At 39.8% G+C, this 72,089-nt stretch overlaps 1 protein-coding gene across 1 annotated transcript; it reads left to right on the plus strand.

Annotated features, from left to right (window-relative positions):
* Nucleotides 1–16,165: 16,165 nt before the first annotated feature.
* On the plus strand, nt 16,166–30,889 carry LOC143329335 (M1-specific T cell receptor alpha chain-like). Its single transcript, XM_076745178.1, has 5 exons — nt 16,166–16,212; nt 29,197–29,403; nt 29,683–29,721; nt 29,807–29,914; nt 30,700–30,889. Coding segments are annotated over exons 1-5 (396 nt in total). The 5' UTR covers nt 16,166–16,172; the 3' UTR covers nt 30,702–30,889.
* Nucleotides 30,890–72,089: the final 41,200 nt, after the last annotated feature.

The raw sequence follows: 72,089 nt of genomic DNA on the forward strand, positions 1-72,089 counted from the left end.
CAGCTCCATCATTAAAATTTTATTTATATCTAATTATCATAAAATAAAATGAGGACTTTCTTTGACTGGACAGAGTTGTCAAGACTAAAGATCACGTTTCTTGAATGGAGTTTGGTTCAGTTTGTGCTGTGGTCCTTCATGTTGTGTGACTTCTACAAATGGATTTAAGATGATATTTGGAAGTGGAACCAGATTAACCATTGAACCCAGTAAGTACCGAGATAAATTCTGAATTTCTGATAGAAAACGACACCTGTGTCTTATAAGAATACAAAGAAAACCAGAAGAGGAGATGAAGAGATGCTTTTACCACTAATGTAAATACTGACTTTTTAACTGGACAGAAGTCTCTAATGTAGAAATTATGTTTTTCTAAATGGAGTTTGGTTCAATTCATCACTGCTGAGTTTGTGTTCTGGTGCTTCTTGTTGTGTGAATACTGGAGGTATAAATAAGATCATCTTTGGACATGGAACCAGATTAACCATTGAACCCAGTAAGTACAGAGATAAGTTCTAAATGTCTGATAAGAAACAACACCTGTGTTTTATAAGAATACAAAGAAAACCAGAAGAGATGAAAAGTTTCTCGACTCAGTGGTGAATGAGCAGCTGCTGACTGTGATGGAAAACATTCATTTGACTCTTCAAGGTTCATAAAAGCAGAAAATAAAAGATAGGAATAAATACAATAGGAAATAAGTCAGAATAACACTGCTGCCTGTGGAAAACATGTATCTCCAAAATGTCAGGAACTTAAAGTTTTTTTCAGAAGACATCAATCAAAATACAATCAAAAAATAATCAAAAGCATGAGCAGTAAAACAGTTTGTTCAGTAAATATCACCATTTATATTTCATTTCTAAGATTTATTGACAATCAGTTATTTTTAACAAATATAATATCTGGACAGAATTCCCTCATCTAGAAATCCTGTTTTTCTGAATGGAGTTTGGTTCAGTTTGATAATGTGAGTTTGTGTTCTGCTGCTTCTTGTTGTGTGAATACTGGCAGCATAAATAAGATCATCTTTGGACGTGGAACCAGATTAACCATTGAACCCAGTAAGTACTGATCCAGATCATAATTAATATTCATATGGAGCATCTTTAAATTTGAAATTTCCGTTTTACTGGAAAACATAAATTTTCATCCAGTGTCTCTTCTGAAGAGTAAATGTCCAAATTTACATTTCATTATAATCAGCTTTATATTGTACATTTATTTTAAATGAATGAAGCAGCTTCTTATGAATTTCAAATGTAAACATGATGATTATTTGACAAACTGGCCACATTTCACTTTTTGAAAGCAGCTATTTTAGAATTAAATGTGAATATTTAAGAGTGAACTTAACTTCTCAGTTTTGCGAGTGGAGTTTGGTTCACTTTGTTGCTCTGCTCAGTTTGTGTTCTGCTGCTTCATGTTGTGTGAATACTGGAAATGAAAGGCTCATCTTTGGCAGTGGAACCAGATTAACCATTGAAACCAGTAAGTGTGGCTGGAAGAAATAAAACCAATAAGAAGCCAAAGTTATTGGAAAGGACTCATTCAGCTTTTCAGACTCGTAAAATCGGCACAAAGTAGAAAATAACCTGCTATAACTCTGTTGTCAGGTAGAAAACCTGTATCTCCAAAGTGCCTACTTTCTATAAATGAAGAATAGTTAATTAGTAAATCTGCATGATGCTGCTGTTGTGGGTTTATTCAAATATTTAAAAAGCTTTCATGAGATGAATCCTCATAAACACGTCAACCAATGAAGTATGAAAGAAAAGCATTGCTCAAACAGCTTCAGTGTCTCTGCTGTGTGGTAAACATCACATCTTAAAATCTCTTAAATTTCTCTTCAGAATGTTCATCTGTGAAAATTGTGACCAAAGCTGAAAAACAATAATTCAAGTAAAAGTCTCAAATGTAAAAATAATGATTAGGATAATTAGAAATTAGGAAATACTCATTTAAATGAAATTCAGGCTTTTGTGAATGGAGTTTGCGTCACTTGGTCGCTCTGCTGAGTTTGTGTTGTGGTGCTTCGTGTTGTGTGAATACTGGAATTAAGATGATCTTTGGAAGTGGAACCAGATTAACCATTGAACCCAGTAAGTGCTGATAGAGATCATAATCAATACTCTTATGGAGCATCTTTAAAAGTTAATTTTACAACGTTTTACAGAAATACATAAAATAACAGTCGAGACGCAGAAGTTCATTCAGTGTCTCTGCTGTACAGTAAATGTAAATACTTACATTTAACGTATAATATCGTACATTTATTTTAAATGAATGAAGCAGCTTCTTATGAATTTCAAATTTAAACATGATGATTATTTGACAAACTGGCCACATGAAACTTTTTGAAAGCAGCTAATTTAGAATTAAATGTGAATATTTAAGAGTGAACTTAACTTCTCAGTTTTGTGAATGGAGTTTGGTTCAGTTTGTTGCTCTGCTTGGTTTGTGTTCTGCCGCTTCATGTTGTGTGTATGCTGGAAATCAAAGGCTCATCTTTGGCAGTGGAACCAGATTAACCATTGAGACCCGTAAGTAGTAATAAATATCATAATAATATTTCTATGAGGCTTCTTTAAAACCAAACTTCATGTTTGTTGTAAATATTCAACAAACCAAAGTAAAAAAGCTAAAAACGTGCAGTTATCTGCACGGACTGACTCCAGAACAACTGATGACAGTGAAGGAAATGATTCATTCAACTCTTCAGAATCCTAAAATCACAAAGAACAAAATAATTCAACAAGACTATTGGACTCTAAAATGAAACATCATCCAGTCAAAACAAAGATTTAAAGACGTTTTTATGAGCAGAAATTGTTGAAACATTGTCTTGATCATAATAATGAGGTCATCAATGTATTAATCAAAAGCTTGAACATTAAAACAGTTTGTTCAGTATGAAAATGTAAAAATAACATTTTTCTGAATGGAGTTTGGTTCAGTTTGTTTCTGCTCAGTTCGTGTTCTGGTGCTTTGTGTTGTGTGACTTAATTAAATCAAAATAAGATGATCTTTGGACGTGGAACCAGATTAACCATTGAACCCAGTAAGTGCTGATATACGTCATGATCAATATTCATACAGAGTATCTTTTGAGGTAAATTTTATTACATTTTACCAGAATACAAAAATTTCACTCAGTGTCTCTTCTGCAGAGTAAATGTCCAAATTTACATTTAATTATAATCAGTTTTATATTGTATTTCTTTTTTTTTCAATGAATGAAGCAGCTTCTTGTGAATTTCAAATGTAAACATGATGATTATATGAGAAACTGGCCCCATTTTACTTTTTGAAAGGAGCTATTTTAGAATTAAATGTTTAAGAGTGAACTTAACTTCTCAGTTTTGTGAATGGAGTCTGGTCCAGTTTGTTGCTCTGCTGAGTTTGTGTCATGGTGCTTCATATTGTGTGTATACTGGAAATGAAAGGCTCATCTTTGGCAGTGGAACCAGATTAACCATTGAAACCAGTAAGTGTCGATATAAATCACAAATAATTATCATCTATACAAATGGATTTGATGTGAATGTGCACAAAATCAGATTAATAGAGAAATAAATGATGAATGAAATGATAAAAAAATCTAAAATAAAAAACTGAGCTAAGACAAAGATTTAAAGATGTTTTTATGAGCAGAATTTGATAAAACATTGATGATCAGATTATTATGATCAAGACGTGTTAATGAAAAGACTGAACATTAAAACTGTTCAGTTTCTTTACTGTTCAGTAAATATCACCTACAGACATTAATAATCAAGAATTTTCAATGAAAACTGACTTTTTAACTGGACATAAATATCTTATGTAAAAATAATGTTTTTCTGAATGGAGTTTGGTTCAGTTTGTTGCTGCTCAGTTTGTGTTGTGGGGCTTCGTGTTGTGTGAATGATGTAAAGAAGATAATCTTTGGACGTGGAACCAGATTAACCATTGAAACCAGTAAGTACAGATATATAAGACCATTGATGTTCTACATGAAGCAGTTTTAAAAACAAACCATAATAATCAGAAAATCCTAAATATGTCAGCTGTCAGGTAGACGTGTTTATAACAAATCAGCGTATTGATCAAGAGCTTCATCGTTAAAACTGTTTATTTCTGCTCTGCAGTCAATCATACAACAATCACTCAGACAAAAATGGACATTCAGAAATTGCTGAAAGATTTTTTTGATCAAAATAATCAGAATGATCATGTCCTCAACATCGATTAATCATTCATGTATTAATCACTGACTTTCATGCATGTACATTAAATAATACACAGTTCCATCATTAAAATTTTATTAATATCTAATTATCATAAAATAAAATGAGGACTTTGACTGGACAGAATTGTCAAGACTAAAGATCACGTTTCTTGAATGGAGTTTGGTTCAGTTTGTGCTGTGGTCCTTCATGTTGTGCGACTTCTGGAGGTGGCTTTAAGATGGTATTTGGAAGTGGAACCAGATTAACCATTGAACCCAGTAAGTACAGAGATAAGTTCTAAATGTTTGATGGAACACGACACCTGTGTTGTGTAAGAATACAAAGAAAACCAGAAGAGGAGATGAAGAGATGCTTTTACTTTTAATGTAAACTTAACTGAACAGAAGTTTCTAATGTAGAAATTATGTTTTTCTAAATGGAGTTTGGTTCAGTTCATCACTGCTCAGTTTGTGTTCTGGTGCTTCTTCTTGTGTGAATGCTGGAGGTATAAATAAGGTGATCTTTGGACGTGGAACCAGATTAAACTTTGAAGCCAGTGAGTACTGATAGATATCATAAGTATTTCTGATCTATATAAATGTGCAGTGTTTGATGTGACTGTGTAACAAACCATATTAGTAGATAATTAAACTTAAAATATCTAAAATGAAAAATCATCCAGCTAAAACAAAGATTTAAAGACATTTTTCTGAGCAGAAATTGTTGAAACATTGTCTTGATCATAATAATCAGGTCATCAATGTATTACTCAAAAGCATTAAAACAGTTTGTTCAGTATGAAAATAGTGACTTGAAGTGGACAAAAGTGTCTCACGTAAAAAAAACGTTTTTTTCTGAATGGAGTTTGGTTCAGTTCATCACTGCTCAGTTTGTGTTCTGGTGCTTCTTGTTGTGTGAATACTGGAAGTCAAGTTAAGATAATCTTTGGAAGTGGAACCAGATTAACCATTGAACCCAGTAAGTACTGATAGAGATGATAAACATTATTTATTTGAAGCACATTTAAATGTAAACTTTACAGTGTTTAACGTGAATATTTACAAAACCAGAGTATCAGATAGAAATTTGTAGTTGTGTTGCTGACAGTGATGGAAATGACTCACTGGACTTGTCAGACTCATAAAATCAGCGCCAAATAGAAAACAATTATAAAATAGTTTTTTTTAGAAAACATGAAAAATAAATTGTGATTTCAACAAGTTTACATTTGTATATTTATAATCAATTATTATTTGACTTCTTTTTCACTAGACAGAAGTCTGTCATGTAAAAATCCTATTTTTCTAAATGGAGTTTGGTTCAGTTTGTCACTGAGTTTGTGCTCTGGTGCTTCATGTTGTGTGAATACTGGAGTTACAACTAAACTGATGTTCGGAAGTGGAACCAGATTAACTATTGAACCCAGTAAGTACAGACATCGATCATTATCAGTATTTCTAAGAGGCGTCTTTAAAACAAAGTATACGGTATCTGCTAAGAAGAAGAATAATTCCAGCAGAAGTCTCAAATGTAGAAACAAGGTTTTTCTGAATGGAGTTTGGTTCAGTTCATCAGTCAACTGAGTTTGTGTTCTGGTGCTTCGTGCTGTGTGAATACTGGAGGTAGAAAGATCGTCTTTGGAAGTGGAACCAGGTTAAACATTGAACCCAGTAAGTACTAGTAAATAGAACATTAATATCACTAATATGAAACATTGTCTCAGTCATTTTAATCACAATCAATATCGTCCATCAACCGAGCATGTATTGAAGCACCGGTCCATTTTTTTAGTGTGTCATTGTCAGAACAATTCGTTCAGAATGCTAACTGTTCCGCACATACAGCATTTACATTTTATTTATCATGTATGAACAATCATAACATATAATATATATTTAATGTACAAATATCAAGTTATTGTTGTGATAGGACAGTAATCATTCAGACAAAAGTGTCTCATGTTAAAGTAATGTTTTTCCGAATGCAGTTTGGTTCAGTTCGTCACTACTCAGTTTGTGTTCTGGCGCTTCGTGTTGTGTGAATACTGGAAATCAAAATAGGCTCAAGTTTGGAAGTGGAACCAGATTAACCATTGGAACCAGTAAGTACTGCTATATATCATAATCAATATTTATATGAGACATCTTTAAAAACAAGTTTTTAGTTTTAAAAACAAACAGAAGATAAAATAAGATTAGGAACTGACTGATGAGTGAACAGTTGACACTGATGGAAATGACTCAAATCAACACAAAGTAGAAGATGATTCAGTGTAACATTGTCAGGTGAAAAACTTGTATCTCCAAAATGTGCTCATCCAGCTAAAACAAAGATTTAAAGACGTTTTCAGGAGCAGAAATGATCAAAGCACACCAAGCTACAGTTCATTAAGTCTCAAGATTTCATTTGTAATATATTACGTGGTTTTCGTGAATGTCTTTTTTATGAAACTGGAACATAATCCCTCCAGAACAATTCTCCCGTAAACATTCAACAATGCTAAATGAAGTTTGGTTCAGTTTGTGTCAGGGTACTTCCTGTTGTGTGAATGCTGGAGGTGCAGCTAAGGTCACCTTTGGAAGTGGAACCAGATTAAATGTTGAACCAAGTAAGTAATAATAAATACTATTTACATGGAGCAAAACTTTTAACCAACTTCACTTGTTAAACACACAAGACTAGAACAGACTGGACTCATTGATGAGTGAACAGTTGATCGTAATAATCAAATACGTCAACCGAGAAAGATAATCAATCACATATTGATTCAATATTGATTCACATATTCAACACTGAAACACTTTGGTCAGTATCTCTCCAGTAAAGTCTCAAATGTGAAAAACTATGTTTTTTAAATGAAGTTTGGTTCAGTGCGGAGTTTGTGTTATGCTGCGTCATGTTGTGCGACTGGAGGTGCAAATCAATACAAGATGATCTTTGGAAGTGGAACCAGATTAAACATTGAACCGAGTGAGTACTGATACAGAATAGAACCCAGAGTTTGCAGGTTTGGAGTTCATCAAAGACTTAAACCTGAAATTTCTTAGACCTAAATGGTTGAAAGATTGTCTTAATCATATTAATCAACTGAGCATGTATTAATCAAAAAATCAATTAATTAGAGCATCATCGCTAAAACCCTTTTCTACTGGACCATACATATGAAAAATGTATTTTATTTGTAATATATAATATTAGAATATATATACAATACATTTAATGTAGAAATAGCACCTTATTGTTGTGACAGGACTGTAATCATTCAGACAAATTCTCAAGTGTAAAAACTGTAATTTTCTATGGTTCATGTTCCACATCTCTATTGTACTGAACATATCCATTTACATTTTATTTGTAATATATATCAATAATCAATTTCATGAAAATAGTGACTCTTAACTGGACAGGAGTCTATAATTTAAAATCCTGTTTTTTAAATGGCGTTTGGTTCAGTTTGTCATTGCTGAGTTTGTGCTCTGGTGCTTCGTGTTGTGTGAATACTGGAAATCAAAAGGTGATCTTTGGAAGTGGAACCAGATTAACCATTGAAACCAGTAAGTACTAAATCAAAATCAATATTTATGAGGCGTCTCTAAAAGCCAACTTGATGTGTTTTACTTGAATACATTGATCACAATAATCAATTCACTGATCAAGAGCATGAACACTAAAACACCTCATATCTCTACCGCTCAGTTCATATTAAAATTGACATTTTATTTAAAGTGTAAATAGAACATTTTTTCAGTGAACTTTGAATCATTTTGTCACTGAGTTTGTGCTCTGGTGCTTCATGCTGTGTGAATACTGGATATAAGCTGATCTTTGGAAGTGGAACCAGATTAACCATTGAAACCAGTAAGTACGAAAATACAGAATCAATACTCTAAATACTTTGAATATTCTAAATAATGAATATAATTTCTGTGGAGCATCGATAAAATCAAGCTTTACTTGTGTCATTCACACAAAACCAGACCAGAAGATAAAAATGATAGTTTTCTTCAGCCGGTGGCGGTGATGGAAAGATTCTCATGAAATAAGCACAAAGTGGAAAATAATTCAGTACAACTCCGTTTGTCTAAATGTCAAATGTCATTTCAGAAACTGAAAGAAAAAAATGTTTTATCTGGATCATCTTTAGAGTTTTAAAGATGCTTTTATGAGACTAATATTAAATATGTCACCCAGACAAACGTTAAAGAAAAGCAGTTTGTTCAGTTTTTTGTCTCTGTACAGAAAATATCAGAGGCTCCATAAAATTTATGATTCACGTTAATCAGGTGTTGTGAATTTTAATAAAAAGAGCAGCTTTAATGTCTATGATCGACAGAAGTCCTAAAAGTCTCACATTTAAAAAAGCTGTTTTTTTAAATGAACTTTGGTGCAGTGCGACAGTCTGCTGAGTTTGTGTTCTGCTGCTTTGTGTTGTGTGAATGCTGCCAGTGGATATAAAATCATCTTTGGAAGTGGAACCAGATTAACCATTGAAACCAGTAAGTACTGACACTGATAATAAATCATAAAATCAGTGGAAGTAGACAATAATTCACCGAGTCCTTGTTGATGAAATAATCTAAAACGTAAACTTTTCAGAAACTCAGAAAAAGTTGAATTTAAAAGTCATTTTTTGGTTCAGTTTGTGTTCTGCTGCTTCGTGTTGTGTGAATACTGGAAATCAGTTCAGGATCATCTTTGGACGTGGAACCAGATTAACCATTGAAACCAGTGAGTAATAAAATCCATTACAAACAACATGTGAACAATAATAAAAGAAGGAAATATATAGATCACTTTTAATGTAGAGAAAGGTTTGTTGGTCATCGTGTCGGGAACAAACCAGCGTCGACGCTTCGTGTGTCGACCTTCAGGTGTGTTTTTAGCCCTCAGTTTGTCTGCAGGGTCTCTGCTCACAGTGTTTAGTGTCTCTCTGCCGCCTGTCAGGGTTTTTATCAGTGATGGTGATAAAATCCTCGAGGAATCAGGCTGAACCTTCACTCACTGAAATTCATTTCAAGTCTGAAAATCTGCGAGAAAACCAGCTGAAACCTTCCTGAACACACTCAGATTTTCAGGCTGGTGGATTTCTGCAGGTCGTACTTTGATCATTAATCACTGATTTTTGGACAGATGCTGAGTCAGCGCTCGCTCATCCATCATAAATCAGGCCCAAATACGACACTGCTAAACTCGTCAGTGAAGCTGGAGTTTGTTGACGTGACAGAAACAGTTTTCAATGATTTCTCCACTACGAGCAGCACAAACTCTGGTAAACCCTGGAAACAACCATCGACCCTGAAGTCTTATTTTTCATGACCTGACCTGAAGCGCTGATGTTTCCACAGCGGCTCGCCGTCTGTTTTACGGCTTTGTTTGAGTTTGGCTGCAGAGCTGCAGCAGCTGTGTTTTTGTACTCAGGCTTCAAACTGTGTGACTGCGAACAAGATCGTGTTTGGAAGCGGCACCAAACTTCATGTCGATGGCAGTAAGTTTTATTCTTTTCGTTCTGCTGAAAGTTAAAGTCGACGAGCTCGGTCACAAAATGCTGTTCAGACAACCAACAAGATACAAGATACAGGAACAAGATACAGATTCAAGATACGGAAGCAACACGACAAGAACGTAAGAAAACATGAAACTAATGTTGAGAATAAAATAAGCACAAAAACCTCATAAACACATTAAAATAAGATCGAAGATTCAATTAAAGACAGTTATTGGAGTTTCTGCAGTATCACATTAATTAATTAAAATCAGTGATTTTTGCATCAAACATGTTTTTCTTTTTACAAAGAAATTAAGAAGTTCCATGTTTAAACACAGTTTCTGAACGTTAGGTGGAAACGAAATGAGGTACACAGAAACCATCATCAACAGTAATGTTGATCTGATACGGAAAGAGTCTCATGTGACTTTTATCCTGCAGGAGCAAAGACTTGATTAAAAAGGAGGTTTGAACTCATTTAGAGTTTCTAAATAGCTCTGAGTTCATTTTGACTGTTTGTGAATCACAGCTGTGAAACACTGGTGAACAGACTTTGTACCTGTGCAGGTAACACGTCCAGTGTTCTCTGCAGTTTATGATGTGGTGTGTTCTGCTGTGTGAACACTGGAACATACAAGCTGATCTTTGGGTCGGGAGTCAGACTGAACGTCGACACCAGTGAGTCCAGATTTTACCATCAAAGGTTCAACATTCAGAATCCAAACGGCCTTCTGTCACAAACGAACATCAGACGAGCTGAGTCGCCTCGAATCTTTAAAGATCAGGACACCTGATTTAAACTCACCTCAGCCATCAGTTCACGACTGAGATTCACTCTTTTAAATGTCATCATGGCATCACTGCTGTCAGGTAAAAACCTTGTATCTCAAAGTTTGGTGACTTGTCTTTTGTTGCCGTTTTAGACCCCCACGCTCGTGTTACACTAAAATGTTCTGACGTTTATTAGCATTCATGTTTCTCCACCATCTGTGGCTCGTACTCCGATCAGAGGACGACTGGATGAAAAGAAGATTTCTGAGATTAAAGACAAAATTCTTGAATCCGAATCAGAATCCTGTTACTGTCTTGTGTCATCAGGACATGTTTTCTGGTAAAAGCTGGAGGAAGAAAAAACGTAATCTTTTAGTCTTTGACTTATGTTTGAATGTGTGGTAACGTAAACTTATTCAATCGTCACATTTAATAATTAAAGTCCAAATATCATCCAGTTAAACACAAACAGTCAATGTTTTCTTTGGCTTTAATCTTTAATATCTGTAAATGGTGTATGTTCACCAGGAAATGGTTCATGTACTTATTGTTCAGGTTGAATCCACTGTGAGACTAATTCTGGAAACTACAGACTCCTTTTTGGAGAAGGAACCAAACTAACTGTTCAGAGCAGTGAGTATTAAAATAATCTTTAAGGTTTGGATCTGTCAGCTGCAACTTCACATGCCAGGAAATTTATATTTCTGCCCAAATATTTCAGCATAAAGTTGTCGAAAGTCGAGACGAATTTAATATTTTTAAGTCTTCTCCAAAATGTCAGCTCCTTTGGATAAAAGGAAATAAATGAAGTTCAGACTTTTTGTAAGACTCACAGTTACAAGTTGCTTCACACACACACAAAGATAAAAAAGAATAAATGAGGAAATGAAGGAAAAGGGCAACACTTTAGCTGGATGATATATAACCTTCGAACTTCTCTAACAAAACAAAATGAGATGTTTTAACATGACAGCAGTGATGGAAGGGTTTGATTTTCAGGACATTGATTCCTTCAATTTTCAATTTCAGCAGCATTTTTCTTTCATTTCTAAAGATGTGTAAAAATTACACACAAGACATCTGGAATACTTCCCTTATGAAGAACAATGACAACTAATCTGTTGGTTTTATTAGAAAAGTCAAACAAGAGAATAAGCAAATATCTTAAAAATCCATCTGTTTGCAGACGATGTGATTCTGTTCATGAGTGTGAGCTCTGTAGTTACTGATGAGGACAGACACACTGTGAGACGACGACAGGAAGCAGAAAATTACTTTTTGGAGGAGGAATACAGTTTACTGTTGAATCCAGTGAGTATTATTTTAGTTTTAACGTGTTTCAGCTGCATTTAGATGTTAAACAGCACAGACAAAAGATTTTACATGTCAAAATACAAAGAGTCCATTTCTGATATTTGATTCCATTTCTACATGTACTGAATGTTAAACCCCAGTTTAGTCTCTGAGATGATTGAAAAAAAAAGTCAGTTTGACTGATTTTAATGTAGTTTCTGCCTCAGAAACACCTCAATGTATTTACTGCATGACTGCTCCGGTCTATCCACAAACATCTGGCTCTGCAGTTGATCTAATTATCAATAATCATTTAGAAATTTATCTGATGGCTCCTGAAATGGAAGCTCATAAACAAAGTCTGACATGTATTTTATTAAAATAAAACCCCAGACATCCTGAGACGTTTCATTAAATCCTTCAATTAATTTTGTTAAAAGTGTGAAAATTCTCAACATTCACTCTGAAGTTGTTTTTTAAATGAACCTCTGATTTGTTGGCTGTAACTCGTGTGGAGGACATAGTTGATGTAGTTATTGTTCAGATCAGAGTGACTGTGTGACTTCGTCTGGAAACTGGAAAATCATTTTTGGAAACGGAATCAAACTAACTGTAGAGAGAAGTGAGTATCCGAAACACAAACACTGCAAATGAAAAAAGACACACAGACCGTTTGTGTTACTGCTGTTCGTCGGCCGTAAACATCATTGACCGAACAGCTTTATTAATTGTATGAATTAAGTTTCATGTCTGTCGTGAGTTTGTTACCAAATAATTCAACAGTGACTCAAAAGATCAAACTGTAGAAACCAGTGAGAATCAAAATTTATCGAGATTTCATTCAGTTTCAGGTATTTAACCCTTTTAGTGTTGACACAACTCAAAGAAATACACATTTTTCACATGTTAAAATCAACACGCATAAATCTAATGACAGATTGTGACAATATGAAGTAAAAAAGCTGAATATCAGGCTTTATTTAATTTAGATTTTATTTAACCAACACATTTCTGCACTTCGTCACCATGTTTGACTATGAAATTAGTTTTTAAGTGAAACTCTGATATCTTAATCATTAATCATAAATTAGATGTTACTAACTGGTTTAACTGGTGTGAGTTGAACCAGAAGTCCATGCAGTTACTGTTCAGGTCACATCCACTGTGTGACAGCTGGAGGAAACCTGAAACTCTTTTTTGGAGAAGGAACCAAACTAACTGTAGAAACCAGTGAGTATCAAGAATCCTCCATCATAAAATGAATTTGATCATTATAAGTCACATGATCGTTACCGTGTTCGTTTGGTGTCATTTTGAGAGAACATAATGCTTATCAGCATTTTTCAGTGTTGAACTTCATGTTATTTTGATGTTAGTGTTTCTCCATGAAACAGCTAATTATGTGTGAGATTCAGATATCATTGTTTGCAGACGATGCGCTTAAATCCGTCACTGTTTTGTGACACATCAGTTATTGTTGTGAGGACACACAGTGTGAGACTGGTGCTGGGACAGCAGGCTGGAAAATGTTCTTTGGAGAAGGAGTCCAGCTGACTGTCGAGGCCAGTGAGTGTTGCTTTAGCTTTAATTTTCATTGGATATTTGCTCTGCTGTGTTCACTGGATGTGATGAAAGACGGATTGTTGGAAGACAAAACTTAAAACTCGGCTCATATTTAGTGAATGTTTTATTAATCGGTATGTAAAGGTCACATTTTGAAGGACTTTCAGCAGCTCAAAAAACACAAAGTTCACTGAACACATTTCTGCTAATGCTACCGTCACTAATCACTTATTAAATGTTATGTTAAATATTAAATTGCTGTTCAGCAGCTTTGGATAATATTATGAAAAATGCTAAAACGTTTGCAGATAGGAGACAATGTAACATGATATAAATGATTAGAAAGTGTATCTTTTCTGCAGGTTGTTTTCAGCAAAGCTTAAAAAAGTGCGTAGCTTCACGATAAAGAAGTCCTCGTAGTAATCGCTCAGATCTGATCCACTGTGTGACTGCTGGAGGAGGAAACTTTAAACTCTTTTTTGGACAAGGAACAAAACTAACTGTAGAAATCAGTGAGTATCTGAACTTCATTCAAAGGATTTAAAGGAACTCAGATTTTCTAATTATTATTTGATATTGATGCAAAGTCACGTCCTTTTTATGTTGTTATAGAATAAAATCAGAAATGTCCCTCAAAGGTCAACATGTCCAATTTAAACATGTTGACAAAGCTTGTATAATTAATTTAAGCTGGCAGCACTGTCCCTCTGATGTCCATTTAATTAGTTTTATTATTAGTTGTGTGAAACCCTTTAAATCCAGAATCTCCACTGTTCTTCAGGACTCTAATAATACAAACAATAATCCAGTCAGTGCCTGTCTGGGTTTACGTGGTTGGACTTCTCAGAGTGTGAAGTACTCTGGAGGATCCCAACTCATCTTTCGATCCGGCATCAAACTGACAGTTTTCTCCAGTAAGTAAAAATAAATGTTTGATCTCATTTAGATGGTTTCGCTTTAATTTTGAACCTGTAGCTGCACTGATGTCCAGCTGGGTTGATGTAGATCCTCAGAGACGAGATCACCTCAGATACGTGGTTTCTGTCTGACCGGAACAATGCAGCAAATGATTAGACACAAAAAACAATTAAAAAAACTAATCATTAAGTCCCGTTCACAGCTTTATTTCAAAGATGTCTCACATTTTATAGCCGTAAGTGTTTTTCGTCGTTCTGCTGCGTTGGCAGACGTCCTCCTCATGATGCTCTTTAGTGGTGATTTCTTTTGTCATGATTTGATGAGACCACTTAAAACTTACTTGAAACGCTTAAAAAGCAGCTTTTCAAGTTGGTCATTTTAATTTGTCTCATTTAGTGACGCCATCGTCCGTGTAGTTATTGTTCAGATCAGATCCACTGTGTGACTGCTGGAGGAAGCACGAGGCTGGTTTTTGGAAAAGGAACCAAACTAACAGTTGAAATCAGTGAGTATGAAGGATGTAAACTTTCGGTCGTGACTGATATCTCTTTGACTGTTCGTGCCATTGAATTTTTGCCATTACATCAAATTAGTCTTTTCATAATTGTTGTGTTTATGGAAAAAAAAAACAAAGTCACAGAAACATCAACAGGTTTTTAAAATGCAACGTAAACTCAGAAGTAACACGAAATCCTTGATGAAGACGATAAATGTGTTTCAGCTAACAGAAGCCTGTATCCACACAGTTATCGGTCGGCAAAGGTGCAGCTGTTTGTAGACGATGTGATGCTCTTTGTTACTGCTGAGCTCTTTATGCTTCAGAATAAACACTGTGTGTCTGTGATGGGGAACTGGAAGAAAATCACTTTTGCAAAGGGAATCAAAGTGATGGTGGAGGACAGTAAGTTCAGTTATTGTTGCTGTGAATCATCTCCAGTTTATGGAATGAATCCACAGCGGACTCAGACTAATAGTCCAGGATAAATATCTGCTTTAGCTGGTCCATCAGTTTATTAATCCTTTCTTTAATTGTTCTGACTGTGCAGCAAATCAAAAGTTCAACTTTATGTCCATGACAGGTCGGTTACAACAAGAAACAAATACTGAGCCACGTATGAACAAATATTCACACATATTATTACTGCGTACACTGACCATTTGTCTGTGACAGCTGTCCTCATTCACTGTAAACCTCAGTGAGGGACAGAACGTGAGGACAGGGGACGTCAGCAGGACACGGCTGCAAACGTGACACAGACCAGGTTTATTAGTCATCGGTCAGCTTGTTTCACAGTATCCCTCCATGACTTTTCCCAGACCGCTGAGTGACGTCTAAATTACATACAACAAAAAAGTCGTACTAAAATATGTAGTATTTTTGAGTATTTATGCTGCTGAGCTGGTTGTTTGACGCCTCAGAGACTCTCCTCTCCTTCGACTTGGAGTTTCTGTCATCACATTTCTTTCTGTGTGAATGGTTACGGGGACAAGATCATCTTTGGCTCCGGCACCAAACTGAAAGTTGAATCGAGTAAGTTACTTTATTCATCTGACTGTTGTTTAAGCTTTGAATTTAGTTTTTTTTCCAGTAACAAAGATACTTAAAGAAATCTCACCGTTACTTTAGACACAAACGCAGCTTTTAAAGTCTCGTTAACGTTTGTGAAGGTTCCCATTTGAACGTTCATGTTTTTTTGTGTACACATCTATGGTGGCACTTCGTCATATTTAGCTGTGCATCCTTAAATTAACCTCCCTTCAAGCCAAATAAGAATAACTAGGACTGGGGTTGGGACTGCGTTAGTCACCTTTTCACTATAAATCAAGCAGCTTCATGAGGAATCAGTATAATAGTTGTAATAGCTGATCACTGATCTCTGGGTTTACGCAGCTGCTTTTCTCATTGTGTGACTGGTTATGGAAACTCAAAAATGGTCTTTGGCTCTGGCACAAAGCTGAGAATCATATCAAGTAAGTTATTTTATTTGACCTAAAGCAGCTTTCTAAACTCAACGTTTTCATTTGAGTATCTTAAATACTCAGAAAAATGGAAAATAAAAATCTCTAGATAAACCTAGTTTAGACAAAAACTCGGCTTTTAAAACTCTGGCAATGATTTAATCTCTGAAAAGCTGCTTGATTACAATTAATTTTAATTAAATAAGATATTTATACTTTGTTGCATATAAATAAAAGTGATTAATGAGGAAAAAGTCAGTATCACTGATCTCAGGGTTTGTGCAGGTGCATTTCTTAGTGTGTGTCTGGCAGCTCAAGTACGAAACTCATCTTTGGTTCTGGCACCAAACTTATAGTTGAATCAGGTAAGATATCCTCTTATTTGTAAGGACGGACGGTTGAACTAATACAACTGAATTCAGCATTTTAACCTGCTGTTACTCAAATGAGCACAAGCAGCTTTTGTACATGTTTCATTGCTGAAATATTATACAAACGTACAAAGTACATACCATAATTATTTTTCCTATGACTTGTTTAAATATGAGTTGAGTAGCTTCATGTGTCTCATGGTCCACATCTCTGACCTCAGGGTTTATGCAGTTGGCTTTCATATTGTGTGTCTGGCTTTTCAAATGGCAAACTCATCTTTGGTTCTGGAACAAAACTGAGTGTTGAATCAAGTAAGTTACTGAACTGTTTGGTCTAATTTACCCCATTTTTTTTTTCATGAGACTCCTCAGTGGTTGAAATGTCCACCAGTAGCTCATATACAAAAGAAAACACTAGATTAACTTTTATTTCTGACAGAATTTGCTGTTAAAACTGATTCAGATGGTGGAAATGGTCCATGCCACCAATCGCTGATCCTAGTGTTTCTGTACTTGGGTTTTGTGTTGTGTGACTGACTACACAAATTCAAAGCTGATCTTTGGTTCTGGCACAAAACTGAACGTTGAATCAAGTAAGTTGATGTCACACTCTGAATTCATCAGTTTTCAGCTGGTTGTACAGTTGTTGAAAAGTTCATGACCAGCTTCTCAATAGATATCAAATATTATGATGATTCTTGTGTTTAACTGTTTATCTTTAAGCAAAAGCAGAGAGTGGAGATCATGAACAGTTTAAACTTGCATGAGGAAACGATTAAAGGATCAACTGAAAACAACGCTGTTTTTTCGCCCAGTTTCATATAGTTTACTGTTTATTGATGAGAAAGTAAGATTAAAAATTGGGCTGAGCAGGTAACAGAAATCTTAATGGAATCAGCAATAAGATAATTTATTCAGATGAAAATTCTGCTGAGAATTACGGTTAAATCCAGTATTCACATACATTCACATACGCTTGTTTGCAGATGATGTGATTTCATACAACACAGATTTGAACTTTTAGCCCCGAAAGAAGAAGATGAGACTGATTCCTCTGCAAAACTTGTTTTTTGATGGACAGGGAGAGAGATCAAAGTACTTGATCGGTTGATTGGTGAGGATCAGACACTTTGACGGCTGACGGTTAAATCTTGTTGGTTGTTTGTTGGAAGCTTTGGAGGAAACAGTTTGTCGTTATTGTTCAGATGAGATCCACTGTGTGACTACTTCAGGGTCAAACTGGAGACTTGTCTTTGGAGAAGGAACCAAAGTGACTGTCGAAAGCAGTGAGTAGAAATACTCAAATACATAATAAGTAAATGAATCTTTGTTCTGACGAAGCAACATGTGGGATTACATAACACGGAAAAGTAGAATTCATAGAAAAAACGTCGCTATCGTTCATGAATTATGTTCTTTAACAAACTGATCAGTGATCAGTCACCCTTCAAATTTCAACATTTTCAAACATTTCCACCAAACTGAACTCCTGCATTAGATGCTGTTATTAATGCTGTGAAGTCTCAAACACATGAAGAAGATTTTTAAGAAGTGTTTTTTATTAATAGAAAGCATCGACCTTAAATCATAACAGCAGAAAATGTTTGCAGACGATATGAGAAACTTTACACAGCAGTTTTTGTTAAAGACAGAAATGATGTGTGACGACAAACCTGAAATTCACCTTTGGTGAAGGAGTCCGGCTGACTATCGAGCCCAGTGAGTACTGCTCCTTTATTCGTACATTGTGGATTTTTAGGAGGTTTATTATGTTACGTTTCTGAACATTTTTTAGAAAAAATGTAGAAAAAATGAAAGCCAAAAAAAAAAAAAGACTGATCTTATCCTGATGAACGATCACAGCTACATCGTCTGCGCTGAGCAACGTTCAACCACCTACAAGGTTTTCAACATACGGGGTCGGACCCCATGTGTGGTCAGCTGATATAAAACAGATTAAACGATAAACCAAACTCACCTTGACAGTTACTCAACCTACAACCTGTAATACATCATCACTCTTCACCAAAGAAAGGAAAGGCCACTTCATCTGTTTACCACATTTCATACACCAGAACGATTCAGTGTGCTTATTACAGGTGAATAAAACAGCAGCAAAGGTGAATGATACACACATTAAAATACAAGAAACACAGCAAATACTCAAATATTTGCATCCACAATTACATTAAAAACACGTTAAAAACAATCAAAATGAAGGCTGAGTTTGGAGCCATTAGCCCTGCTGGATAGAGTAGATATTAAATCGTAATTTATGGCCTGAAAATATTAAACTAAGATTTGTTTCTCTTCTAAACACGCACATCAAACTTATTGCTCTCGCTTCAGAATCCCTAAAATGCGTGCAGCTGTGCTTTCAGTGGATGTCGGTGTGTTTTGTATGAGAGTTTCGGAGTGTGTGACTGACGCTGGGCTTTCCAAAATCATCTTCGCTGGTGGAACGAAACTGATTGTTGGTTCAAGTAAGTCAGAGTTCATGTTTCACTGAAGGCCTGGTGGAATAATCTTTGGTTCACTGCACAACAGACACTTGAATTATCTAAAAACGTACTGAATTCTTTTAAGTAGTGTCCTTTCTAATATTAGCACATCTTGTCTTTTTTGCTTTACTAGATTTCTCATGAACATGTAAAAATGTGTTTTAGTGTTAGTTTTATTTCCTCTGCCCTTTCATAACTTCATGAACGTCCAGCCTCATGAGTGCCGACCTCAGGCTGTGATGGATCTCTGCTGGTTTCTTCTTTGTGCTTTCTGAAAGGCTGCAGATGTTTTTGTTCAGTCTGTTTCTGGTGTGTGAACGCTGGAGTGAAGCTGCTCTTCAGCACTGGAACCAAACTGTGTGTCCAAACACGTAAGGAAACTCTAATCTGTGACACAGTAAAACTTCATTTTACTTTACTTAGAAAAACGTAGTTGTACATTTTTCAATCCTCGATTTTTCGTGACAGTTCGTTTCATTTAACTCTTTTGGTTTTGGTTTTATAAGTTCAATCATTGTAGATGTTAGATTGAGAGCAGCAGCTGTCCGTCAGCGTCACACTGAGCTGAGATCAGCGTCGGTGTTTCTGTAGCTGTCGTCGTCACGGTGTGACTGGATCTGGACTTTATCAGATCTACTTTGGTTCTGGCACTAAACTGACAGTCGAACCCAGTAAGTTTGTTTTATTCCTGTTGTCTCCTGAACGCTGATGCTGATCTCATGTCTGCAGTCACTTTAATGTAGTTTGAATGTTTTTCTCAAAGCCTCAAATATCTTCCAGAAGATTTGACTCCCATCTGTAAACTATGAACAGAAACAGGCTGATTTATTACTTAAATAGACCAAATCAAGAATATTCAAACTGTGAGAGCAATCTGTTTCTTTTAAAGGGATTATCGTTGGGTTCATGGACAAATTCTCAACTTTTAACTCGAGACAAATCATGTCTTTAATGACAACGATAATTAAGTCTTATAATTAACATTTAAACTTGAAAATAAGTTGAAATTTTTTTAGATTAAAGTGTCTTTTTATGTCAGATTTTGTCAGTCTATCAAAGTGAGCAGTCAGTCCTTAATGCTTTGTTGAGGTCGTCTCACAAATATCAAATGATTTTCTGTCCACCACCATTAATAAGTGCCTTCAGGACATTTAACTGCTCCGGACACAAAATATCCGGTGTTGTTATTATATATTCTCGCTGTTCGACTGCTGGTAACCGTTTAACTCCTCTCAAAAGTCGTCTTCATCAGCAGTGAAGTAAAGTTGGTCGCTCTCGGAGGAGCAAAACTTCCTTCGGCAGCAGAGTCTGTTTGTGCAAATCAGTAAGAAAATGACTTTCTTTAAGATTATCTGAAGAGAAAAATCGGAGTGTTTTACTCTGTCGTTCGTCGTCACTTCTCTTTAATCCTGTAAATGTTTTATCTCAAGAACCAACAAAAATGCTCAGGAAACTTTATTTTTTCAGCAGTGAAACAAGAAAAGAAAAAAACAGTCCAACGTAAAAAGAAAGGATTTCCAAAACAGAACTGTACTTTACAAGTACCATAGTATACTGTGCTAGTACTATCCTGTTACTAAGAAAACACAGTTTGAGTTTTTTGGGTTGGAGCTGATGACTGTGTGACTGAATCTGGACTCAGAAAACTCTCCTTTGGAAGAGGAACTAAACTAATCATTGAAACCAGTGAGTCAAATCTCATTTATCTCCTAACAAAAACGTTTCTTTTAAACTTTTGTCGAACACAAACTGGCTGTTTTCACTGAACTCTTTCTTCAGATTTGCAGTATAAATTCATGTAGTCAGTATTTAATATTAGTATCTGCGTCAGAATTCGGTTTCTAAGCTCCGTTTTCTTGCTCTTTCCTCGTTTCACAGAAACTTATTGTGGCTGTGATCATAATTTACATCAAATCGATACAAACACGCGGCTGCACGAAAATGTTGTGAGCACAGCTTCAGGTGGTGGGGGTCAGTTTGACATATCTGACCCAAAAATGGCAAAAATAAATAAAAAAATGACTGAAGTGAAAAACAGATTTAGCACTAAGACAAATCTACAGTCAATGGAAACACACAAAACACTTTAAACTGATTAAACTAAATTACATATAAGATGAAAAGCAAAGGTAACGTGGTGGAAACAGGTTCTCATTAAGTTAATACAATACAAACATCAGTATAAAAATACTGGGGCTTCAAAGGTTTCATTGGATAATTCTTAATTTTTTATGAAGGATCTGAGAGTTTGTGAGTTTTCGCTCAGCCGTCCTGAACTGTGTGACTTCAAACAACTTCCAAAAACTCCAGTTTGGATCAGGAATTAAACTCATCGTTCATGACAGTGAGTAAGACCTGTTAATTACCACAGAAACGTGGAGAAACCGACTTTTTATATAACAAATCTCTGTTTCCTCAGATAGAACCGATTCAGCAGCTGCACTTTTAAAACATTTAGCAGGTGATTCATGTTTTCAATACAAACATAATAATTTACTTTGGGAGCTCCATAATTCTCTCAGTGTCGATGTTCATCATTTAGAAATCTTTCAGTTGTGAAGTCTTTGAAACCTTTGAGTTTTCGCTCAGCCATCCTGAACTGTGTGACTACAGGTGGTTACCAAAAACTCCAGTTTGGAGCAGGAATTAAACTCATCGTTCATGACAGTGAGTAAACAACTTTAACAGAAAGTGAATCGTAAAGATCAAGAAATGTGTAGTGAGCTGACAGAAACGCTGTAGATCTGCTCATCAATTAAGAAAGAGTGAATTGATTTTGCCATTGATCAAACGGATGTAACAGTTCAATGTGAACAAAACTGAAACACACAAAATCATTTTCGACTAAATGAAATGTAATGTGATCAAAAGTTCAGTCTGATGAAACAAAGTCCAAAACTGGACTTCATTTACAAATAATGGCACTAAAGGAAGCTGATCAGTCAAAAATGTCCCTGAACGACACTTCTTCTCATTTCATTTCCAGTGCTTTTTACTTTTATAGCTTTCATTAATTCAATGAGTGATATATAAAAGGACATCGTCAGCGTACAGTGAGAGTAGAACCAATTCAATATTTTCACTAAAATCTAAAGACCTGAGTAAAAATCTGCACTTTTAAAACATTCAGCAGGTGATTCATGTTTTAAAATGATCATTTTAATTTTTTTTTCCTTTAGAAATGTAAAAAAAATCTATGAATAATCACATTTAGCTGCTCAGTGAGTTTGTGTTGTGAAGCATCTCAGAGTGTGAAAGATGCGAGTGGAAGGCTGATGTTTGGGCGAGGAACTGAGCTGAAGATAGAAAACAGTAAGATTTTCTATTCATGAAGCAGAAAACGTGTGAGTCGCTTAAAAAGGCTGAAACAGACACTGTAAATATATGGATCTACCTGATCGACAAGAAATGAACCGATGACGAGTTTGATTAGTGATGAATTGAATTTATGTCGTACAGATTTTTGTGTTTTTCTGTGCTGTTATCACCATTTGTTAACATCAACTGAACACCTTTGGTTTTATGGAGTTTAAGAAAAGTTTAGATTATTCCTTCAAGTTCGGTAAACCTGCCAGACATTTGTCTCAATGTTTGACACTACAGATAAATGGCAGTTTAAATAAGAATAGAAATGATTGCAGCACTTGTGCTTAAACGCTGCAATAAGATGCAGTTTTCGTTCATGAGCACATCTTTCATGTTTGATCACATGATAGTTGATTCATCCATGAATTCAACTCTTATTCACAAGTATTTCTAATAATAGTCAATACTTGGCAAAAACAGGAGATGGATAAAGACAGTTTGTGAAGGAGTATCTGAGTTATTGATCCACCTTCCTGGACTGTGTGACTGGAGCTGGTTTTGACAAACTCCAGTTTGGATCTGGAGTTCAAGTCATCGTTCATGACAGTGAGTAAAAAACTCGCCTGCAGTGAATAAAAACACATTTCTCCTTTTAACTGACCTCTAAAGTCTTTAAATCCTATGAGAACAAGATGTTCTATAACAGGAATAACTTCAGTCATTAATAGAAGATTTTGTGGTAAAACACAATACAAACATCAGAATTTACTTTGGGAGCTCCAAAGTTCATTTAGAAACCTTTCAGTTGTGAAGTCTTTGAAACCTTTGAGTTTTCGCTCAGCCGTCCTGAACTGTGTGACTGCAAGTGGGTACGAAAAACTCCAGTTTGGATCAGGAATTAAACTCATCGTTCATGACAGTGAGTAAAATCTGTTTATTTCTAAGGAAACGTGGAGAAACCGACTTTTAATCATAACAACTCTACGTTTCCTCAGAAACAATTCACAGTAAAGGAAGCTGATGAGTCACTCTGTGACAAATGTCCCTTAACGATACTTTAACTCGGAGACACTCGTTGTTTGTCCACATTTCATTTCCTGTGCGGTCCCTGTCCTACTTTTATAGCTTTCACTAATTCAATAAGTGATGTATTGAAGGACATCGTCAGCGTAGAGTGAGAGCGTTTATTCGGACATTTCCACCCTGTTGTTACTCCTGTTCCAGTCCAATTTATCTGTTTGCTTCAGTGAGTTCTTCCATGCGATCAGTAAAGATTCCTGTGGGAAATGGGGCCCTAAGCCTTTGATAGGGAGCCATTGGCTTCCACTTGAGCAACTAGACTTGAACACATTAGTTGAACCACTGAAATGTCTCCTTCCTCCATTTCACCTCATTAGACTTGGAGCAGTGAAATGAACCGTCCATTCAATCAGTCAGGACTGAAACCTTTTTAATCATGAAACCAGGCGAGAAAATTCAACAATTAGAGCTTCAGTTTGGTCGGATAAGTTCATCAGTTTTACTCTGGAATAATCTCTCATTTCTTTGGTGTTCATTTGAAATTTGGGGGATGTTTTGAAGGTTTGAAGTGAGGATATTTTATTCCTCGGCGTATTTGCACTGAAGTGTGACACTGTGTGAATTATGGAGCCAACAAACTGACTTTTGGGTCTGGAACAAAGCTGACAGTTCACACCAGTAAGTCCCTTTAAACCCTCCGTTTAATGTTAAAACAGGTTTGACGCGTTTTAAAAATTTTTATTTGATTATTACTATTTGTTCATAGAATAAGAACATTTATCAGTACAGTCACTCTTTTTTGTTTATTTCATAAGTAAAATCAACACAGAACATTTGAAATGAATGTAAAGGCTGTAATTATGTTACGTGGGTGAGATGCATGTTGAAGTTTGACTTGACAAGGAAACAAAGTGGGCGATACAGTAAATTATTGTGTTCATCATCTGTATGAGAGTATTGGATGTTTTATTGTACAGTGTTAAAACGGTGAGAGTTTAGAAGTTCAGAGGTTTTGGAGTTGAGGACACGTACAGTGTGAATGACGCTGCACGCAAACTCATCTTTGGGAAAGGAACTAAACTCTTCGTACAATCCAGTAAGAACAAAACGAACACATTATCATCGTTTGTCTTTTAACGGGGCTTTTCTTTCAGTTTGCTTTTAAAAGTGTAAATGAGAGCTTCATCAAACACATCAAACTGTGCACGACACGAGAAAAACTGTGCAGCAGTAAAGTCAAACAAACTTGAATATAGTCACTACAAAGAATAGAGACAGAAAGTAAAAGCCTGTTTACAGATTTATTTTAAAGAGTTCAGAGTAGAAGCTGACTTGATTCACTTTATTGAAAACAGATGTTTGCTTCTTTCAAAGCTAAAACCTGATGTGAGTTTTATCTTTAATGTCTGATATGTATTTCACCTGTTAACGCTGAGTTTGAACAGGACAGCAGCTCGATTCAACCACTGAAAATCTAAAAGATTAAAAAGGATCAGCTTTGACGTGTCTGAACGACCCAGACGCGAACTGATCAGCATGAACGTTCAACACGTTCAACACCAAATATTTCCATAAGTCAGACAGTTGGTGTAAATTAGGCTTAAAGTGGAAAAACTCCTGCTGACTCGCTCGCCGAGTTCACGCCATGAAGCGTCTCAGTGTGTGAATGACGGGACGCGTCGGCTGATCTTTGGACGAGGAGCTGAGCTGAAAATACAAAACCGTAAGATTTTATCTTCAGTAAACAGAAAACGACCAAACTCTGGGTGCTAATTCAATAATGAACAGTGAACTAATGAACTTTTATGACATCAGGATTCAACAACAGCACATTTTATCTTAAATCTGTCTGTTACTGACCTTCAGTTCGGTGACAAAATCAGTGGTTCAGTGTTTTGATTGTTGGCGAGTTACTAACAATCAGTGAAGTGAAACTAGTAAAAAACTGTCTTCTGCAGTATTTATAAATATCACACTTCATATTCACACCATATTCACTTAAACTATAAAAGTCACATGACAGAGTCTCATATCTGTGACATGAAGTCAAAGATTTCTGTTTTAATTACTAACAAAAAGTTGTGACTCAAATGAACTTAAATGAATAATCATCTATGAGAGCTGCGAACAGCCTCCAGGTCAGACTTTAATGAAGACATGGACACATGGACAGAGTGTAAATCATGTCAAATCTTCTGTCATGACTGCAGTATTAAACAGTACGACCAATACACACAGTCAGAGTATTCAGCAGTATTCACAGTGAGTGTTGATCAGTTTGCGGTTCTTGTTAAAGCTCTCTTTGATGTGGGACTCAAACTGGAATCCAGAAGATCCTGTTTGGATCAGGGATCCACGTCTCAGTAGAAACAAGTGAGTCCTGTTTCATTCCATAAGCTGATTGGCCACGTTCAATGGTGTAATTATTCAATGGTTCAGTGGTTCAGTGTTTCAATGGTTCAACGGTTTAATGGTTCAGTGTTTCAATGGTTCAGTCGTTCAATGGTTTAATGGTTCAATGTTTCAATGGTTCAGTGTTTCAATGGTTCAGTCGTTCAATGGTTTAATGGTTCAATGTTTCAATGGTTCAGTGTTTCAATGGTTCAGTCGTTCAATGGTTTAATGGTTCAATGTTTCAATGGTTCAGTCGTTCAATGGTTCAGTCGTTCAATGGTTCAATGGTTCAATGGTTCAGTGTTTCAATGGTTCAGTCGTTCAATGGTTCAGTGGTTCAATGGTTCAGTCGTTCAGTCGTTCAATGTTTCAATGGTTCAGTGTTTCAATGGTTCAGTCGTTCAATGGTTCAGTGGTTCAATGGTCACTTTCAATGCCTCACAAAGGCCTCCAGCCTTTTTCCGGTGAGTTTTATGAAGGTTCTCGTTAAGATCAGGTCTACCCTCGGTCGTTTCCTCAGCGTCCTGTCAGCAGGTTATTGTTGAGCTTCCGTACACAGTGTGAATAACAACAACGTGAAGATGATTTTTGGTTCAGGAATTCAGCTGAAAATTCAGACGCGTGAGTAGAAACGTTGACAAAAAGCTGCTTAGAAAGGAAGTTTGTGTCCGTTGATGTATGACCTCTGGACAGACGACGGGACCACAGAGGTCCAATGTTCATCTGCTTCTGCGTCACGTTTCAAAATGCATCAAACATTCACGTTAAAATATTTGACAGTAGTTTAATCGTCCTCTCGTGACCCAAACAAACCATTTAAATAACAAACTGGTTCCAGTGTGAAGGCATCAACTGGACACGTGACTGAACCAGCAGATGAACTGAAGGTTATCTGTTGCTGTTCAGGTCTGTTCAGAACCTGGAGGCTCATCTGTCCATCAGTGGGACTGAACGCAGTGTCGAAGCTATAAACCAATGACAACATGTTGTACGGACGCTGTGAGGACGGCGAGCGTTCCCATCAGCGTCTCACGCTTTTTGTTCTGGACTCGATGAATGTGTGAATGTCGGCTACAAGTTAACTTTCGGCAGCGGTGTCGAGCTGCACGTCCTCGCTCGTAAGTTCTTCTGTATCTATCAAAAATGCATTTAATGGTTGACATGCTGACGTAATACGAAAGCGATCAATCAGTTTGTTAGCGAAGTCGAAGATGTGATCAGTGGAAACGTTACAGTCATGAAGGTTTGTCAGCTGAACGTTAACTTTAACTTTGGCGGGAATTCAAGCACAAACTGGCAACTTTATCGAGACATTGGGATGATTCTCAGGTGATAAAATGTTTGTTCATCACACACAAAACATGAACGTTAAAAAAAAGAACGTTACAAAAACACAGAAGAGGAGACGACGGGTCGTCTTGGTGCTTTTACCTGCGATGAATTTGTAAATGTCTAAACGTTATCATCGACTGGAACAGCTCAAAGTTTGACTTGATAACAAACCAGCTGCTCATTTATTTAATTTCAGACTGACTCAACGACAAACACAAGATGTTAACATTCATTCATTCATTCATTTGTGGATTTGTTGAACATCGGTCTCGTCGCTGGTTTTTGGATGCTGTGAACTCGCTGTGTGAATCGTAACGACAAGCTTGTGTTTGGATCTGGAGTCAAAGTTAGTTCTTCTTCACGTGAGTCGTTTTTAAGACTTCGCTGATTCTTGTCCTCGATGTTCCATTCAGAACAATAATTACTACTAATAAGAATCATTATGCCTCCTTTAGTAATTAAACATTTCAGACTTGTTCAGATCAGATAATCACGTTTCGTCACATTTTCATCACACGTCTCATGAAAGTTTTAATTATTTTACAGTCAACATGAAGCTGAATATTCTGTATAAGTACACAAAGAACAAAGTACTGTCAGTACTGTCCTTTCATTGAATGCACCGTGAATCGCAAACAAACGTGAACCGAGACGAGTGATTTTTAAGTTCCTGCCTTTTCTTCATGGTTTACCTCAGAATGAATCATTAAATTGATCTGAATTTTGTCTTTTTAGTGTTCATGCAGTTCAAATAAGACATTTAACAGAACGAACATTTGGAAAATAAAGTGCAGTGAGAAACGTTCCCGACGCTCAGTCTGCTGCTGTTTGTGCTGAGAGGTCAATCTGTGTGTGAATGACAACATCAGGACTGTGTTTGGATCTGGAATTAAACTGGTCATCGTGACAAGTGAGTGGAACTGAACTCAGCATTTCATTCATATTTCAACGTCATGCAGCACGGCACGTTTTCACAGTCTGCCGTTAAACTCGTCATCACGTCGTCTGCGTTTATTCACTTTAGATAAAAACTACGATGGACAGTTATTGATCTGATCTGATCAGCTGTTCTGATTAAAACAAAACTAAATTCTCTTGTCTCACATGAGAAGAAGGAAAGGTCTTAACGGATATAAAATGATGGAGATTAGCCGTACAAACGTCAGTTTTTCCTTAAAGAACCCAAACGAGTGGAAACGACGTGTGAGCACCAAATTTCTATCTGGTGCTGAAATGAAACTTCAGATAGAAAAAAGAGTTTTAACAAATATTCAATACGAATCTCTCAATGACGGTGAAAATCGGGTCTCATCTTTCTTAATCTGTTTGAATTCATGCGTCTCACAGGTGAACAGAAGGTGAAGGTCTCTGCAGCACCTTTAACATTTCACACCATCAAATCTGTGAACCAGGTTCAAAGATTAAAACATGAAATAACACGAAGCTTCTCTCTGAGTCCTTCAGAGGATGTAAAACGACCACGTACGATCAGACCACATGGTCCCAAATCAACGGCAGGCGTCTCTAAACCAAATCAGACGACTGACGACTCTTTGTCAACAAAGAGAAGAGTCACGGCATCATAAATGATCAGACCATCAGTTTCTTGAAGGACTCTGGACTGAATACTGGTTTTTGTAACTGGTTTACTTCCTGTGTGAATGAACTGCTTCACGTGGCGTCAGTGTTTGGATCGTCTCCGTTCAGACATCGTTAAACTTGCCTTACTTTTGTTTAAATACCCTGAAAATGACACAGACGGCACCATGTCTTCATCCTTGGACGGCGACTGTCTTTGTGCGGTCCCTCACTGTTTCACCACAGATTAAACTGGTGTTGTTGTTGTGGCGGCCTGATAACAGCAGTCTGGTTTCTGAGTCTCTCGGACTGTGAGAACGTGTCTGATTGGATTAAAGATGACAGATGAAATCTTTCCCAGCAGTCGTCAAGCTGACGTCTCAGAGTGTTTCCGTGCAGACCACGTGGAACAGCAGTCAGAAACTGGATCCATGGTCGACGATGTTTGACTGTTACTGAACGGCGTGTTGATGAGCTGTCGCTGTGTGTTTCAGGTGAGGAGTACAAGCCGTCCTCCTACGTACTGGAAGATGGTAACACCAAGGTGTGTTTGGCCACTGGATTCAGCAGACACAACGCAACCCTGGAGGAGCCCTATCAAGACCTGTTCAACAAGACCAACGCTGCCCTGATCTCTGGGGACTCCCTGTACAACCAGGTGGCCTGGCTCTCCTCTGAGGGTGACGAGCGGTGTGGGGAAGGTGAGAGTGAGCGTCCTCATGGCGTCTGGTCAAATCACTTCATTCATAAATAAAATGGAACAGTGAGACAGAAAGGTGAAGCCGTGTGTGGAATCGTATGTTCCGTTTAAAGGTTCAGTCCAGGAGCAGCTGAAATCCTGTCTCCCAGTTCGGACCTCAGCTCTTTGTCAGTGGAGCTGATGAGGCTCCTCGACGAGCTCCTCAGTCGGACTGAATGTCTTCTTTGTTCACGTCTGTGTAAACTAACGATGACGTGTCGTGTCTGACATCTTTCAACAGATGGTGCATCCGGTCAGTGTGACGATACTTTTGAACAAGGTGGGTATGAAACCTGAACGGCCGACTGTGGATCAGAGCGTCTCTTTGTGTTCCGCTCTCATCTTCGTCATCTTCTTCTCTGCAGATCCAATGGTGAACTTGATGTCTCTGACCATCCTGGGCCTCAGACTGCTCTTCCTCAAGACCATCGTCTTCAACGTCCTGATGACCTTCCGGCTGTGGATCAGTCAGTGTGAGTACACCAGCTGATTTAAGATAAGATAAGACTACAGATGACTGACAGGTCTGTTTGTTAACAGTAATTCATCGTTGTGCTCGGGACTGTTCAGAGCACCTCGGCTGCTCAGCACTGAGACAGAAACAGACCTGCCAGCCGTTGACTTTCATTAATCCATTCATCTCCTCAGAAAACTGCCAAACCTTTGATGGCTCCACTTCTTCTGCTCCTTCTCCTCCTCAATCTATTGTTTTTGGGTTTTGAACTCGTAGTCGGACAAAGCAAGATATTTGAAGACGCCATCATAGACTCTGATTGATCAATTGATCAAGAAAATAAAAGGCCAAACTAAACGTCAGCGTCAGTCTGAACTTTGTGTCATGGAGTTTTGCTGCTCCCAGTCCGTGTTTGAGATGGTCAAACTGGACGTGGTTCCCTGTGGCTGCTGTTCTAAATCTGCATCTGTACGAATCTTTAACCCTCAACGATCAGAGTAAACACAAACGTTACATACAGGAATTATTACGATTCAAAACTCAAAGTTCATTTCTAAAATCCTTTAACAGCTTTTTCCTGTCCAGTTTTTCTCTGTGTTTTTTGGCTCTGCTTTAGCTCTGAACATCTTGATTAAGAGCAACCAAAACACATTTTCTGTCACCGTTTTTGTAACGTCGCGTACAGTTTGCATCAGACTTTAGAGACGTGTCAGTTCAAGTGTGGCGTCAGCAGATCTTCGTCCAGTTTGTTGAAGCTGTTTCGTGTCAGAGTCACTGAACATTTCTTCATTTTTTATCTTGTAGAAACTCTGCAGACCTTCAACAGAAGAAAAGTCCAAGACGACGGATTCAAACGACGATTTTCTGATTGAACTCATAGAACCGAGTCATCGCCTGGTCTTCAGACATCTGCATCCTGTATATTAACGTGTGTAAATGTCATATCACCTGCACCGTCCTGTAATGTCTGTAATGCTTTTTGGTTTATTTTGATGCTTCCTGTGAAAACTGCTGTGTGTGACAGTAAAGACAGAAAAGCAGACTGAGCGACTGTCGTGTTTTTCTTCAGAATTCCTGCTTCAGCTCTCGTGTTTGACTTTATGTCCTCATTGTTTGACGAGGCTTCACCTTCACCTGTCACCAGTCTGACCTGATTCAACACAGAGACGTGCTGAAGAGGGAACCCTTCGCTCTGAAAACTGAAAACAATCTGACCTGAACATAAATGAACTTAAAATATTGTCTCATCAAATAAGGGAAATATTTCACGTCTGTTCATGAACAGATCCATTTTCTTTCTCAGAGTCTTTCACAGAGGAGAAACCGTGACATCAAATGATGATAAACGTGGTGAAAACCTCACTGTTAGACCTCTGATAATAAAATAAAAGATAACTCACATGATTTGACTGGAGACGGTTCAGTTTCGGGATGTTTTTGGATCTGTCAAGAAGGAGGAAACAGAACATTTGAATTCATCAATAACTGACAGTTTATTCGAGCATCAAAGTGAATTATACTCATCAAATGCTGCAGAAGCAGACAGAAGAACACATGCTGTTGATGTACACAGCAGGCGGATCACTGAACGGGCTCAGCAGGCCTGAACAAAGACACAGGTGAGGTGACCGGAACATTTCAAAGAGTGGATTTCAGGTTCCTCTTAAAACTCCTCTGACTGAAGATTTAACACAGTGAGGGGCCAATCGGGCATCTGTGCCCAGGGGCCCGTAATCTGGCAATCTGCCCAAACTCGACGTGATTGAATGTGCTGCTGTAACGGCCTCCGCTGGCCTCAAAGAGACGACGCCCCCACATTCAAGCCTCTTTAATCACAAAGCAGCCATTGTCCTCCAGTCATTCCCACACTGTGAACGTTCATCACGGCAGACTCTGCAGGCCACAGTGAAACCATTCAAGGTCGTACTGGTGCAGCAGATTCTTCTGCCTGCTGGTTCTTCAGATGAGAGTTTGTCATATTTTATCTGTTTGACTCTGTTGATTCTGTTTCAGCACACATTTATTTGACTTTTCATAGCAGGAAACACACAGAGATGGAACTAACAGAGATAATAATATCATTAATGATGAGATCACTTATAATAATAATAATAATTTCTATAGCACAAACGAAGTGCTGAACATAAAAGCAAATCATAACACGTGTGATAAAACAAAATAAAACCAAAGTAGATGAACAAGTAGAATTAAAACGGTCGGATAAGACAAAGTAAAACAGCGTTTAGGTGAAAAGAGAAGACCCTTCATGCGTCTTAAGATATTGTTTAAAGGTGTGAACAGACGTAGACCTCCTCAGACCTTCAGGGACGCTGGTCCAGAGTTCTAATTAACAAAGGCTGCCTCTCTGAGGCTTTCAGTTCTGGTTCAGGTTTCAGGTTTCTGACCTGTTCTTTGGTGTCTAGTGTCAGTAGATTCAGGTGTTCAGACAGTTTCTGTCTCTCAGCTTTGACCCCAGTAACCAGGATCTCAGTTTCATCTTGATTTAACTGTCAGGAGTTCAGAGTCATCTGCAGGCTGGTACATGTAATTCAGCTGCTGATAGAACAGGAATCACTTGAGCCGACAGACAGACACAGCTGGGTATCATCTGCATAATTATGGAAACTGACGCTATGATTTCTAATAATATTGCCAAGCGGTAACATATAGAGACTGAACAGGGCTGGACCAAAGACAGAGCCCTGTGGGACACCTCGTCAAGTCTGTTTTATTAGAGGACTGATCATCCATGGCCACATAAAACTCTTGTAAGAACTGTGTCAACCCAGTGCTCAAGTCTGTCCAGCAGAATATTCTGATCTACAGGATCGAATGCAGCACTGAGGTCTACTGAGGAGGTCTGAGAGCCTGAAGTTAGAGGTGACAGACCAGTCTGAAAGGTCTTCTGTAAGCAGCAGTTTAATGAGAGCAGTTTTAAGAGCTGTGGGTGCCTGTGACCAGTGAGTGATGCATGGTTGTGAAACCTTTATGAGACAGTTAAAAACCAGTTTTTTAAAAGACGTGGGACACAGGTAGAGGATTATAACTCACAGTCTGCTGCTGTAAAGCAGTGCACGGTGGATTTGGGTTAACACTGTGTGGTCCATCCTTTCCTGACGGCCACGAATTTATCTCTGAAAGAAGCAGAAAATTCATTGAGTTTTGAGTTTTGAGTTGTAGTTACAGGCAGGATTCATGAGACAATAATTCTTTCATAGTTACAGTTTTCATTTCTGCGCTCAGAGAAATACGATCGTCTGACGTTTCTGCTCTGTGTTCTGGTCATGGGTGGAAACCGTTTAAGGACCATCATGTTCGGTACTTTGGACCGCTGAGCACCAACAGGTGTACTTCTAGCTTTAGGTGTGGTGTCAGTATATATGAAGACAGACAGACGGAGGGACGGATGGACGGATGGACGGATGTCACCCGTCTCCTGCACCTTTATTCATTTCATAACGGATGACAATGGAAATCATTTCTGGACTGATTGTGTCACGTTGACATTCTGTAGTTGTGATGAATCGTTGAATCTTCTTTGTCATAATGAGCTGAGATGACTGATGTCATCAGTCAAAGCGTGCAGTTAAACCTTCTGATGAGCTTCAACATGGCGGCCGTCCTCCTCTCTGATCTGTTCAATGGAGACAAACTTCACTCTCCTCAGTCCTCAGGAAGTTTTATTTGGACCGTTTGCTGTATTTTAATGAATTGAATTCGTTGTTGGGTTTGAATCCCGAGCAGAGCCGCGTGCTGGAGATGTTAGATCTTAATAAACATGCAGAGCAGCGATTCTCTCTGCGGTTTCCTGTTTGTTCTGCTGCACAAAACAGCAACAGCCCACAGATAACACAGATAACAGCGTGTGTTTGCTGTCACACTTCTGTCTGTGAGGACCAGAAAACCGTCGTACAGAACGGGCGTGCGTGTCGCTGCGTGCTGCAGGTCGCTCGACTCCAACAGCCAGACCACGCTGTGGACATCATGTGGACAGACAGGACGGTGTCCCTGTAACTGATGATTCTTCAGCTCACACTTCACGTGTCCCTCATGTAGTGAAGATGACAGAAAGGATGCAGACCGTCCTTCCACAGACCTGTCCTGGAGTGTCCTGGAGTGTCCTGGAGTGTCCTGGAGTGTCCTGGAGTGGAGTTTGGGTTTCTGCAGAATCATCAAATATCAATGTTGTCCACATACTTTTGGCCATATAGAGTATTCTTTGACCCATCACAGTTCTGTTACAGGGACGTTTCCAGCAGGTGGACTAGAGGACAGAGTGTCAGTAATCCTTTATATAAACACTTTCTTCAGATCAAATTAAAGAGAAATCAGTCGTGTCTTTCCTCATCGTCCAGACTGTGTCCTCAGAAAGACGGACAGATGAAAATGTGTGTGAAGACACTGATTCAGAGTCAGAAGAAGAGAGAAAATGACTCGTAAACATGTTGATGACTGAATGGAAACTATGAAAACCAGCTCACAGCTGTGTGTGTGTGTGTGTGTGTGTGTGTGTTTCCACAGACTTGAGTTAAATAGTTTTAAATTGAATGATTGATTTGTGATTCATTGTTTTAATGTTAGAAGAACTTCCTTTATTTAAATATTCAGCAGTTATTTTTTACAGCTCTGGTTTTTCACTTGAGAACAGAAGTTAGTCTGTTCACACACACACACACACACACACACACACACACACACACACACAGACTGAGCATTAAAAACCAGGATTCAACTTAAATTCAGCCTGTGAATATTTAAGGAAACATTACGAGCTTGCAGCTCTGTGTCCTAACATTAAAACAATGAATCACAAATCAATCATACACTTCAACACTGTGGAAAACACACACACACACACACACACACACACACACACACACACACACGTTTGCAGGTTTGAACTTGGTGAATACTTAGAGAAGTTTTCTCCTTTTATGATTTATTCAATAATTGAATACTTAAAATGGCAGACTGCTCTTCCTGTCATTGGTGAATGAATGAATGAATGAATGAATGAATAAATGCACATTGAATGAAGTGAAAACTCATCATGTGCAGTTAGAACAAAGGCATTGTGTGTAAAGGTAAGGCAAAGGTAAAAACGCCCAAAGCTGCTGAAGCACAATCAGCACACTACATGGCCAAAAGTATGTGGACAGGCCAGCCCACTCTGCCGCTGATCTGGGTCCGGTTTTTCTGGTTTGGGCCTCTCGGTTCTTCTGGAGTCAGGTGTCAAAACTGCCGCAGACAGTGATATTTTAGAAAATAGTGTTCTTCCAACTTTGTGTCAACAGTTTCTGTTTATCTCAAGCCCATCCAACACGAGCCAGACCAGGTGACCCGGCATCAGAGCTGGACTTCACTGACAGAGGAAATCATCATCATGTGTCTCTGCATAAAGCAGTGGAGAGAAAAGCTTCTGAAACTGAGCAGAGTTCAATGAAAACGGAAAATATTCAGCTGACAGCGACATTAACGATGTACCCGAACCTGAATACATTATTCAGAAAAGTATGAAGAATTCAATGCAAAGACATAAAAAAACCAAAGTCGGCTCATGATTGACATGTCTGTGCTTCAGCCATGATGTTTCTTCAAACTGAAGATGCCTGTTCTGGACTGGAGCTGCCCCCCTGCAGACAGACCGGAGGAGTCCTGCTGTCCTGTCAGCAGGACTGACACACACGTCTCTTCAGATGGGAGGAAAGTGCTGAATGCGGACGTTCACTGGTGGTGCAGTCTCACCTGAGCCGGGCCTCGCAGGTAGAGAACAGCACAGATATGCACTGAAATGAAGGATGGCGTCACTGTGCGTGGCTCTGCATTATTGTGCCTCTGAATAGGTGACAAAGGTCATTTTTATCTGAATGCTAAATGCTAAATGCTAAATGCTCAGCTCGGATCCTCCAGCAGTGACGCTGCTGATGAGCTGTGGCTGCAGGGCGTCTTTCAGCCCAAAATGTTTCAGACTTTGAGGAACTTGAACTTCTTTTGAAGTGACCTGATATCTCGCTGTGACCTCGGGAGGCTGAAGACAAACCCTGGTGTGTTTCTGCAGGCTGAAAACAGGAGATCATTTTCAGAAAGAGAAGCACTGAATTAAGAATCTGAAATAAACACATGAGCATGAAGGAAAATAAGTTAATGAATAAATATGGACGACAGCAAAGGGAGACAAACATGCACATTAACATTCGTTACAGAAAACATGTCTGTGGTCTATCACACTGTAAAAATGTAACATTTTTTAAAGTGTAAATCATGTTTGTTTCCGTGTGGGGGTGTTTGCATCTGCGCTCTGATTGGCTGCTGCTGCTGCTGCTGGAAAATCTTCTGCCTCACTGTTTCCACAGGATGTGGTCGCCCGATGAAGACGACGCCTGCGTCACAGATGAAGGTGGTTTCTGCCTCAAAGCCTGCTGGGACAGGATGTGTGTGTGTGTGTGTGTGTGGGGGGGGGGGGATCGAGGTCAGGCGACGCTGAAGACGCATCATCAGGTGTGGCCTCAGAACAAGCGTGAGAAAGCGATCAGACGCCTAAATATAAAGCTGGAGAGCAGCAGGTCACAGAGCCGCGGCGTGATAACTGTGTCACTCCGTGTTCATCGAGGATACTCAGGTGTTACCTGGTGAGCCAGGTGGAGTTCGAACAGCTGCTCAGCGGCCTGAAGCCCCACGAGGCCTCTGTGCAAAGTTCCCCTGCAGTAATGTTCAGCTTTGAGCTTCCTTCTTCATGTTTTATTGGTCTTATTAAAGTCATTAATCGGGCTCCTCTGCTCTCTCCCACCGTCAGCTTATCTGTTATTTACACTTTCAGTAAGAACGAAAGAAGACGAGAACAAACAGGAACAAACAAAAAAACCCCTAAAATAATGAAGGACGCTGAGAGATAAGATAAGCTGAAATGTGTTCAAAATCATCACAAGTGTTTGTTCTGGACGTTTCAAAAGAGCTTTTCCAAAAAACCAGAGAGCGAGCCGATCGTGGACTTCATCTAGTCCGTCGTGTCTTATATCAGGACGCCCTGTCAGTCACTGCGCCTCCTCTTCTGTTCATATTGTTTGAGTTTTACTGCTGTACTCCTCCTTTCTCTCCGTGTATGTTGTAGAATTAAAAAAGAAAGTGACAATGAGCAGCTGACAGTGACTGAGAGCCAAACAAGTGACAGCTGTCCTGCAGCAGCTTCCTTGGTTTTCTGTCGTACTGATCCGTGTTCCGGGGTCAGTTTTGACGTTCGTGTTCTGCACATGGAGGTTTAACATGACTGGTATCCTGCAGGCAGCTGCCCTCTGACCTCCGGAGCTCCTCAGACCCTGATTCATCGTGTCAGCTGGTTTTTGATCATTTGATTAATCACAAATTTGTTGGAGAATTTGTTTCAGTAAAATAAAACGTCAGCTCAGGTTGGTCCTTCGTACATCATGACCTCAGCTGGTCCGGTCTCAAAGAGGGCGGAAGCAAAACTCCTGCATTCATTATCTGACTGAAGTAAAGGTAAAAGTATCATCTGCAAAGTGTCATTAAAGTACAAAAACAAATAAATAAATAAATATCCACGACAGCTGTCACGTCCGGAAGCTCTCCGATGACACAGCCATCGTTGGACGGGTGTCACAAAGGACCAAACTGGAAGACAGGAAGTCAACTGGTGTGGACTGAAGCACCTGCACATAAACACCACCTACACCGCCGTCTACACCGCTGACCGTCCAGGGCGTGGACATAAAGTTTATCTCATCTTATCTTATGCAAATTCAATTGTACACTATGGCGCTGTAACATACTATTTATTAAAATGTTATCTTAAGGATGTCTAAAGCGTGTTGAGGTGATTTTAACAAGCTGATCAGATGTTTCATATGTAAAATATCTGAAACGTCACAAGTTAAATGTGACAGGGAATAAAAAGTATAAAGAAGAAGTCATTTGAAGTATTCAAATGAAGTACAAATACCTGAAAAGTGCACTGCATATTTCAGCTTATATTGCGCTCGCAGGGCACATGTTTCTCAGTAACATTGAACATTGAAACCTGTGAGACCATGAAGGTGTGATCTGATAAAGTGAAGACAGAAGATGGAAAGTCTGTCCAGGAGCCGCTGAGTTTTGTCCTTTCTCTCCACTCTGTTTGTACTTTCCGCTGTGGAATATTGTAGATTTTATCACTGAGAAACTCGTGTTTATGTTGGGCCTCTGTTGCCTCCATGTTCCCGTCAGGTATGATGAATGAAACACAGTGAAGACAGCCTCATTGTATTTTTCACAGTCGTGTCCTGGGTTTTCTATATGTTAGTTCATAAAACTCCATGTGAGCTCAACATAAACTAAAACCACATGGATTTTAACACGGGGCGCCCAGCAAGACATAAGACGCAGGAACCAGCTGTACTTTATCCCAAACAAATGACTAAAAGCACAGGACAGACTTCTGGAGCCCCTCGGTCCCTTTGCTCAGTCATCAATTCAGCCTCTTCTCTTATTTACTGTGACATCACTCCTTATTTGTACATTATTACATCATCACACATTGATTTTTCTCATCATTTTATTGTCAGTTACAGTCTGAAATTCCTCCGGAAATGTCTATGAACGTGAAAATTCATCATCTTCACGATGAAGGTAGGCCGTGACCCGGTGACTCTGACCTCGTGGCTGTGTGACGACTGTAACGGTGATGGAAAATCATTTGTTTGTTTGCTGGTTTGTTTGCTGTTTCCTGCAGCTTCACCGCTGGCAGGAAGTCAGCAGCAGAATGTGCACGAGGTGAAAAACAGAAACGAGGCCGCGGCGGCGAGAAGCTCTGAGGGCGGAAAGTGACAAACATCCGTCAGCAGAGAAGAAGAAAAACACCACCTCACGATGTTTCCGACACGTGGTGGAAAAAAAGCTGCAGCTTTCAAAACTTTCATGAGCTGATAAGAAAATAATAATTAAATACATCTGTGAGGAATATTTATGTACTTTGATGCGATACTTTTACTATATTATCAGTCGTTACCTGCTTATACAGCAGCCTCCTCTCCTGATGGTCCAGATAAAGACGTTAGATCTGCTTTCAGAGCTCCATCATCGTCTGTTATGAACCGTCGGCTGTGTTTTTATACACTGAATATACGTGATAAATAAAGTAGCCAAATATATAAACATAACAAAGATTTCCTACCGTAATTTCAGAGGTGTCTCAACTGTCCACATACTTCTGGCCACATGCTGGGTTAATGACCATGTAAACGGCTTCTGTTGATCAGAATGGAGATTCGTTGTCGTGTATTTTTATTGAATTTAAGGTATTTCAGATTTAACTGTGATGTAATATTCACGTTTGGTCATTGCACAGCGCTTACAGGTGATCAGCATTACATCGTTCATCATCAAAAGGCATTTCTAATTGTCCACTGTTGTGTTTCTATTTGTTAATAAAGACCTCATGCTGTATTTCTAAAGTGCATTTGTTTTAATAAGGTTTCTGAGAGAAGTTTGATTGTGACACACTGAATCACTGATGAGCTTCATAAAGACGTTTTCTGGTTTTCTAAATCAGTGTTGACTTGTTCACTGATGTGCACGAGCTGCCAGCTTCACAGAATGAAACTCTTGTTTCTTTGTTGTTTTCTGGAAGGAAGCGGCTCGTCTTCTTTCCTCGACTTCAGAGGTCAAAGGTCAGGGTCTGGAGGGATCCTGGTGTTGCTCGTGGACACGTCGGCAGCCTGGAGGTTTGACGGCAGCTGTAGGGGGTTAAGAACAGCCTCTGTGTGGACTGACAGACGGACACTGAGACGTCTGTGTTTTCTTCCTTTCTGGAGGTGAGTTTGAAGGTGACAGGAGCAGAAATTCAAGCTGAACTTCACTGAAGTCCAGGATGTTAAAACTCATCTGAAGAAATGTGACTGCGCTGAAAGGTCTTGTTCTAAATTATGTCTAATGAAAACTGTTTTTTATTCATTTTCTTTATTCATTTTACAGACCTGCACCACGAGGAGCTGGACAGAGGCCGGACAGTCCAGCCGTTATCAGAGATGAGCGTCCTCTGCTGCTCACTGCAGGTTTACAGGGGACAACAGGAGTCCTGCGTCCTGCAGGGGGCGTCCTGAACGCCTTCCTGGATGTTTGCTTGATGTGACACCAGCACCATCCGGTGGCCGTTTCATGAACTGTTACACATAATTCAACAAGTCCTGAACTGAGGCAGGTAATTTCTCACGTTGTGTAGGAACCCTGACCATAACCCATGGTTTTATCAGCACTAACTACCAATAATCAAATGAAACTCTCACCTGGTTTGACTTTTGAATAAGACAACGATTGAATCTCCCTGCTACCACCATTACAAGCCTGTTAGCACGATGGTCATTTTGAATGGAGCTGCCTCACTTACTGTCACATGAGAGTAAAATGCTGACAAAGAGAAGTCCTAAAACTGCAGATAATATGTTTGCTTTTCCAGCAAATGAAGGTTTTACAGTCCGACAACTTATTAAGAAAGGACCTGGAATGTTAGATAAGACTTTCTGTTAACCGGAGATTTTGACTGCCTCTGGCTTGATGTAGTTTGCAGTGTTTGTGTTGCTGTTTGCAGGATTTTGTGAACATTGTTCAGCTGGTGAAGAACACCACAGACTATAGAACCATATTCACAAAGCTCCTGTGCATTGGTCTCAGAGAAGACAGGCCTGAAATGAGCACATTACAGTCAGAAATGTGTTCAGGCTTTAAGTCACTTGTTTTAAGCTCAGCGCTCTTCTTCATCCACTGCCAAGTAGCTGCTATTCCAGGCCACTGTGTGCTTTTCTGCCTCTATTATTCTATTGTTTTCACCAACACATCTTAACATTTCCTATTCTTCTTTAAACGTCTGCCATGGCCTGCTGGGCCTCCACAGACTGGCCCCTGGTGAAAAAACAGGCTGCCAGGCCCCTGTTAACTTCCCCTCATTCTTTATGCAGCGTGAACGTGGCCCAGGTTCACTGTAGTGTGATTACATGTTTCACAGGGCCTTGAAATCAGGCAATAACAGAGCTCAGGCCTGTTGATTCTGTCCTTCAGTGGTTCATATTCCCAAACACAGTGAAACTGGAGTTCTGAGGGCCCTGGAGCTGCTTCCCAGCCTGCTTGCTTGATGGTCCAGCCTCAGTTTCAGCTCAGGTTTTCCTGTGGACATAAAGCAGCGGTCATATGAAACAGTGCTGCTGCAGCAGGTTGTGGATGCTGTTTGTGCTGCTCTCTGCTGGCAGCTCACAGTCAGATGACAACAGGAGTCATGTGTCCTGTAGGTGGCGTACTTCAGGCTTCCTGTCCACTCTCTGATGGGAACCAGCACCAGACACTTTTCACTGTGACTGTTCCATGCAAACTCTTTGTGTGATCAAGTGTTTCAGGTCAGCAGTTACAGAAAACACTCATAACATCAGATTAGCACTAACCTTGTTAGAAAAGAGCTTTAACAATAAAGCTCATTATTATTATTGTTTTGCAGAGAGATTCGGGTATAAGTTCAGAAGTGCAGGAACAAAAGAAAACGAGCAATGAAAACAACAAACTGCTTCTCTTCTGTGTATTTCATTCACTATATAGAATTCTGCATCAGCATGTATAAAACATGCCTGTAACAATGCCAGAAAATAAAACATATTAAATACAAAAAGATAGTAGAAATGAGAAAGTTTGGGAGTATCAGTTTGTTACGGTTCGGTTCAGTTCACTCAAGACAATTAAGATTCACAGAAGAGTTCGCAGTACTGTTGAACTGGTGTTTTTAAGATGACACTTCATCAATGACAATGAAATGTACATGTGTTCACATACATACATACAGATATACACATGTATTTAACTTTTGACTGGCTTCATTTTCATCAGCCCTCAGATTATTTAATAAACTATCCGAATCCAGAAGTAAATGACAACATAGATGTGATTATATTCATATAAATAAAGATATTAAAAAGTGGCTAACAATCCACAACGACCATAATACTAATAATAATACCATTAATACTACTACTATTGCGACTACTACTGCTCATTATAATAACAATAGTCACATTATCATGATCATTATCATTACTATGAATTCTACTACCACTACTATGAATAATAGTATTATTGTTATTATTACTGTTATTAATAAAAGTACGCCGTGAGATAAACCGTCTCGTGAACAGACAATAAATAAATAGAACAACTCAGGAATCGTTTTAATGATTTTTTTAAATCTACAATAAGAAATGTTGCCGGAAGTCTTAATCGTGATGTGATTGGCTGAACTGATAGCGTCGCGAGCGTCAGCGCCTGTCAGTCACCTCAACGTCATTCGGTGACGCAACGCTGAAGTTTGAAGCGTTCAAACCGACGAGCCGCGGAGAGGAAGAGGAGGCCGCCGATGAAGAAATGCATGTTTGAGGATTTGCCAAGAAGTCAGGAAAACGGCTGAAAATGAGGAATCGAGTTTTGGAAAGTGGATTTCACGGCAGGATGGTCGGTGGCACTTTGAAGGTGAAGAAGAAGGGGGCGTTGTTCGGCCGTCCAGAAAAACGCACAGTTGGACATTTTTTAGCTTTTAATGTTTCGACATTTCAGCGCATTTTCATCAGGAAACAGTTCAACGTTGCCAAAATGAGACACATCCAGTAAACTTAGCTAACGTTACCACAACTGTTAGGCTAACCCAGACCTAGCTAAGAGGCTAAGAGGCTAGCTAATGCTGGACTGCTGGCTGAGGGCGACTGTATTATAGTGACGTGTCGGTCGCGAACGAAACGGCTCTTTGAAGTGAACGATGGAGCCGAGCGGGAGTCGCTTTGTTGTTTTTGTTTTTTTCTCGACTTTTTCTTCTGTTCAAGCCGCACGTGATTGGTCAACTGCATTGTTCAAAAGTGTATGCACTGAGCAGGAGGGGAAGGGGCGGGGGTTACAGACACAGCACACGCGCACATACGCAGGTGAGGAAATGAGTGACCGCAGGAAATGCAGTAAAATTTGACATAAACCATGTTTTGTACGTTAGTAATTAATTTTACACATAATTTTACAATATCTTGGTAATAAATTAATGTAAGCAACAAAAAAATCTGAGGAACCACTTGGGAGCCAAAAGAACTGGCTCTTTTAAGAGAGCCGAGCTGTCAGAGCCGGCTTTCTTAAAAGAGCCAGAATTCCCAGAAGTAAGGTAGGTAAGAAATGTAAGAAAGATCAGCTCATGCTGTTATAGGTCTCATGAATATGTCATGGGCTTGCTGGGCTTGTGGCTTTGTGATAGATCTCCTGTAAAGTGCTCTTCAGACTCACTAATTTTTCTACAGTGTAGTTGCTGTCACTGAAGTGATTTCACTGCCATATAAATATTGATAAATGACGATGTTAGAGAGAGATTAGAGATAAAGATGTGTGAGTTGACATTAATCCCATGAAGTTCCCAACCGCAGTTCTCTCCACCTGTTCAAAGTTAGAATTGCTTGGTGTTAAAGGTGTAATGTGTAGTAACCTGTCCCTCTAAACAAACAGGGGGCAGCATATCACCACACTAACTGCTAACTGCTTCTCGCTGTACTCTTTGCTGTCGCTACGTCTGCCTGTAGCTTCTAGCTGCCATTAGCTAGATACCTCAGCAGCTAGTGGCCCCCTTTAGCAGGGGTGGGAAAAAGTGATTCAGTTAACTATCGTGCATCTTAACCACTGACCAACTCCAGCAACCTTAAAGAGTCATAGCTCAATCACAAAATTTACTATGGGTTTAAATATACAGCCACCACTAGGTGGAGACATCTCCTGTCAGGAGAGTGTAGCATGTAAAGCAGCATATATGTCAGGAGCCAGGAGAGGGCAGCACATGTACAGTGCACAGGAACAGATAAACGTAGTACTTTACTGAAAAAGTATATATTTTCCATTCATTCAATTGTACATTTTATTTACCACATTCATGAGCAGTCAAGTCCAGGCTTTTGAAGGGACAGATTTCAAGTTCAGATTGTTGGTGTTTACACCACGAACAACAGAAACCGGGCTCAGCAGCAGATCCAACCGAACACAGCCTCCAACCAGGATTCTGACTTCAGGGACAATGGCGACACGACAGGTCCGGACAGGTGAGCTGTGAACCAGGAGAGCAGCGAGAGTAAGGTCCGTCGTTAATGTTGTGTTGTGCTGGATTATCTTCACATCTAATTCAGTGAATAAAGGTTTGTTTAGCATGCTAACTTCAGCAGATATCTCCGCAACACAGTACAAAGACGTCTTTTGATATAACCTCAGAACTGGCACTTCTTCACATTCTGTTCATAATGTTCGTTCGTTTTTCAAATGTTTTAAACTAAAATTCTGGCGGTATCTTTATTGTAACATCATAAAATGAATGGCTCTACACAAGCAGCTAAATATGAGCCGACAACACCGGGAATTATTAGGTAACTAGAAAGACAGGTAGATAGATAGATAGACAGATAGATAGATAGATAGATAGACAGATAGATAGATAGATAGATAGATAGACAGATAGATAGATAGATAGACATAGATAGATAGACAGATAGATAGATAGATAGATAGATAGATAGACAGATAGATTGATAGATAGATAGACAGATAGATTGATAGATAGATAGACAGATAGACAGATAGATAGATAGATAGACAGATAGATAGATAGACAGATAGATTGATAGATAGATATGTGTATGTGTGATAACAGGAACATTATCAGATTAGTACTTAAGTTGTTATTATTACCTGTGTGCTTTTACTATATAACTATGAAAAAGCTTTTTCGTGATGTGATTTGCAGATTAGATTACGATACAAAATGGGCAATTTCACTGCTAAATGTACCGTTTGTTGGCCTTTTTTGTGGCCAGATTTAACAGGTGAAGTTATAACTGTTATTCCTGATTTCTTCTGCCCACTAGAAGCACAAGGATTTGGGCATTTTTGCTTTTCCCATTTTGACATTTCTGCTCCATCTAGCCTGTATGGATTATTGAGTTTTTGTTTAGCTGGATGGCCGTGATCTTCAGGCCTCAAATGGTTCTGCATTGAAAACAGAATTGATTTTGTCGTGGATGTCACTGCATGGACTCAGGAACTCTTCCAGAAACCATCGTCTGTGATTGCAGTTCATCGCTGCAGCCACAAATGAAGTTGAAACTCTACCATGCAAAGAGGAAACTGAATGGAAACCAGATCTAGAAACGCCACCACCTCCTCTGGTTTGAACTCATTTAAGATGGACTGAAGTGGAAAGCTGTCCTGTGGTCTGACGAGTCAACGTTTGAAATTCTTTTTGGAAATCATGGACGCCGGGTCCTCCAGGCTGAAGAGGAGAGGGAACGGCGGCTCGTTATCAGCGCAAAGTTCAAAAACTAACATCTTCTATGGCATGAGGGGGCTTCAGTGCACATGGCTAACCAGCACATTTGTGAAGGCTCCATTAATGCTGAACCATGTATTCAGATTTTTGAGCCACATGCTGCCAAGTAGACATCTTTTTCAGGGACGCTCTTGCTTATTTCATCCAGACGATGTCAAACCACGTTCTGCTCATATTCCGTCAGCATGGCTCCGGCTGCCTGCCTGCGGTCTGGACTGTCACCCAGCATTATGAAATGTAAAATATGACAAAGGAAAACTCGAAATGTTGTGCAGCTGAAATCGCACCTCAAGGAAGAACGGGGAAACATTCCTCTTTCAGAATGACAGCAGTTTGTCTCCTCAGTTCAAACGCTGACAGAGTTTTGTTAAAAGAAGAGGTGATGCAGCAGAGAGCCAAACATGAGCCTGAACAACTTCATTCAAACGTGTCACCGCATCAAATTCTAAATGAGAGAATCATTTTCAAAAACAATGAAATTTCTCACTTTCAGCTTTTGATATGTTGTCTTCGTGGTGTTCTTCAATTAAACATTAAGTTTCAGCGTTTTGCAAACCATCACATTCTGTTTCCATTTACATTTTACACGAAGTCATTTTCTGGAAACAGTTGAACAAAATCAAACAGGAGGTGACTGCTGGGCCATTGTAAGGTAACAATAATGAGTTTGTACACTTGTTGTGTTTCTTGTGGAAAATGCTAGCAGTAAAAACACTATTTTGGAACAGAGTTCCTGAAAACGGATAACGGATCGCCATCTGAAAGGCTCTGTTATGTTCAGGATCATATTCATGTCCAAGTGGTATTTTATGGACGAGAGTACTTTGACGAGGTTGCTCTTGGTTATGTTGTGGGAACGCTGTTGACACACTCCCAAGTCACATGGTTGTAATTAATTGTAACTTGTATGCAATTTCCATTATTCTTCAAATGTAAATGTTAGTCACTGCTGGTTGGGGACTGGTGGTTTTTGTCAGGTTTATACATGAATGTATAAACCTGGTGAACCTTGTTTTTTCTCCTGGACCTTGCTTTTGTCTTTTGCTATGCTTGGACTCTGGTCCCGTTTTGCGGATTTCGTTTGGTTTTGGACTTAATTAATTTTTGAACTGCACCAGTTCTTCCTTTTGGTCTGCATTTTGGGTTTGCTTCCTGTCTTTCCCTGACCCCAGTTCAGCAATATCACTCTTCCACAGAGAGGAACACATTGGTTTATAGTGTGATCCCTGTCCTGTCATACCAGATAGATCATCACTGAAAATGTCCCGGGGAAATGGATCTCTAGAAAAGACTGGGAACCTGTTGTATTGCTTTCACAGCTCTATGACCAAACTGTTGATAGCTGTAATCAGTAGTCAGTCCTGGCTCACTCATGTTGGATAGTTTAGGTAGTTTAGGTGTGTGAAAGCTGTGAAGAACGTGGAGCAGCATTAGCTTGCAGGCTGCAGCGGCGTTGAAGCAGAGATGGACTCTTCTGACAGTCAGCCAATTTGTAGGGTGTCCTGTTAAGATACGTTCTGTCTGGAAAAGTTAACAAGAACGTTGTGCAGGAATTCTACCTTCTTAGGTTTCCTTCAGAAACAGTCATTTCTGAGCTTTTTGTTCCAGAGTGTCGCAGATTTGAGGGAGTTACTGGCTGTCTCACCTGCATGCACCACCTTCACCGTCTTTGGCATTTATCAAATGGAAATATTCCAGATGTATTGTTCCTCATTTTCTTCTGTTTTCCCTAATGTTCAGCATCATAGCTTATCCTTCTCACTACTGAAAAACACATGTTGGAAAATAATGCTGATTCTGGATATTGTAAAAATATAGTTATACAGTTCATGGGGTGAGCAGTACGAGAGAATACACACCATGAGAAGTTTTACAATTTTCTTTACTCTGTCCACTTCATATCTCTAATATCTTATTTGACCATTGTTGGCAATCTTGCAGATCGATGAGCAGGACTGTTTTTGTGGCAGTATATTTTTAGATTTTCTGTGCATCAACTGCCGTGATTGAAGAAATGTTTAATTTACTGGAAAACAGTCATTCATGTCAGGTTATTTTAATTTTACAACTCAGCAATTGATTTTTTTGAGAATTTATTACATGACTAAATATATTGATATTTATTACTCTGATAGAAGTTTGTATCTGTCCAAGTGACTGGAACAGACAAGAATGAGGAGAAATAGTGTCTATCAGGAAGAAGTCAAGAGGAAAACCAGTGGAAAATTGGTCAGGTGGCGTTGTTTCACTCACAACATCAGTAAGGCAGTAAAATGAAACTGAACCAGTGGAAGGACAAACAGGTTAGAAGGTGTTTTTGAAATGAAAAACTATTTAATATCTTAGAAGTCTACCTGAAAAGATGTCTAAAGTTGTAGAATATGCCAAAAACTATTGTAAACAAGAGAAGGTAGAATTTTCAACTGTTAAAGCTGAGCACTGGAGTGGTCCACAAGATGGCGCTGTTCAATAAAAGAAGCTGAAGCATGTGACTCTTAGTGACGAGCTGACAGGTTTTTGTACAGAGTTTTGGTGTTTCCTGTCACTGTGGGCCTCACAGCACAGTAGTACAGAGCAGAGTCAGTCACTGCAGCAGAGGAGATCTGCAGATCCATTTGGGTTTGATCCTCACTCACTTTCACAGACAGTCTGGAGTCTGGATTAGATATTAGATTTCCTGTTCCCAAGTGAGAGATGAGGAGCTCTGGTGGTTTTCCTGGATATTGTCGATACCAGAAGAAATAATCACTCGCAGTTGCTTTGTTGGAGTATTTGTAGGACAGAGTCACAGTGCTGTCTTCTAAACTGGACTCTTCATTGTTGACTGGACTGAGTTCTTGACAGCTGACACCTAAACAAAGAGATAACTCTGTTATAGCATGTTGTAAAAGTCTGACTAAATGAATGACAGACAACAAACATTTGACTGAAGCTTTTTGGTCCTTCATGATCGAACATACCTGTTAGAATGGACAGAAACAGGAGAGAAAACACACGATGATGCAGAGACAGCATGTTGAATGAAGGTAATGTTTGTGGTTTGTGTGTTGAACTCTGCTGAAGATGGAAGCTCCTCTCTCTTCTATAGTTCAGAAACAGCTCAGCTCCTCCCTCAATCTCTCCGTCTGTGTAAAATCCATGAAGCTCATGTAGCTCAGAGAAATACTTTGAATGTGAGAGATTTCCTTTCAGAGTAAATGTAAAAGGTCACTGTGAGTAATCAGAAAATGAAGCTCTTTTGAGTGTTAAATACTCACCACCTGAATGTTCATCTGAGCCTCTTGTAACTTGCTCCATCAGTCTGGACTTTACCTGTGGTCATCTTGGATTAGCAGCAGTTACAGTGTCATCTAGTGGCCAACCAGAATCAGGCCACAGAGCCATAAAAGATGCCATTGAAACTTCAGTCCTCTCCAGGAGCATCACCCAGTTATTATCTGATGATCGGTGTGTTCAGCACTTTCCAGACACAACATGGTTAAAGTCTGTACTTCTGTGTTCCATCGACGCCTCGTCACACCTCTGAAATATGTGTATTTACCAAAGAAGTTAACTGTCAAAGTGATGCGCTGAACTTTTCTGTCACCTTTCAAGCTCCCAGCTGTTGAGCACATGATGAGATATCTTCAGAGGAATTCTTGGAAACCAACAAAACCTCCATCCGGATGTTGACATCTAGTGTCGTTTATCAGCACAGCCCAGTATCCCAAACAGTGTCTCAGTGGGTTTTACAGGCCAACATCATTAACAAGTGGAAAGTCCACATCCTGTTCCTGCCTTAACATGTCAGAAATCCAAGTAGAACCTCAGGATGGAACATTCAGAGAGACATCCTCCCTCCATGTCTGACTGGAGGTGAAATAGAGGTTCAAGATATGATGTAATGAAATGAATATCCATTCACCAATCATGGGCTCATCATACCTCCAAAATAAGTATGAAAGGGCCAGTATGTCGAGTCAAGTATGAGTTCTTCATGAAACAACTTTCCCTCATTGTGTGTTTTATATTCAGTTTCATTTTCTGTTGTTTTATAGTCACCACGTCAAAGAATCTAGACTCTGTCATCAACCACTGAAGCTGAACAGTGTGTGACTCCCTCTAGTGGACGTTGTGGAGGATTCTGTTGTGTTTGCTCCAAAGGTTTTTGTACAGAGTTTTGGTGTTTCCTGTCACTGTGGGCCTCAGAGCACAGTAGTACACAGCAGAGTCAGACAGCTGAAGCTTCTGGATCTTCAGAGGAACTGACTTATCCTTGATTGTCGCATTAAATCTGTCTTTGTCGAACTCTTCAGCATTTTCTGTTGTTTTTGAGAAACATTTCAGCATGAACTTTGGGAAACTGTTCACTTCTTGTTTGTACCAGAACAAAGTTGGAACTCCAGAACTAAACTCAAAAGTACAGTCCAGTGTAACTGTGTCTCCTTCAGTAGCAATGACATCTTCTTTTGTCTGGGTCACTCTGTCTTCTCCTTTACACTCTGAGGAAGAAGAGAACATGCAGAGGAAGAGATGAATCAATAAAGATGATCGATTAAAGTTCCGTCATCACAGTCAGACACAGACATTCAAGAGTTTTCAAAGGAAATGTGATGTTTTATTTCTCACCAAAGCAAAGAGCAGCCAGAATAATCCACAGCCAATGTTCCATCTGTACAACAAGGTTGAAATGAAGAGGAGAAAGTAGGTGATGTTCAACATTCAGTGTGAGAATGGTTCTCTTCACAGCAGCAGTTCTTATTGACAGAATGGTTGAACACAGTGCAGAAGTAGTGCAGCGCCTCCTTGATAATGAGGCCCTCTAGTGGAGGTAAAAAGTTGAGTCCAACAGTGTGGAACAAAGGCCTCCAGCAGCTTGTCAGTGTGTCAGCTTGTGTTTTTGTACAGAGTTTTGGTGTTTCCTGTCACTGTGGGCCTCAGAGCACAGTAGTACACAGCAGAGTCAGACAGCTGAAGCTTCTGGATCTTCAGAGGAACTGACTTATCTTTGATTGTCGCATTAAATCTGTCTTTGTCAAACTCTTCAGCATTTTGTGCTGTTTTTGAGAAACGTTTCAGCATGAACTTTGGGAAACCGTTCACTTCTTGTTTGTACCAGAACAAAGTTGGACTTGTGGTACTGGTCTCAAAAGTACAGTCCAGTGTAACTGTGTCTCCTTCAGTAGCAATGACATCTTCTTTTGTCTGGGTCACTCTGTCTTCTCCTTTACACTCTGAGGAAGAAGAGAACATGCAGAGGAAGAGATGAATCAATAAAGATGATCGATTAAAGTTCCGTCATCACAGTCAGACACAGACATTCAAGAGTTTTCAAAGGAAATGTGATGTTTTATTTCTCACCAAAGCAAAGAGCAGCCAGAATAATCCACAGCCAATGTTCCATCTGTACAACAAGGTTGAAATGAAGAGGAGAAAGTAGGTGATGTTCAACATTCAGTGTGAGAATGGTTCTCTTCACAGCAGCAGTTCTTATTGACAGAATGGTTGAACACAGTGCAGAAGTAGTGCAGCGCCTCCTTGATAATGAGGCCCTCTAGTGGAGGTAAAAAGTTGAGTCCAACAGTGTGGAACAAAGGCCTCCAGCAGCTTGTCAGTGTGTCAGCTTGTGTTTTTGTACAGAGTTTTGGTGTTTCCTGTCACTGTGGGCCTCAGAGCACAGTAGTACACAGCAGAGTCAGACAGCTGAAGCTTCTGGATCTTCAGAGGAACTGACTTATCTTTGATTGTCGCATTAAATCTGTCTTTGTCAAACTCTTCAGCATTTTGTGCTGTTTTTGAGAAACGTTTCAGCATGAACTTTGGGAAACCGTTCACTTCTTGTTTGTACCAGAACAAAGTTGGACTTGTGGTACTGGTCTCAAAAGTACAGTCCAGTGTAACTGTGTCTCCTTCAGTAGCAATGACATCTTCTTTTGTCTGGGTCACTCTGTCTTCTCCTTTACACTCTGAGGAAGAAGAGAACATGCAGAGGAAGAGATGAATCAATAAAGATGATCGATTAAAGTTCCGTCATCACAGTCAGACACAGACATTCAAGAGTTTTCAAAGGAAATGTGATGTTTTATTTCTCACCAAAGCAAAGAGCAGCCAGAATAATCCACAGCCAATGTTCCATCTGTACAACAAGGTTGAAATGAAGAGGAGAAAGTAGGTGATGTTCAACATTCAGTGTGAGAATGGTTCTCTTCACAGCAGCAGTTCTTATTGACAGAATGGTTGAACACAGTGCAGAAGTAGTGCAGCGCCTCCTTGATAATGAGGCCCTCTAGTGGAGGTAAAAAGTTGAGTCCAACAGTGTGGAACAAAGGCCTCCAGCAGCTTGTCAGTGTGTCAGCTTGTGTTTTTGTACAGAGTTTTGGTGTTTCCTGTCACTGTGGGCCTCAGAGCACAGTAGTACACAGCAGAGTCAGACAGCTGAAGCTTCTGGATCTTCAGAGGAACTGACTTATCTTTGATTGTCGCATTAAATCTGTCTTTGTCAAACTCTTCAGCATTTTGTGCTGTTTTTGAGAAACGTTTCAGCATGAACTTTGGGAAACCGTTCACTTCTTGTTTGTACCAGAACAAAGTTGGACTTGTGGTACTGGTCTCAAAAGTACAGTCCAGTGTAACTGTGTCTCCTTCAGTAGCAATGACATCTTCTTTTGTCTGGGTCACTCTGTCTTCTCCTTTACACTCTGAGGAAGAAGAGAACATGCAGAGGAAGAGATGAATCAATAAAGATGATCGATTAAAGTTCCGTCATCACAGTCAGACACAGACATTCAAGAGTTTTCAAAGGAAATGTGATGTTTTATTTCTCACCAAAGCAAAGAGCAGCCAGAATAATCCACAGCCAATGTTCCATCTGTACAACAAGGTTGAAATGAAGAGGAGAAAGTAGGTGATGTTCAACATTCAGTGTGAGAATGGTTCTCTTCACAGCAGCAGTTCTTATTGACAGAATGGTTGAACACAGTGCAGAAGTAGTGCAGCGCCTCCTTGATAATGAGGCCCTCTAGTGGAGGTAAAAAGTTGAGTCCAACAGTGTGGAACAAAGGCCTCCAGCAGCTTGTCAGTGTGTCAGCTTGTGTTTTTGTACAGAGTTTTGGTGTTTCCTGTCACTGTGGGCCTCAGAGCACAGTAGTACACAGCAGAGTCAGACAGCTGAAGCTTCTGGATCTTCAGAGGAACTGACTTATCTTTGATTGTCGCATTAAATCTGTCTTTGTCAAACTCTTCAGCATTTTGTGCTGTTTTTGAGAAACGTTTCAGCATGAACTTTGGGAAACCGTTCACTTCTTGTTTGTACCAGAACAAAGTTGGACTTGTGGTACTGGTCTCAAAAGTACAGTCCAGTGTAACTGTGTCTCCTTCAGTAGCAATAACATCTTCTTTTGTCTGGGTCACTCTGTCTTCTCCTTTACACTCTGAGGAAGAAGAGAACATGCAGAGGAAGAGATGAATCAATAAAGATGATCGATTAAAGTTCCGTCATCACAGTCAGACACACAGACATTCAAGAGTTTTCAAAGGAAATGTGATGTTTTATTTCTCACCAAAGCAAAGAGCAGCCAGAATAATCCACAGCCAATGTTCCATCTGTACAACAAGGTTGAAATGAAGAGGAGAAAGTAGGTGATGTTCAACATTCAGTGTGAGAATGGTTCTCTTCACAGCAGCAGTTCTTATTGACAGAATGGTTGAACACAGTGCACAAGTAGTGCAGCGCCTACTTGATAATGAGGCCCTCTAGTGGAGGTAAAAAGTTGAGTCCAACAGTGTGGAACAAAGGCCTCCAGCAGCTTGTCAGTGTGTCAGCTTGTGTTTTTGTACAGAGTTTTGGTGTTTCCTGTCACTGTGGGCCTCACAGCACAGTAGTACAGAGCAGAGTCAGTCACTGCAGCAGAGGAGATCTGCAGATCCATTTGGGTTTGATCCTCACTCACTTTAACAGACAGTCTGGAGTCTGGATTAGATATTAGTTTTCCTGTTCCATAGTGAGAGATGAGGAACTCTGGTGGTTTTCCTGGATATTGTCGATACCAGAAGAAATAATCACTCGCAGTTGCTTTGTTGGAGTATTTGTAGGACAGAGTCACAGTGCTGTCTTCTAAACTGGACTCTTCATTGTTGACTGGACTGAGTTCTTGACAGCTGACACCTAAACAAAGAGATAACTCTGTTATAGCATGTTGTAAAAGTCTGACTAAATGAATGACAGACAACAAACATTTGACTGAAGCTTTTTGGTCCTTCATGATCGAACATACCTGTTAGAATGGACAGAAACAGGAGAGAAAACACACGATGATGCAGAGACAGCATGTTGAATGAAGGTAATGTTTGTGGTTTGTGTGTTGAACTCTGCTGAAGATGGAAGCTCCTCTCTCTTCTATAGTTCAGAAACAGCTCAGCTCCTCCCTCAATCTCTCCGTCTCCTCTTAGATCTGGATTTCCTCTTCTCTCTGTTCCTCTTCCTTTACCTTCAACTCTGAGAATGACACTGATGTTCAGTCACCATCATTTAAAGGATAACAATGTCAGCAATAATACATATACATACACATACATATAATAATACTAGAAATGTAACTACTACTAATAATATATAAGTGTATATATATAAATATATATTAATATATGATAGCATAGAGTACTATATGTGCCTGATAACAATGAATTGTATGTTGTGACAGTAGGACAATGAGTACTGATAATAAAAACTGCAGTCAAGCAGCAGTCAACCAGGACCACGACAGTGGGCTCAACCATGATCCACAATCTAAGCTCAGGCTCGATCCATGTGAACCTGTGAGACGAGAAAGCACAAAGACTCTGGGGAAGACGGCAAGTCAGTAACATGTTTTAATGGGACTGAATGTGGACTCATGGGGAGGGAGAGGAGGAGAAAGTTGCTCAGCGCATCACGGGCGCTCTAATCCTATAGCAGCATAACTAGAGTCTGGTCCAAGTGAAGCCTGAGCCAGCCCCAACTGTGAGCCAGGGAGCCAGTGCAGTGAGGCTAATCTGAGAGAAATATGATCTGTTTTCCTATTTTTTTTAGAGCACATGCTGCATTGTTCTGGATCAGCTGCAGACTGTTCTGTGACTTGCTGAGCCAGTCTGATAGTAAGGAATTGCAATAATCCATCCTGGAATTATCAAATGCATTGAGATTTTCTGCATCATGTTGAGTCAAGATGTGTCTGATTTTTCCAAAGTTACGAAGGTGACAAAAGACAGTCCTTGAAATTTGTTTTCCGTAGGAGTTGCAGGATATATCCTGACCAAAGATGAGTCCCAGATTCCTTCCAGTGGTGCTGGAGGCCCAGACCGCTGCCTGTTTCTTGGACTTGATGAAAGATTGTGGACATGACTTTACTGCCTCTGAAGCAGGCTTCAATCCTAATAATCCTTTGTCAAAATGTCACTCAACATGACAAAATGATACACACTTGCATCATACGAATACACTTTCTGATTAGCAGCAACATACTAGTGTACTTTATATAAAACACCGCAGTCTTTCATTTTCACTGATTTTACTGCCATATTAATGAAGCACTGTTTGTTACACAGTTTTTGTTCTGTTTTTTTCCAACAAAGGTTTTCACAAGAGCCAAAAATGAAAAGTACTGTAATAGATTTACTGTAAGGTTACAATATACATTGACTCAATACTGCACATTACAGTACTATAATTTACAGTACAGAACATGCAGTAAAGAGAAAATAAAACAAAAATAAAACCACAAATGCACTACTGTAAACACAGAAAAACACTGCAATTGTGTGTGGTTGGGTTTGTGGATCCTGCCGTCTGTTGGGGTCTGGCCACAAGATCTCATCAACATCACAAGCATTGTTTTCTCCATCGGGGAAAATATCGCCTTGTGTGCCTCCGCAGATGTCTCCACAGGCCTCTTCCATTGCCTGTAGAAGAGGCATGCGGGCATGTGGTTGGCGGTCATATACGCACCATCTCCAACTGGAAAGAAATTCTTCAATAGGTTTTAGAAATGGCGAGTTAGGGGGCAAGTATACAACTTCAGACTGATCATGGTTGGTGAACCAGTTCTGGACTAGAGCAGCCCGGTGGAAACTAACATTATCCCAGACAACAATGAACCTGGGCTGCTCTGATCTGTCCTCTACAACTGCATCATGAAGTGCATCTAGAAATGTGATTATATGTTGCCTGTTGTAGGGACCTAGTTTGGCATGATGGTGCAGTTGCCCTCAAAGGCTTATGGCTGCACACAATGTGGTCTTTCCCCCACGCTGCCCTGGACGTGCACTATTGCCCTTTGGCCAATTATATTACGACCCTGCCGTCTCGTTTTGCTGAGGTTGAAACCTGCCTCATCAATGTAAATAACTTCACGAGGCTGTGCAGCTCCATCCATGTCCAACATTCTCTGTAACAGAAATACATATTGTGGATGGCATTAGTCGAAACACACAACTAACGTACTACACATACGGAACCCACATATTGATTGATTGATTGACTGATTGATTGATTGATTGATACTTGCCTATGTGCAAGTATTTGTTGCCGTAGCTAGTGGAGACGGATTGCATTGTTCGCTCTGACTATTTCCACAATGGCAAGTTCCTGCTGCTGGGTGAACAGGCGTAGCTGTCCACCCCCAGAAGGTCTTCTAGCCATTCTGTAGGAAAATGCAACCACAAATTGTTATTGGTTTGTTTCTTTTTTACAGTAGTGCATATACTGTACTTTACTGTATATACCACACACAGTACAGTACTATCAATATAGTCACTGCATCTTTCACAAAACTTTATTGTATTTACAGTACTGTACTCTTTACTGTACACAGTACTGTAACATCTCAATGGTACAGTATTATGTACTATACTGTATGTTTCACAAAACTACCATTTTTTTTTTTTTTTTTTTTTACAAAAGGAGCGTTAGCCAACTATTGATGCAATGAGCAATACAGTGCACGTGATACAGTAATATGATTTGGTACAGTACAGTCTGGAGTAGAGAGTTGAAGACATACTTGTTTTCCTGTCTGAATGTCCTCATGATAGATGCAACTGTGAACCGGCTTCGATGTGGGTGGACTTTCTGCCCAGCTTCCCTTATTGTCAGGCCAGGACTGATCACATGGTCCACCAAAGTTGCTCGGATATCATCCGAAATATTGTTTTGCACACAGCCTCTTCGACCACGTCCTACTCCTCTCTCTCTTTGTCTTCCTCTTGCTCTCCCTGCCTCCATGCTTGCAAAGTTCTCAAAATGGCTTAGCTGAGGCCTGTTTGTGGCTGATTGGTGTTCAGTTTTGTAAGTAAGTATTTTCAGGTGTGTGTCTGAGTATTTCCAATGACCCGATGTGTTGTGTATTTCGAATGGATGTGTTTTCCCAGTGTTACCCTGAGATGTCATTAATGAACAGTCTCTTATGTATGAAATAGTGTTTAGTGTGCAGGAGCAAGTGTGCTGCAGAATTGCAACTAAAGCGGAAAGCAGCACTTTTGTTTAGGGTATGGTTACACTGTGTTTAAGGTATAGTAACAAAAACTTCAAGTTTAGTTACTTTGGTCAAAGCATGTGTCCATAGTGTTGACGCAGTGGGCAAAAACTGTAAATGTGGAATCCCTCCACAATAATGGTGGTGTGTTCACTTCTTTCTGTTACCTGGAGTTCTCCAAAGACTCTAATAGGACATGTTAAATTCACTTTATTTATTGATCATGTTGGTGTCAAACCTGTTTATTTAGCAGCTTGTTTGAGTTTTCAGTGTTTTCAGTGTCCATTTATTTGTTGTCATGGTGTCTTGAGTTTGAAGCATCATCCAGCTGCTTTGTCATTGATTGGCTGCTCATGTCCGTCCTCCCACAGTGTTTGATGAGCAGCTGTAACCACAGTGACTCTGATCCAACAGGAATGATCAGAATCCATCTGATATGAAGCTGTGGTTTGAATACCACTTCCCTCCTGTTTGAAGAGTAGTCAGATATCTGTGTTCAGCTTTTTGTACAGCCTCTTCTACACTTTGTATCACTGTGTTTCTAGAGCACAGTAGTAGAGAGCTGTGTCTGCCAGGGTTAGGCTTGTTATGGTCAGTTCAGTCGATGCACTTGATGTTCGACTTTTATATCGATTGTCAGGAATATATTTCTGACTACTCTGTGATCTTGCTCCTTTCCAGAGTATAAACTGAGGAGCCTGAATGTCAGATTGATGTTTGTACCAGTGAAGTCTAATATAACTATCGCTTGTCTCATATTGACATGTGAGTGTGACAGATTGTCCTTCTCTTCCACTGACTTTATCTTCTCCTGGAGAGATTTTGTCTCCAGCTATGAGTCCTGGAAAAAGTGGATAAAATGAAGCCATTAGACTGACATTGTTCATGAGGCTGAGAGGAGAACACAGTGGAAAATGTCAAGTGTACAGTGTGATTGTATGGACATTGACAGTAAAACAGAAAAAGTACAGTTCCATTAACATTCACTGTTCCAGGATGATGAAAAGGTGAGGTGCTTTCTGTCAGAGCAAAGAAATGAGAGCGGTTGTGAAATACAGGTTGTGTATATGTGGTTAATGCAGCAGCTTAAAGAAAACTTGAGCTCCTGTTCTGTTGTAACACTCACCTGTAAAGTGACAGAAGAGCAACAAGAGGTGAAGCAACATGTCTTTGGAGTTGTTGAAGTCAGACAGACAGCAGAGGAGCAATGATGTCCCACTGCAGGAGACTGAGTAAGAAATCATGTCATTGGTTGAGTGGAGGCTCAGTGGGTGGGGCCTGTCACCTCCTGATGTTGTTTCCTCAGTTCAGCTCAACCAATAAATGTTTCCTCTGTTCACAGGAGCTCTGTCTCTAATCTGTGTTGCTTCTTTCTTTGATGTTGGATTTGAACATACCTGTTAGAATGGACAGAAACAGGAGAGAAAACACACGATGATGCAGAGACAGCATGTTGAATGAAGGTAATGTTTGTGGTTTGTGTGTTGAACTCTGCTGAAGATGGAAGCTCCTCTCTCTTCTATAGTTCAGAAACAGCTCAGCTCCTCCCTCAATCTCTCCGTCTCCTCTTAGATCTGGATTTCCTCTTCTCTCTGTTCCTCTTCATCTACCTTCAACTCTGGAAATGACACTGATACTACAGTTCAATCCAATTCAGTTCATTTCAATTCAGTTTTATTTGTATTGCGCCAAATCACAACTGAGGTTGTTTCAGGACACTGAACATATAGAGCTGGTACAGGCCGAGCTCTTTTATCCACTGAGACCCAACAACTCCCTCATGAACAAGCACTTGGTGACAGTGGCGAGGAAAATTTTCCTTTAAACAGGCAGAAACTTCAGGCAGAACCAGGCTGTGGGTGGGCGGCCATCTGCCTCGACCGGTTGGGTGAGAGAGAGAGAGACAGAGAGAGACAGACAGAGAGAGACAGACAGAGAGAGACAGACAGAAATGCAATCACAGTAACAGTGACAGTGGATGTGATAATAGTCGTAGCAGTTGCAGTGGATGTCAGGCAGGGCCATGGCAGGAGACGGAGCTGTAATCCACAATCCAGATTCAGCCACTATCCATGGGAACCTGTGAGACGAGAAAGCGGAAAGACTCTGGGGAAGAAGCCAAGTTAGTAACATGTATTAATGCAACTTGAATTTAGACTAATGGGGAGGTAGAGGAGGACAAAGGAGCTCAGCGCATCATGGGCGGTCTAAATCCTACAGCAGCATAACTAGAGTCTGGTCCATGTGAAGCCTGAGCCAGCCCTAACGTAAGCTTTGTCAGAGAGGAAATTGTTAGCCTTTTGTTGACCACAGAGAGGGTGTCTGCCTCCTGGACAAAGACTGGAAGATGGTTCCACAGGAGAGGAGCTTGATAGCTGGAGGATCTGGCTCCAGTTCCGCTTTTGGAGACTTGAGGAACCATAAGTAATCCTGCGTTCTGGGACACAGTGTTTCTCAATTTAGTCGCAGAAAGTTAAAGGTCCTCCAGGTCTTTATGTCCTCAAGACATGCGTGAAGTTCAGTGAAGTGATTGGTTTCATTTTGCTTCATTGATAAATGCAAGTAGATATAATTTGCATAACAATGAAAATGTATTTGTGGAGTGTTTCCTGATAATTTTTCCTCAAGGAAACATTTATAGTGTGAATAGAATCGGTCCAAGCACAGAACCTTGTGGAACTGTGTGACGAATGTTGGCTGCACAGAGGAATCATCATTAATATGTACAAACTGAGATTGATCTGAAGAGTCGGACTCAAACCATCTTGGTGCAGTTTCTACAATCCCTAATGAGGGTTCCATTCTGTAATAAGATGTGATGGTCAATGATGTGGAAAGCAGCACTAAGATCTAATAAGACTAGTACAGAGACAAGTCCTTTATCTGATGTAATTTGAAGGTCATTTGTAAGTTTGAACAGTGCTGCGTCTGTTTTGATGCACTCTTAATCATCAGTCATCAGTCCAGTGACTCTGGCTCAGACCGTAATGGCTTCATGGTGTGTGACTCCCTCTAGTGGACGTTGTGGAGGATTCTGTTGTGTTTGCTCTAAAGGTTTTTGTACAGAGTTTTGGTGTTTCCTGTCACTGTGGGCTGCAGAGCACAGTAGTACACAGCAGAGTCAGACACTTTAGCTGAGACGATCTCCACATCTACACGTTTCTCTGTGTTGTTAATGTGAGCTGAGAAATCAGAACCGGTTGGATGGATGGATCCTCCCCCTGTGATGTAGAGCAGGAACTCTGGTCTGGATCTCTGGTATTGTCGGTACCACTGGATGTTGCTGATGGCACCGTCATATGTACAGGCCAGCTTGATGTTTCTCCCCTCTGCTACATGTTCTTCAGTACTTTCTGGCTTTATGCTGTTCATGGAACCCAGAGCTGCAAAATGAGTATTATTCATGTCAGTTAGTCTGCAAGAGATTCTAACATGAAGAGACTGAGCAGAGGATCTGGACCTTTTCTGTCATCTTTGAGCCTTTTTAGATGCTTTCAATGAAGCAAATGTCTTTCTCCATCATGGAAATCTTCATCTTACACAGATAAAGCTGACGTTATGAAATGTGGAGCCAATATCTGGTTAATCCAGCAGGTTAAATGAGACTTTGATCTGTGTTGTAACACTCACCTATAAAGTGAGAGAAGAGTAGAAAGAGGTAAAGCAACATGTCTTTGGAGTTGTTGAAGTCAGACAGACAGCAGATGAACAACGTTCTTCCACTGCAGGAGAAAGAGAAAGGAAACAGCCTCTCTGCTGCACAGCCCTTCTCCTCAACATCAAGACCATTGTGCTTTTAGTTCTTCAAACCTTTGTGCCCTGGAGACAGAGATCATCTCATTGGTCGAGTTGAACATCAGTGGGTGGGGCCAGAGACTCTCTGCCTACCAAAGTTCACTTCAGCCAGTGAGATGATTTTTTGTCCAGAGCAGCTCTGCCTCAGAGAAACGTTTGCTGAATGTCCACTTTCAGTCCTTCACGCCGCTGTGAGACCAAGGCAGGTCAGAGCTGAAGGAAGCTTCACCTGAAGATTTTGTCTTTGTTCTGGGAACATGGAGGACAGTTTACAGTTCTTTTAATGACAGTCGACGCAGACTAATATGAACATGTCGTTTATTGAATCAGCCGGAGCAAATCTCAGACAAAGGTCATCACACACAAAGTTCTCCTCACTTTAATGTCTCGGTTCATCGTTGTTTGGTCGTCCGTGAACTTATTTCTTCGCTCAAATGTTGAATCAGTTTGTCTGAAATTGATTTCCAGCCTGGATGCCATTAATTTCTCAGGTGTCCAGCGAGAACCTTGACATGATCATTTTCATAGAGGGCTTAGTGTTCATGAGGGAGGACAGAGGCAGATGGTATAAACCCTCCACATGGTGTCTTCAGCCTGTGTGTTTCTTCAGACGGTGTCACCTCATCCTGCATGTAGTGGTTGTGTTGGATTCAGCTGAGACGTCTTGTGCTGGACAGCAAACGCTTTGAACTGAAGGACTGAAGGTGCTGATGATTCTGAAGCGCCCCCTAATGTCTGTCACTGCACAAATGATCCATGAAGTGGACTGACTGAATGTTGAGACAGAATCAGACTTTTCATGTTTGCTTTGTCTTTTCAATTGAACATCACAGATTAAACTCTGCTTTCCAGGTGAAGTTTGGAACTTGTAATTTTGTCCATCAGCGTCAGGTCCACAGTAAAAGATGGTGGAGTGTTTGTGGAAGCTGCTGTCGCTTTAAATGAGCCACTTTTACTCTGAAACTGGTCGACTGTGGTCGTACTGGATGCATGCTGTAGACTTTAATGCCTGAAAAGACAAATTCTGAGTAAATCCAGAGTTTATGTCTCAGTGTGTTTGATCCTCAGTTATTTCTGTGTTCATTTTCTTTTTGTTGTCATGGTGTCTTGAGTTTGAAGCATCATCCAGCTGCTTTGTCATTGATTGGCTGCTCATGTCCGTCCTCCCACAGTGTTTGATGAGCAGCTGTAACCACAGTGACTCTGATCCAACAGGAATGATCAGAATCCATCTGATATGAAGCTGTGGTTTGAATACCACTTCCCTCCTGTTTGAAGAGTAGTCAGATATCTGTGTTCAGCTTTTTGTACAGCCTCTTCTACACTTTGTATCACTGTGTTTCTAGAGCACAGTAGTAGAGAGCTGTGTCTGCCAGGGTTAGGCTTGTTATGGTCAGTTCAGTCCATGAGCTTGATGTTCGACTTTTATATCGATTGTCAGGAATATGTTGCTCATCACTCAGCGATCTTGCTCCTTTCCAGAGTATAAACTGAGGAGCCTGAATGTCAGAATGATGTTTGTACCAGTAAAGGAGAACATACTCTGATGTTGTCTCATATTGACATGTGAGTGTGACAGGTTGTCCTTCTCTTCCACTGACTTTATCTTCTCCAGGAGAGATTTTGTCTCCAGCTATGAGTCCTGGAAAAAGTGGATAAAATGAAGCCATTAGACTGACATTGTTCATGAGGCTGAGAGGAGAACACAGTGGAAAATGTCAAGTGTACAGTGTGATTGTATGGACATTGACAGTAAAACAGAAAAAGTACAGTTCCATTAACATTCACTGTTCCAGGATGATGAAAAGGTGAGGTGCTTTCTGTCAGAGCAAAGAAATGAGAGCGGTTGTGAAATACAGGTTGTGTATATGTGGTTAATGCAGCAGCTTAAAGAAAACTTGAGCTCCTGTTCTGTTGTAACACTCACCTGTAAAGTGACAGAAGAGCAACAAGAGGTGAAGCAACATGTCTTTGGAGTTGTTGAAGTCAAACAGACAGCAGAGGAGCAATGATGTCCCACTGCAGGAGAATGAGTAAGAAATCATGTCATTGGTTGAGTGGAGGCTCAGTGGGCGGGGCCTGTCACCTCCTGATGTTATTTCCTCAGTTCAGCTCAACCAATAAATGTTTCCTCTGTTCACAGGAGCTCTGTCTCTAATCTGTGTTGCTTCTTTCTTTGTTGTTGGATTTGTCATCAGTCCAGTGACTCTGGCTCAGACCGTAATGGCTTCATGGTGTGTGACTCCCTCTAGTGGACGTTGTGGAGGATTCTGTTGTGTTTGCTCCAAAGGTTTTTGTACAGAGTTTTGGTGTTTCCTGTCACTGTGGGCTGCAGAGCACAGTAGTACACAGCAGAGTCAGTCACTGCAGCAGAGGAGATCTGCAGATGAAACTCCTTTTTCGTTTTGTCTTCTTTAACAGACAACTTTGCTGTTTTGTCTGAATATCCTGAGATTAGAAACTGTGGAGATGAACTTGACTTCTGTTGATACCAGTATAGGTAGCTAACAGATCCTGAATATTTGCAGGAGAGAGTCACATTGTCTCCCTCCAAAGCCAACATTACATCTTTCAATGGCTTCACTAAATCCTCCGAGGATCCTGAAAAGAACAACGATATATTTCACTGTGACATTTGTATTTCTTTAACGTCAGTGTCGTCCTAGACAAACGTTCCCAAAACGTGAAATGGTTTTGAATGATGTCTGACGATCTTGTTGAAGTTGACTTACCAGTCTGAAACATGAACATCGTGATCCAAACTAAAAGGAGCTGCATTATTTTCTCTTGTCCTGAATGAACAATAGAGAGAACACAGCAGCTCTTCACTTCCAACATGAAGCCTTTCACATTCAGCTGTGGAGCTCCTCCTCCTGCTGTGGTCTGTTTACATTCAGGCTGATGGAAGCTTGAGAAATGACAGCGATGCTGCAGTCGTCATCGTCCTCATCATCATCATCATCGTCATCATCATCCACATTCTCCTGAATGAATCTGTGGAGAAGCAACTTTCTTAAAACTCCAGGAGCTCAGCTGCATACTGCCCTTCAGACTGCATTCCCACTTGGTCTTTAAACACTGTATTTCAGACGGTTGTTCCACAGATTTTAGTCATTATTAACTGCTCATTTTCTGCTGGTTCATAATTTGTTAATAATGTCACACTGCGGGGGGCGCTGCTGAGCTTTAATGGAGTAGGATGTGAGTTTGGAAGCTCCTGCCGATGTCGATTAAAATTGTAATTCATCTGTGCTTTTTGGTCACATATCTAGTCTTGTCTTACTCCGCAGTATTTTTTTGTTGGGAAGTTTAACTCTGGACTGCGCAAAATGGCTGGAAAGAACTCTAAAACTCGCAATACTATTCAGACACAACTGCAGCCTGGTCCACAAACCGCGACCACATCCTCGAGTGCAGAGGTCGCCTCGATGCACGCTAACCTTGACATCACTGCCCTCAAGCTCGAGTTGCTGGCCTCGCTGAGGAAAGATATTGCTGACATTTTTAAAAAGGAACTCCAGGATACTCTCGGGGATATTTTGTCTACTAGCTAGTTTTTGTCTACAAGCTGGAAAATAAATGTGAAGACTTCGAGTCCAGATGACGGCGTAACAACATTAGGATAGAGGGAGTACCGGAGGGTCCTGACACCTGTACCACTGTTGCTGCAGCCGCTTTACTGAAGGAAGCGTTCGGTCTGGTAAAGAAGCTGCTTTTGGATCGGCCCCACCGGACCAATATATGTGTATTCGTGTTTAGGGATATGTTTGGGGGAGGGTGTCCCACCTCAGCTCTCTATGACTATCTGCTATGTCTAAAACATTCTCTGATTTTATGAAACATAATGGTCTTATTGATCCATGGAGATGTCGTAACCCCTCCATTAAATAATTCTCTTTCTTCTCCCAGGTGCACCATTCATATTCTAGAATGGGTTTTTTTTTATGGACAGTACGCTTAATTCATGTGTTAATTCTTCTGACTATTTAGGTATTGTAATATCTGACCATTCACCTTTATTATTAGATATTCAAATTTCTACCAACAGACGTAGCCCGCCACCTTGGAGATTTAACTTTCTTCTTTTGGCAGACAAAGAATTTTGCAAACTCATTTCAAATTCTATTGATAAGTTCTTGTCTTTCAATCAAAATGACTCCTCTTCATTTTCATTGCCAATTTCCATCACTAGTGTTGATTTGCAGGCGGAATTCGATCTCATTTCAACCAAAGAGGCAGAGCGCTTGTTACTACGCAGTCGTGGCTCACATTACGAACATGGCGGCAAGGCAAGTCGTTTACTAGCACATCAACTACGATGACAGGCCACTTCCTGTTTGATACCTAGTATTAAAAATACTTGTGACACTATTACTACAAATCCTTGGAAATTAATGCTACTTTTAAATCATTTTACCCTTCATTATATAAATCTGAATTTCCTACAGACAACACTAAAATTAACAAATTTCTTCAGAACCTTTCCAATCCTGTTATTGATGCTAATACTGCCAGGTAATTGGACTCCCCACGCTCCCTTGAAGAAGTATTACTTGCAATTAAAGCTATGCAATCTAACAAAGCCCCAGGCTCTGACGGGTTTCCAATTGAATTTTTCAAAGCATTTATTGGTAAATTGGCACTGCTACTTTTATCCGTATTCCATGAATCCTTAGAAAGTGATTCATTACCACCAACCTTGACACAAGCCACTATTGCTCTCCTTCTTAAAAGGGACAAAGATCCAACCTCCTGTGGTTCCTATAGACCACTATCTCTGCTTAATGCTGATGCAAAGGTGTTGGCTAAAGTAATTGCATCCCGCTTAGAGAATGTGCTTCCTCATATTATATCCGAAGAGCAAAAGGTAGAGTGGGAATACTTGTTTGCAGTTTTGAAGAAATTCGGATTTGGTGATAAATTTATTTCTTGGATTTGCCTCCTTTATTCGTCCCCTAAGGCCAGTGTCCATACTAACGATGTATATTCTGATTATTTTGCCCTTGAATGTGGATGTCACCAAGGTTGTCCTTTATCACCTTTGCTCTTTGCCGTCGCTATCGAGTCTCTGTCCATTACATTAAGAACTTCCCCCTTATTCAAAGGAATCACCCGTAATGGAATTGAATATAAATTATCGCTGTATGCGGATGATGTGTTATTGTATATAACTGATCCTACACTTTCTATCCCTGCTGTCTTAAGTATTCGGGAGAACTTCAGCACTTTTTCAGGTTATAATTTAAATTTGGCGAAAAGTGAGTGTTTTCCCATAAATGCTGCAGCATGTCGTATTCAACAGTCAGATTTTCCTTTCCAATTTGGTCCATCAGGATTTAAATACCTTGGTATTAACATGACTCGTTCTTTATTTAGCCTTGCATCTGCTAATTTCACTCCTCTTATTTCAAAGTTTACATCCAATATTAAAAGATGGGGTATCCTCCCCCTTTCATTATTCGGCAAGATCAGTGTAGTTAAAATGATTATTTTAGCAAAATTTCTATTTTTATTCCAGTCAGTACCTCTTTTTCTGCTAAGGCACTTTTTTGACTCACTGGATAAGATAATTTGTTCTTTTATTTGGGGTGGGAGACCACCTAGGGTTCGTAAAACTTTACTGCAGAGATGCAGACTTTGTGGAGGACTTGCATTACCTAATTTTCTAATTTACTATTGGGCTGCTCACGTCCATAAACTTTGCTACTGGTTGAAATCTCCTGGATCCTCTTGGTGTAAATAGGAACTATCATCCTGTAGGGGATCTTCTATACCTGCTCTACTATATTCCTCTTTACCTACAAAACCTTCTCTATATACTGACAATCAAGTGGTTCTTAACACACTCAAAATCTGGTATCAATTGAGAAGGCACTTGTAATTTGTAGCTACATCTTCCTTGGGTCCTTTAAATAACAACCATTTATTTCCTCCATCACTTTCAGACTCGACATTTTCAGTGTGGTATGACAAGGGTATTACACAATTCAGATGTTTATATGTAGATGGTGTCTTTGATAGTTTGGCCAATTTGTCATCTCATTATGACCTCCCTGTTAAACTCACAATTTTGTGGCTAAGTGTTTCCCTAATTTCCCCTCTTTACCTCCAGCATTTCAGACCCCTCACTTGCACTTAACACGATACAAAAGGACATTATAGCTTTCACATCCTTACTAGCTACACGTTCCTTGTTCCTTGTTCCTTGTGATATCATGTTTTTTTAAAAAAATGAGAAAATTAAATACACATTGAGAGGATGTACAGCCAAATTTTTTTCACAAATGGCAACCCTTTATTTCCTATTTCACTAATTTAGAGGTATTACCCAAGTGAATCTGTGCCTGTTGTTGTTGTTGTTGTACCTTTTATATTGCATAAATAACCAGTAATATGTGTGTTGGTCATGATGAGCTGGGTGGGGGTGTGGGTGGGGGGTTGTTCATTGTTCATTACACGGTTCTCTGTAATTTAATTTAATTATTTTTATGTGTGTATATGTGACCGTGTACATATGCATAAAAGGAAAAGATAAATTGTATTTCTGTCGAAGTTTTGTATTGTGTTTTCCCAATAAAAATATTTTGGAAAAAAAAAAAAATGTCACACTGTCGAGGGAACGCATTGCTCCGCAATTCACCGCCAAGCCACTAGGGGGGTGTGGCTGTGTCTTTGTATGGTTTCGGTGGGCTCTTGCTGCAGCGAAGAGGAGTTGTAGCGGTGGTCGTACTTGCGTACCTCCTCGATAATTCTTTCTTCGGCTTGGTCCATTCTTTCTTGTAGCTCTCACCACAGAAACTTTGAAAATAGCGGTGTTGTTGTACTGCGACCATAGGGCTGTGACTGAACCGAAAATTATGTTCTGAACGGACCAATCACAGTCCTCGACGTTCAATCCTGACGACGCGACGCGTAGTCAGGATTTTTTTGGAGGTGCGTGTCAGGCTACGGCGTAGGGGTCTGCGTCGACGGCGTAGGTACGGCGTTGCCGCGACGCAGAAGCGTAAACCAGGCTTAACACAGTCTTACACACGAAAACCACATCAAATATTTAAAGTTTTACTCAAATATTTTCATGATTTGAAATTTGACATTTTAGAGCCTCACTAATGCAGTTAATGTCACAATTAGAATTCAAGCTCATTTAGAGGTCAGGATTTGTTGTTAGACTCAATTATGGTGCAACATTGTTTACATACAGAAAATCCCACAAGACCTCATGATCATCACAACTTCAATCGTATGAATCAACACTTTCCTTTTCTCTGTGTTTTAACTTTGGTGCTTCATTTTGTGTAGTTTTTATCAACACTGCCAAGAATCAACACGACCATCACATCCTACTGAAGCTGAACAGTGTGTGACTCCCTCTAGTGGACGTTGTGGAGGATTCTGTTGTGTTTGCTCCAAAGGTTTTTGTACAGAGTTTTGGTGTTTCCTGTCACTGTGGGCCTCAGAGCACAGTAGTACACAGCAGAGTCAGACAGCTGAAGCTTCTGGATCTTCAGAGGAACTGACTTATCCTTGATTGTCGCATTAAATCTGTCTTTGTCGAACTCTTTTGCATTTTCTGTTGTTGTTGAGAAACATTTCAGCATGAACTTTGGGAAACTGTTCACTTCTTGTTTGTACCAGAACAGATAGGGGTATTGGTCACTGGTCTCAAAAGTACAGTCCAGTGTAACTGTGTCTCCTTCAGTAGCAATGACATCTTCTTTTGTCTGGGTCACTCTGTCTTCTCCTTTACACTCTGAGGAGGAAGAGAACATGCAGAGGAAGAGATGAATCAATAAAGATGATCGATTAAAGTTCCGCCATTACAGTCAGACACACAGACATTCAAGAGTTTTCAAAGGAAATGTGATGTTTTATTTCTCACCAAAGCAAAGAGCAGCCAGAATAATCCACAGCCAATGTTCCATCTGTACAACAAGGTTGAAATGAAGAGGAGAAAGTAGGTGATGTTCAACATTCAGTGTGAGAATGGTTCTCTTCACAGCAGCAGTTCTTATTGACAGAATGGTTGAACACAGTGCACAAGTAGTGCAGCGCCTCCTTGATACTGAGGCCCTCTAGTGGAGGTAAAAAGTTGAGTCCAACAGTGTGGAACAAAGGCCTCCAGCAGCTTGTCAGTGTGTCAGCTTGTGTTTTTGTACAGAGTTTTGGTGTTTCCTGTCACTGTGGGCCTCACAGCACAGTAGTACAGAGCAGAGTCAGTCACTGCAGCAGAGGAGATCTGCAGATCCATTTGGGTTTGATCCTCACTCACTTTCACAGACAGTCTGGAGTCTGGATTAGATATTAGATTTCCTGTTACTGAGTGAGAGATGAGGAACTCTGGTGGTTTTCCTGGATATTGTCGATACCAGAAGAAAGAATCTTGAGCAGTTGCTTTGTTGGAGTATTTGTAGGACAGAGTCACAGTGCTGTCTTCTGAACTGGACTCTTCATTGTTGACTGGACTGAGTTCTTGACAGCTGACACCTAAACAAAGAGATAACTCTGTTATAGCATGTTGTAAAAGTCTGACTAAATGAATGACAGACAACAAACATTTGACTGAAGCTTTTTGGTCCTTCATGATCGAACATACCTGTTAGAATGGACAGAAACAGGAGAGAAAACACACGATGATGCAGAGACAGCATGTTGAATGAAGGTAATGTTTGTGGTTTGTGTGTTGAACTCTGCTGAAGATGGAAGCTCCTCTCTCTTCTATAGTTCAGAAACAGCTCAGCTCCTCCCTCAATCTCTCCGTCTCCTCTTAGATCTGGATTTTCTCTTCTCTCTCTGTTTCTCCTCCTCCTGGTTAACAGACTGCTGGCAGCACTTTGTTCCAGCTGGAGGTGAGAAGGTTTTTCTTTGTTTCTGTGGTTCCTTTATGAGAGGAGTTACAGAACGGACGCTGCATTGATTTACAGGATGGATCACCTTTTCAGGGTCTGCAAACAAAAGATGGACTTTTTTTATATTCACAAAGTGACAACATTATTTCATCACACAATTTCATCCGGTTGACAGAATTTTGGGGGAAACTAAAAGGATCTCAGTTCTAGACTCAGTTGTATGAAGGTCTGGAACAACAACACTTCACATAGAATTAACTGCTATAATTACTGAATTATAATTAAATATATGATCAAATATTATAAGCAAAGCAAGTGAAATTGATGTGTTTCAAAGTTTTTTTATTAAAGAAACATATAATTTGAACATGGGAGGACCCCGGATTGAACCCTGTGGGACACCACAAGAAATCACAGGCAGAGAAAACAGCAGAGAAACTTGTTTTCTAAAGAAAAGAACCAAATCAATCAAAATCTGAGTCTGTGATGCAACCAGTTCATGGACATGGGTGAATACTTGATTGTGATTGGCTGCAGGGTGTCCTTTGATACCTGACCATGGACATCTAGTATGCAGTTCCAGTGAATCTGTCTGTTCACTGATCTAAATTAATGTGCAGACTGTGTCTGAAATGAGTAACCATAGGAAGAGGGACGCAGTCACAGCCTCCGTTTACAGCTCACCTCAACATGTTAACAAGCTGACATGTAATTACAACGAGTGACTTCAACATTTCTTCGATCCTGTTTGGAGAATCTGGCGTTACCATGGAAACCATGGAGTTATGGCTTGTGACAACCTTTAGATTTTGATTGCAAATATCATGACAACATAATTAATGATCTCATTCATTCATTCATTCATTCAGGTGACCATGGTATAAGCAGGATAATGTCTAACCAGTTGTCCATCATCAGGAGTTCATGGCCTCGATGAAGGTAACCGTCTGTCCTCTCTGCCATCCATGACTTCCTGATAATGGACACCTCATCAGACATTGTCCCTGACGTATTCTGTCCCAGTTATTCTGTGAGTTCATGAATTAATCTTTGCCGATAACCATGGAGGTTTTATTGTACTCTTTAAATGTTGAACCAAGAGAAGTGACGTCACATCCACAGGTTTATATGGCAGGGTGAAAAGTCAACAGAACATTGTGCTTTAGTTCATCTAACAGTGAGGATCCTCCCTAAATCTGTCCTATTTCAGGTCTCATGAAAATGTTTCACATCAACAAAAGTTGAAAAAAATTGTTGTTTCACGTTGCCATGGTTACCTTGGTGAATTATGATTGTGAATGAAAAGGTTGTCAGTGGTTTAATTTCTGAAGCTTTCCATCACAGTCCTGTCTGAGAGGACAGTGAGTCCAGACTGTTTCATCACATCCTACTGAAGCTGAACAGTGTGTGACTCCCTCTAGTGGACGTTGTGGAGGATTCTGTTGTGTTTGCTCCAAAGGTTTTTGTACAGAGTTTTGGTGTTTCCTGTCACTGTGGGCCTCACAGCACAGTAGTACAGAGCAGAGTCAGTCACTGCAGCAGAGGAGATCTGCAGATGAAACTCTTTTTTCGTTTTGTCTTCTTTAACAGACAACTTTGCTGTTTTGTCTGAATATCCTGACATCAGAAACTGTGGAGATGAACTGGACTTCTGTTGATACCAGTAGAAGTATTCAACAGATCCTGAATATTTGCAGGAGAGAGTCACATTGTCTCCCTCCAAAGCCAACATTACATCTTTAAATGGCTTCACTAAATCCTCCGAGGATCCTGAAAAGAACAAAGATATATTTCACTGTGACATTTGTATTTCTTTAACGTCAGTGTCGTCCTAGACAAACGTTCCCAAAACGTGAAATGGTTTTGAATGATGTCTGACGATCTTGTTGAAGTTGACTTACCAGTCTGAAACATGAACATCGTGATCCAAACTAAAAGGAGCTGCATTATTTTCTCTTGTCCTGAATGAACAATAGAGAGAACACAGCAGCTCTTCACTTCCAACATGAAGCCTTTCACATTCAGCTGTGGAGCTCCTCCTCCTGCTGTGGTCTGTTTACATTCAGGCTGATGGAAGCTTGAGAAATGACAGCGATGCTGCAGTCGTCATCATCATCATCATCGTCATCATCATTGTCATCATCATCATCATCATCATCATCATCATCATCGTCATCATCATCGTCATCATCCAAATTCTCCTGAATGAATCTGTGGAGAAACAACTTTCTTAAAAACCCAGAAGCTCAGCTGCATACTGCCCTTCAGACTGCATTCCCACTTGGTCTTTAAACGCTGTATTTCAGACGGTTGTTCCAGAGATTTTAGTCATTATTAACTGCTCATTTTCTGCTGGTTAATACTGTTATTAATGTCACACTGCTGGTTGTTGGGTCACATCTGTTTTGCAGTCAGAATTCAGGTGGTGGAGCGAACGTTGGTGCCCTCTTATTTAATGTCTTGGTGGATTTGCCTTTGCTGCAGTGGATTAGGATTAAGGATGATCATCACAACTTCAATCGTATAAATCAACACTTTCCTTTTCTCTGTGTTTTAACTTTCCTGCTTCATTTTGTGTTGTTTTTATCAGCGCTGCCAAGAATCGACATGACCATGACGAGGCTTCGGCGCATGCACACGCTGCGACCGGCAGGGAAACGTTTGGCTGTCAATGTTTTTATCGTGTTTTATTGTTTAACGTCTGTT

Source organism: Chaetodon auriga, chromosome 12 (genome assembly GCF_051107435.1).
Source record: "Chaetodon auriga isolate fChaAug3 chromosome 12, fChaAug3.hap1, whole genome shotgun sequence".
Lineage (NCBI taxonomy): Eukaryota > Metazoa > Chordata > Actinopteri > Chaetodontiformes > Chaetodontidae > Chaetodon > Chaetodon auriga.

Coding starts and splice junctions, on each gene's coding strand:
- LOC143329335 (XM_076745178.1), top strand. CDS start 16,173: ATGGTCTTTGGCTCTGGCACAAAGCTGAGAATCATATCAA. Junction 29,404..29,682: donor TGACGAGCGGTGTGGGGAAG/GTGAGAGTGAGC, acceptor ATCTTTCAACAG/ATGGTGCATCCGGTCAGTGT. Junction 29,722..29,806: donor TGACGATACTTTTGAACAAG/GTGGGTATGAAA, acceptor TCTTCTCTGCAG/ATCCAATGGTGAACTTGATG.